This window comes from Piliocolobus tephrosceles, chromosome 2 (genome assembly GCF_002776525.5).
Source record: "Piliocolobus tephrosceles isolate RC106 chromosome 2, ASM277652v3, whole genome shotgun sequence".
NCBI classification, from domain to species: Eukaryota; Metazoa; Chordata; class Mammalia; order Primates; family Cercopithecidae; genus Piliocolobus; species Piliocolobus tephrosceles.
The window spans coordinates 183,766,756-183,838,844 of NC_045435.1; the positions used below are offsets into that span (position 1 = coordinate 183,766,756).

Consider the following 72,089-nt stretch of genomic DNA (forward strand, 5'->3'; position numbering starts at 1 on the left):
CAGCAAACTGGGCAAAAGAACAAGGCCACTCTTGCCCGGTAGCAATCAACTCATTAGTTGTGGCTGTGCTGAGCTCTTCCTGGCCACTCCAAAGACTGAAGAGACAATATTTGGACCCATTTGAGACCCAGATTTGGGAAAGTTCAATTTAAAGGATTAAGACAACTCTTCATCTAACCAGAATAACAAGAGTGTTCTGGCCTATAAAAATCACAAAATTCTAGAGAAGGCAGAACAGGTAAGAAAGGGGGTCCTGAATCCAGACCATGGGGTTCAGATAGAGACTCTGTCATTTACCAGCTCTATGTCTTTGAGAAACACTAAAGCTCAGTTTTTTCTATCTTTAAAATAGGAATAATAATATTTTAAGTGGCCACAGGACGAAATAAGGTAACGCATTTCAGCACATTCCTTAATAAATATTAGCTATGATTATAGCTAAGGCTAGTCAGGAAATTAAAGATCATTTGGTCCAATCTTCTCATTTAAACAAAGAAGAAACTTTGACTCGATCAAAGTCACACAGCTAATTAGTAGCTGAACTGGGACTAGAACCTAAGTCTTCTGATTTCTGTCCTGTGCCTTTATATACTAAGGGGTATGATACTTCGTTCTGTGTTAAAAACATCCGGATTCCTGAGTATGTAGGATGAATTATTTTCCCCCACAAAACATTTGGAAGGTAGGACTCTTCCTATTTGTTTTAAATTAGCTTACCAGCGACTCTGCCTTGAAGCATGGGCTTGAATGAGATGATTTATCAAAGGCTTGCCTCCTATTTCAGCTCGGTAGCCAAGGGCTGGCCTCCTTGGCTTTGGAAGGCACAGAAATGGATACAGTGGTTGTACATCTGCATCTCAGATGCCAAAGGTTTCAGGTCACCAGTACAGAAGTCCCATTTTACATATGAACATACTAAACTTCTGGTTGACTCAGAGCCACACATGTCCAACAGCAAAACAAAAACTAGAACTTGAATCTCTGACTTGATGCTAGTGCCCATTCCATAGATCTCACAAGGAGAAACAGGATTTAAGATTCACTGTCGCTGTATAGTGGCCACTTCCTTCAACCCTATAAACATGCTGACACGCCTGCGAAGTCAATTATTCATTTAATTGTGCTTTGTTCCTTTCTTTTTTTTCCTACCTCCAGCCACAAAGGTTTGAGGTAAGTTATAGGAAATACAGTAACGAATAATGAAGAGTACATAAAAATAAACTATAATATCTTATACATAAACCATAGGATATACAGAATTGTGCTTTCCAAAGTGGCAGCCACAAGTCACATGTGTCTATTTATATTTAAATTAATTAAAATTAAATATAGTTAAAATGTAGCTCCTCAGGTTCACAAGCTGCATTGTAAGTGCTCAGTCACCACATGTGGCCAGTGGTTACTTATTGGACATTTCAGATACAGAATATTGCCCATGATTGCAGGAAGATCTATTAGACAGTGCTGTCTAGACAGACAACCAAGTCATATATTCTTACACATTTGCAATAAAGCAGCCAAAATTTTGGCTCTGAACTTCGTGTTGGCAAAGCCAAATAAAACAAAGCAAAATCAGTTGTGTCATCATCAATTCCTCAAGGGAAGCAAAGCTTTTCTATCACTTAGACCTAAAAGAATTCCTCCTATGGGGCTTTATAGAAAAGGCCACCAAGTGACAGAGCAAATAATGTCCTCAGAAACCACAAGAAACAATTTCAATGTATAATTCACTAAAATTCAACAAACGCTTCTCAGGTGAGTTTAGGATACTTACCTGGTTCTAAAGAGAGATACCTTAACAACATCAGTCAAGTGAATTTGCTCTACAGAAGTGACATTAGAACTGAGGCCTGAATGACAAGATGATGTAGCCACTGTAGATCCAGAAGAAGAACATCCAAACATAAGGAAAAGTAAGTGAATGTTCTTCATCTCTGAAAGTATTGAGCAAGTTTGAGGGAGAAAAAGGCCAGTGAACTTCGTGGATGAGGCTGAGAGTGGAGGGAGATGATGCTGAACAGGCAGTTGGGACAGATCATGTAGGGTTTTATAGCTTATGGTGAGAGGGTTTAGCAAATAGATAAACTTATAATTTATGACTTTAGAAAGATCAGTCTGGCTACTGCACGAAGAGCTGACTGTAGAGGGAAAAACTGTGGGCAGGAAGAACATGATAATAGCTTGGAATAAGATAGTCAGCAGTGCAGATGGTGAGAAATCATCTAATTTGACCGTTTCAGGTTTGTAAAGTCAATGGGACTTGCTGAGAGATTACATATAGGGTTTCAGGGAAATAAAGAATATTAGAATGACTCCATTATTTGCATTGAACAAATAGCTAGGAGGCCAGGTAGCACTTACTGTGACAGGGAATACTTGGGGAGGAGGAATTCGGGGTAGAGAAAGACTAAATTAATAGTTTGGTTTGGGTCACAGTTTGCGTGAAGTGCTTATTACATATACAAGTAGAGTTATGGAGTCTGAAGCTCAAGGAGAAGTGTTAGAGATAGAGATTTGAAGTTATCTGCATATAAATGGTATTTTAAAGCCATGGATCTCAATGAGTTCATCTGAGAAGAGTACAGACAGAATAGAGATAAGAACCCCAGAGCACACCAAAACCTGATGTCGAGGAGAAATAGCCAGACAAGGAGACAGAAAGGTAAAGACAAACCAGGTGAGTGTGGGGTCACAAAGCCTAGAGAAGAAAGTGTTTAAAGAAGTATGAAGGATTGAAAAGAAGTATGAAGGATTGACCATGTCCAATTCAGCTCAATACTTCACTTAGTTGAATACACGTTGACTTTGGAAACATGTAGGTCATTGGTGACTCTGATAAAGGCTGTTTAAGTGGAGTGATATAGAGTCTGAAGAAAATCAGAGCAGAGTTGAGGAGAGAATGGGAGCTAAAGAAGTGGAGACAGGAAATGTAGATCTTACTTAAAGGTTTTTTTTGTGAAGATGTGAAAGAAAGGGGGTGGTCGTGAAAGGGACATGTAGGGCCAAGGGAGAGCTGGGTTGTTTTTTTAAAATTTTATTTTTAGTAGTTGTTATAAAGGCATATTTGTATGCTGATGGGATAGATGTAATGGAACATCAGAAACTGATGTTGCAAGGGAGAAGCGTAGGAAAGGAGATGGGATCCGGAGGACAAATGGAAGGGTTGGCCTTAGAAGCTATGCCACTTCCTCCACTATAATAAGAGGGAGGCAGTTTATGTGCACAGATGCAGGTGGGTTAAGGAAAAATGCAATAACTCTCCTCTGATAGCAAAAAGGGAGGTCATAATCCCAGGGCATGGGATATGTAGAGCATGGTGGATATTCAAGTAGGGAGCTAAAGGTTTGAAAGAGTTGACCCAGAGAATGAAAAGTGAATTTTCTAGAAGCATCATAGGATCCTCTGGCACGGTCTATTTCAGGTTTGTGATCAAGAATTTAAAGTGAACTGATCAGCATGGTTTACAATGTTCTGAACAACAGTCTACTGTTTGGGTGCAAGCAATGGAGGAATTAGAAGATACACATTTCACCAGGATTGCAGTTTTGCCAGGTACAATAAAGGGGAAGGCAGCAGGGGAATGGCGGGTATTGGAAGGACAGCGTTTATGGCACAGAGTAGAGTGAGTTAAGTTTGGAATAAGGGTTAAGTCTACCCCGTAACACAGCCTCACTGGGCTCCACACATATCCAAAGTGTCTGCCTGGACCCATCAGTAAGCCGAGAATTTTCCTTCCCTCCACAAAAGAAGCTCACAACTGACTTCACCTGGTGCCTGCCACATCTAGAATCCCCCTTCAGGGTTTTGCAGCCAATTAGGAACTGAGTGTTGGGCACCAAACTGGGTAGAAGAGGCACTCCTGAGTGTACACACACTTGCAACGGACTCTCAACACATTATTTAGACCTAAGAGGCTGTGTGGCTGGCAGGAAAATACCCTACACACACAGAGAGAAGACCTGGGTTTCATCAGTTTCTGTGGCTTTTACCAAATGAGAAAGTTTTTTTCATATCCTGAGCCTCTGTTCCCTCTCATCATAACTCTGGCCTGGGCTTAAATTACAGCTGCTTATACAGATCTGATGCGATGGTAAATGTACAACCATTTTCAAGTGGAGGGAATTATGGAGATGTGAGAAATTACATTGTTATTATGACTCTGAAAGGGGGTACCAAATGCAAATCTAAGGCATTTACTGGTGTGAGATTGATTTCAAATGTCAGCTAATATAGGTCACCATGGCTTATAAGCAATTTGCCTTAAAATTAGAAACTTATGAAATGCTTAAGATGAAAGGCAGTGCATTTCAAAACAGAGGCAATGGGAAGCAAATTTCTCTCTTTTTTGTGCAACATCCTATGAACCCATGGTTCTCACAGGCCCGGGATATTGCTGCAGTTGGCAGCCCGGTGTATTTTGAACAGCACAGCACTAATCCCTGGGTGACTCTCTAATCCTGAGTGAGTCACTTTACCTTTGGAGGCCTCAATCGTCTTCTCTGTAAGGTGGGAAGAATTGTACTGCCTCCTCTTCCACTTACAGGGTATCCAGAAGATCATATTTTTTTTTTAAAGGAAAGAAAGAACTGAGAAATACTCTTGGTTACTCTGCAAAGAGGTTGGTGTAAATGTAAAGTGTCACTATTATTAAGTGTGAGGCAATCTTTCCCACCCCCATCATGTCCCAGCGTTACAATGTGAGCTGTGTGACAGGCTATTTTTAAATTCCCATCTCTGGAAGCATATGGTCCTGCACAGTGCCAAAAAGAGAAAAATGACCTGCTTCAGTTTGTTTGCTTGTTTGTTTTGATCTGATGGAACATTTTCTATGATCCTGTTAAAGGTTGTTCTTTCTACTTTAAACTTTTAAGGTGAGTGCTAAAGATTTTCTATAGCGTGGTCTGAAACACACCGTGGCACTATAACTTGCTTAGACAATGATAAAAGGTCATTCCAGGGCAATGGTGTATTTATACAAATCTTCTGCATTTTTTATGTATCATCTAAGACATTTCAAAAATATATTTTTTTATTTTTTAACAATTTTTATGCTTTTGTTCTCTAATTTTGTGGTAGTTCTGTTTGTTCAGTAGCAGCATTTTTAGGTAAATTTTTTTTGCAAATATTAGAGCATTTATTTTATAAAATAAAACAGATTCCTTTTCTTTAATGTTACCTACAAAAAAGAAGTTGTTTCAAAGTTTTCCTGATTATTATTATTTCTTTTGTTTTATGTTTTATTAATATCAATTGCTATTGACTGAAACCCTTTCCCATGACAAATATACAGTGTATGTATTATAAACTTCATTTTTGCTGTCCCCCTTGAACTGACCTAACTTTTACCTCCTCTGCTGTGCTATTTGGCAAGACTATCCTGAACCTTGACAAACTTCCCACTCATTGGATTTGATTTCTGACACCAAATTCCTGGAAAGATATCTATCTGATCAGTTGGAAAAGAAAAGAGATAAAAACACCTATTTCACAAGTTTCATGGGACCTGACTTTTGTGCAAGAGTAAAAAATTTCCCCAGTTGAGGTAAATAAGGTTCCCACAAACTTTTTTTTTCTTTTTTCTTTTCCTTTAAGGTCCAGGATTCAACTCTCTTGTCTTTGGGTCAAGTGACAGATAAAACTAGAATTGATTAAGTTTCATGGCTCTTATCCAATGAAAAAGGTAATTTAAAAGGAGGGTGGTAAGGAAAACTCAGAAAGACAGGGCCTGTATCTTCAGCTAAATGATGAAATCAAGAATATGTAAGAGGAGTTTGAAGTGTTCTGTGTGACCCTGGGGGTCAATAAGAAAGCCAATTGAGGAAATTCACAAAAGTGCAAAATTAAAAAAACTTATGAAGTTACACACATATCCAACACTGGGAAGCTCTTCTTTAAGCGGCGGTGACCAAACTCTCCAGCAATTGATGCACTCATGCTGCACCCATAAAGACCTTCTTCAGGCCAGGGCACAGTGGCTCACACCTGTAATCCTGGAACTTTGAGAGGCCGAGACTGGTGGATTGCTTGAGGTCAGGAGTTCGAGACCAGCCTGGCCAACATGGTGAAACCCTGTCTCTACTAAAAATACAAAAATTAGCTGGGTGTGATGGCGCATGCCTGTAATCCCAGCTATGTCAGGAAGTCGAGGCACGAGAATTGCTTGAACCTAGGAGGTGGAGGTTGCAGTGGGACGATCATGCCACTGCACTCCAGCCTGGGCAACAGGGTGAGACCCTGTCTCAAAAAAAAGACCTCCATCTTCCTTTTTTTTTTTTTTGAGACGGAGTCTTGCTCTGTCACCCGGGCTGGAGTGCAGTGACCGGATCTCAGCTCACTGCAAGCTCCGCCTCCCGGGTTCCCGCCATTCTCCTGCCTCAGCCTCCCGAGTAGCTGGGACTATAGGCACCCGCCACCTCTCCCGGCTAGTTTCTTGTATTTTTTAGTAGAGACGGGGTTTCACCGTGTTAGCCGGGATGGTCTCGATCTCCTGACCTCGTGATCCGTCTCGGCCTCCCAGAGTGCTGGGATTACAGGCTTGAGCCACCGCGCCCGGCCAAAGACCTCCATCTTCTACGTCTACTTTATCACCTGGCATCATGTCACCTCCTCCAACTTCTCCACACTATTAATGATCTCCCCTTCCTCTGTACTCCTAGGGGGTTCAGAAGCTCTGGGCACCATTTAAATAGTAAGTACTTCACAGATTTGAGGTGTTATCTATCTGTTTTTAGGGGATGTGTCTTGATCTCCCAACAATGAGTTGTAAGTTCCTGGAGGATAGGGACCATGTCTTACATTTCTTTTGAACTCCCTTGGTGCTTAGCACCTTGTTGGGCACAGAAGAGTAGCAACACTCCTTCATACTCACGGCAGGCTTTAGCGTTTCCAAAGCACCTCCACCTGCCATTCATGTCATGTTCCCAACAACTAGGTGTTGTCTGCAAGGCAGATCATGAATAGTATCTGATGAGTGAGGAAGCTGAGGTTCAAAGAGCTCATTACACCTGCAAGTGCAACAGAATTTATAGTCCAGTGCTCTCCCAGTAATAACCATTAAATGAGTAGATAAAGAACAGATCGTGTGGTTCAAAACTATGTGGGTAGCCAAAGGGATGAGGCCATGTATTTGGCTACATGCCCTGTCATGTTGATGTAGATTGACTTCCAATACAGGCTAGAGAATTCGCTTTGTGTGGATGGACTCAGTCTGAGTGACACATGGTCCATGTCTCTTTGACTCTGGGCATGTTCTGCAAATAAGATGAGATTCCAATAAGAACCAAGAATGTTTTGGGATGTGTTTCTATGGAAGGCTAGATAGAGATCAGTAACCTCAGACATCGCTCTGGGCAACTTCCGGGCCTGTCCATCTCCAGGCATCTAGAAATCTGTGCCCAAGGTAGACAGAAAAGATAGGGGCCTGGAAGAAGCCTGAGGCACCAATTGGACCTCAGTGTTCTTCACTTCTTTAACTGCTAAATTCACCCAATCACATTTAAATAAATTTTATAAGACTTTGAAAATGTGTTTCTGTTCCTCTAGAAATTACCTCTAAATTTTCTAGTATAAACGTCTGCCAGCTTTGTTCAGCCAAGTTCCTTTCCCCCTCTTTTCTTTGACAATGAAAGCAGCTTTGGTGCCAACGCTCAGAACTGGCAGGTGTTTGATGACACATGTTCTGTGATAAATGTTTATTACATAAGTTCATTCAAGCTAGCTACCAGAGCTTTTGAGGCATCATTGCTACTTATCATAAAATTGTCCTTGAAAACCAGAAGCCCAATATATTTCCAAACGCTCTATCTTTTTTTTCTTTCTTCTTTTAGGTTCTCTGTGTTCTATCGACGTCTGGTGCAATGGAGAAGTCAGGAGATGGTGCTTGAATCCTGACTCTGTCACAAGCTGGCTGTGTGACCCTGGGAAAACCACTTCTGTACTCTGAGCCTAGTTGCTCATTTGTAAAATGAGGAGGTGGAAGCTGTGATTGCCAGGGTCTCTCTAATTTCTGACGTGTCCCGATAAGAGGACAAACTGGTGGGGAAAAAAAAAAGCAATTTCAGTCAAGCAGAAACACATGCTTGCCTTTCCTCACCCAGAATGTGCTTTACATAACCGAATTTGCTTCCTTTTTTACTGGCTTGCCCTCCAGTCAGGAGGCAGGGGAGCAGCACGGCTGGCAGCAGCTTGGCGAGGGTGCATGTACAGGGAGGGATGTGGGGAGGGGATGCTGAGGGAGGCTTTGTTGGCGAGTGAATGAGGTACAGGCACCATGAACTACTAGAACTTTATCACACTTTTTATTACTGTGATTATGTTACATTAGAATGAAAAGATGCAGGGTATTTAAAGTACAAAAACCTAGAGAAGAACTACTAAGAAACTTCTAGTCCCATGATTATTCTAGATAAAGCATTCAGAAACTTTAGCTATGCAAATTAGATTCGTTTATGAAGAAAATACTTACATATTAAGAATTTTACAGCTGGGTGTGGTGGCTCACACCTGTAATCCCAGCACTTTGGGAGGCCGAAAGGGAGGGGGTGGGGGGGGAATCACCTAAAGTTGGGAGTTCGAGACCAGCCTGGACAACATGGTGAAACCCCATCTCTACTAAAAATACAAAAATTAGCGAGGCGTGGTAGAACGTGCCTGTAGTCCCAGCTATTAGGAAGGCTGAGGCATGAGATTCACTTGAACCTGGCAGGCGGAGGTTGCAGTGAGCCGAGATCGTGTGACTGTCCTCCAGCGTGGGTAACAGAGTGAGACTCTGCCTCAAAACAAACAAACAAACAAACAAAAAAAACAGAATTTAAAAATTATCAGCTTGATATTTTTTCCTCCAAAACTTTCAACTAGCCCATGTGGAAATATGTTGTAGGTCTTTTCATGCATTAAAATTTGTACCAAAAAAAGCTCACACACTGTTATTGTCTCCATTTTACAAGTGAGAAAACTGAGGTGCTAACAGGCCCAGCACACTTTCAGAAGATTCAAATCACAGGTGGCAATGTTGAGAGTTAACCGAGATCCCCTTGCCTCGGGGTCTGGAAATCTCTCTGCTACTGTGCTCTAAGGCATTCTTCCACACTGCTCCACGGAGAGCTTTCCTTGGCCTCAGGCAGAGAGATGAGTAATTATCTGTAAACCGGAATCAGGGTTTATCTCTCTGCTGTCTAAAGTACTAATGTACAATCACAGACTACTAGAGCAGTAAAGTTCCCTAGATATCATCTGAGCTTTTTTCCTCAGCTGAGTACTTCAGTGGTACTCTCCGGTGCTTTTGGACAAGTCAGTGGCAAAATCAGCACTGAAATCCCTTAACTCCCACTTTATACTGTTTATGAGAGTTGGCATTAAAAAACAAAGTGAAGCCAGGCACGGTGGCTCATGCCTGTAATCCCAGCACTCTGGGAGGCTGAGGCAGGTGGATTGCTTGAGGCCAGTTCAAGACCAGCCTGGCCAACATGGTGAAACTCTATCTCTACTAAAAATACAGACATTTCTGGGTGTGGGGGCACACACCTATAATCCCAGCTACATGGGAGGCTGAGGCAGGAAAAACACTTGAACTGGGAGGCAGAGGTTGTGGTGAGCTGAGATCATGCCACTGTACTCCATCCAGCCTGGGGGACAAAGCAAGACTATCTCAAAAAAAAAAAAAAAAAAATCAAACAAACAACAACAACAAAACAAAGTGATTTAGAAGATCAATCACTAAATAAATAGAGTATCAGGAATTATTTTTTTCAAGTCAATTAATAATCCTGCTGGCCAGGATTGGACAGAGTTAACTTTTGCCTCAGTTTCTTCAATGATTTTTCATTACCAGCCTCACCAATATCATGTAGAGGGACTGAGGCAGAAAGAACTGTTACTGCCTATGAGTCATCCATTCTTGACCTTCAGCATGTTTTGAAAATGTGTTGTGAAATGCTTCACAATCAATAATTCCATCACCAGGCAGTATGAGGCGGGGAGTTACGCAACAGGTGGAACAGGGCATTACTGCTACATCATTCAGGAGACTTCAGATTTCTGTTGTGGGCAGAACCTTCAGCAGGACCTAAAGACACAAAGTCCCCATAAAAGTTAAAACAAAAAACAAAAAAACAGAAGCAAAGAGAGGATGGAAGACAGAGGAGAAGTGAACATAGACTTCTTTCCTTGCATTGGATCGGTAAAGTGGGACAAGCAGCTAAGTGTAGATACTCTCAAGCTAACATGTCTGTTCTTTTCTGTCAATGGCTAAGTTATACTCCAGTGTTACGCTGCTGCGAGGCAACTCTTCTCTGCGCCCTCGACAGTGGCTTCATCTCCAGATACTGCAAGTGTCCTAGGTGAAGGAGGTAGCTAGTACAAGGGAAAGGAGCACAGAATAAGGAGGTGAAGACCCAGTTCAAGTCCCTGGCTGCCACTTACAGACCTATGACACTGAGAGTGGTCACATCACCTGTCAGATCTCCAGGCCCTGCTGTCCTACCAAGGGTAGATAACATCTGCCCCATCGATTCTACACAGTTCAGAAGTGATGAGGGATGTGAAAACACGTTACAAACTACCCAAATGCAAGGGACTATTAGTAGAAACCATGAATCTGATTTTGCAAGCTCAGATAGAAGGAGTCTCCCATTTAAAGATGGGCACTGGGGTGTGACTTGTGGTTAGAGGCAAAATCAACGCCTGTGCCATGCAGGTGACAGAGGAGAATTTTCAAACTCCAATTTGTGCCAGTCACTATTAGCTATAAGCAGCAGGGTGCTGGAAAATGTGTAACTGGTTCTACAGTGGTGAAAAAGCCCTGAATTATAGGTTTTGCTGATTTCTGTGGTATAAATACTTGCACCATGGCACATTCAAGCTATCAATGTGACATCAATAACCATGGAGTGAGGAAAAGATGCCCACCACTATCTCTCCCATTTATACAAGTCAACATACCACTGGAAACTTTTCTAGAGGCTTAGGATGCTGAAATGAACTTCGCAAGCCTTCTTGACATATGGGACCCAAGTTTTAACATTCAGCCACAAGCATCTGCTCTAATAATTCAGAAATGGAAATTCTTATTTTTATGGACATCACTGAGCCCTAAAATACAGTTCTAACATCCTTAGTAATGTTCTTTTCAAATCTGATGACTTGAGGGATCAGCAAGCATAGTGTAATCCGGCACAGCATGAAAATGGAGTCAGAATCTTAGATCGGGCAGTTGCAGTCCTATCTGTGTGATCCTGCACAAGTCACCTGCCATTTCTCTATCTCAGTTTCTTCATCTACAAAATGGGAAGAGCCCTGGTTTTTCCTGCTTCCAGGGCTCTTGTGAGATCAAATGAAAAAAATGCAAGTGCAAGAGTTTCGAGGACAGCAAAATCCTGTTTGGCTTTGAATTATTAATATGACTTGCTTAAAAGTTGATTACCAGACTAATCCATGCTGTGCTACGCAAGCCCTGCACAGGAACTTGAGTCCTCTATCTATAGCACAAGCCCATACCATGTCTCTGTTCAGTTCAGTCAGGCTCAGTCAGGGCCTGCGTGACACAGAGTGAATGTCCCCTAAGGCCTGTGGAGTAGCTCTATTGCATTGGGCCTAGGCGCATCCAAAACTGCTTTTGCCCACAAACTTTCTCAACAAGTAACTTGTGGAGGTTAAAAACATGATCCAGCCAAGGCACCGTCATTCTAGGGCTTTACCATTATCCCTGAAGTGCTGGGCAATGGACTATGCTCAAAACTTTTCCCCAACCAACTTTGAGGCCATATTTGAGGCCAGGGTCTGTTGGTGGGAGGTGCCTGGGGAGTCTGCATTTTAAACAAGCACCCTAGTTAATTCAGTTACAAGCAGGACTTGGTCAAAAAAAAAATGTATATGGTATGAAACTTGATGGAGCAGAACAAGGAAAGGATTCTCCATTGATTCTCTGCCAGGTACTTGATAGAAAGCAATACTTTTTGAGGGAAGTCCTGGCTGTGCAGGGAGACACCTTTATAATCCACTTCCTTGTCAGGCTTCTTTCTTTCCTTCATGCAGTATCACTGCCCCTAGCTGCCCAAACACACAAAGGATGGTTAAAATATACAGTTGTGCCTAGGTTGGGCACACAGAATGCCAGCCACTGAGGCTTCTGTGAACAGCATAGTCACTCACCGTCTGCCATCCAGCACCCACCCAAGGCCAGCACAGAGGGATGATTTCAGAGAGTTTGTCTAAAGCACTGTCTATCCACCCAGTCCTTTATATATCCTAAAGGAAAAGGTCTGTTGATCAGCACAACACCTATTGATTCTGTATCACCAGTTAACTTATCCTAAAGACAACCTCATCGCTCCACGTACAACATTACTCTATCTTTCATCTGCCCATTTAGTCCACAAATACTTAGCAGCCTCCAACTATGTCAAGCATGTATATAGAGCTGGAAATCTAGGATGAATGAGGTTCCATTCCTGTCTTTGAAAAGTTAGTCTTGGAGGATTCAGAAACTAAGCAAACAGTTGCAGCACCATGTGGTAACTACAACTGAGACTTACACAGGTATTGGGGCATACAAAGGAGGGAAAACCACACTATGGTGGCTGTTGGAAGGGGATCAGGAAAGTTTCCCAGAATAGAAGGGGGCCAGATTTGCAAAGGTGGCAGGAGTTCTAGACAGAAGTACTAGCCCGTGCAAAACACGGCCACAGGGGCAGCAATGTGAACTGGGGGAGAAAGTAGCCCATGTTACTGAAACAGAGAATTCGTCAGGGGTGTGGCAGCACATCAGACTGAAAACCAAGCAGGTGAAAGTCTTCATCTGCCAGGCCATGAGTTTAGATTTCACCTTGAAAGCAATGGGCAGCCTTTTCAGAAAGATAAGATTTGCATTTTTTATAGATGAGTTTGTAGAGAAGTAGAGTGTAGAGAACAAGTTGAAATAATAAGAAAGCAAGTTAAGAAATCATTGAAATAGCCTAGGTGAGAGATGACAGGGACCAGAACTGAAGCAGAGGTGTTGGAGGTAAAGAGGAGAGGAAGGATTTGGAATAAATCAAGGCGATAGTGTCTCCAGGATTCACTAGGTGTGGGCTGGCGGTTGGGTTGGAGTCTCCTAAACAACCTGAGATTTTCTGACAAGGACAGCTTGTGTGTGTGATGCTTTAACCAAGATAATAAACGCAGGGAGAGGAACCAATTTCAGAAAGAAGTTAATGAATGCAGTTTGGAATATGTTCAGTTTCGGATGACTCTGAAATATCAAAGTGAAAAAATTTAGTAGTTAATATGAGTTTGCAGTTCAAAACAAGGAATGAGATGGAAATACAAGGACTTTTTTCATTAGATATAAAACTCTTGCTAAAGACATATTTATTACTCTTCTAATGAATGTACTCAGATAATGTACTCAGTGATAAATTCATTTTCAAAATTAATGTTAGGAAAAAATGTCTCTCAAATAATCAGGACACATACTTCAATCAGAAAAAGAATATTATGTAAGTCATCATGTTTACTTTTTTGCCCTGCCTGCTGGGAAGCTCAGTTATATTTCATGCTTAATTGCAGTAAATACACCAAGCCTTACAACATAACACATTGACTTTCTTGCTATTGTTCTAGTTGTATCTTTTTATTTGCGATGTGACATCCCATTGCATGTCCTGTATATTGAAAGCTGCCTCTATTTCTCTCTGGTAATAAAAAGTATGTATGTTTTCACTTGACATTATTAAGTTAAGGTTGAGCCCTATTTATTTCAAATATTTTTAAGGCTCTCAAAAAGAAGCTTTTTTTTTTTTTTACAGTCTATGAGAGTGGCTATTTTTTCCCCAGATAAAAGAAAATTTTAAAAAAACATCAACAACAACAAAAAAAACCAACCCTTTGGAAAGGGAATTGATCCTCAGGGACTAGTGAGAGCCAAAGGAGCCAGAAGCTTATAGATTATTACAAAAAGCTAGAGCCATTGACTCAAAAAGAGCACCCGAATGGTATGAGGAACAAAACTTGAGCAGATGAGTTCTGACCCAGTCCTTCTCCTACTTCTCAGCCAAGTGGAACGCTTTACTCCCAAGATGAGGTACGGTCATGATGAAAATAGCATCAGAGAGGGTTTGAGTAAATTTCTTTCAGGTTATTAAGAGATATTCTTAACATTAGAGAAAAAAAAGTCGTCATCATAATAATTTTTATCATTTAACAATGCCCTTGAATCCATTATCTACCTGAGTCGTCTCCAGTGTTCTGAGGGGTAGGTTAGGGCAAGAACTGCCATCATTCACACCTCATAGATCCACATATTCCCACCTAATGTTACTTTGGGCCACTTTTAGGAAACATGTATCAAGCTGAGCTTACTTTCCTTTATTAAGATTATTTACAGTTAATTAAAGTAGAATAACAAGGCTGGGTGTGGTAGCTCACACCTGTAATACCAGCAGTTTGGGAGGCCGAGGTGGGCAGATCACCTGAGGTCAGGAGTTCAAGACCAGCCTGGCCAACATGGTGAAACTCCCTCTCTACCAAAATTACAAAAATTAGCTAGGTGTGGTGGTGGGTGCCTGTTAATCCCAGCTACTTGGGAGGTTGAGGCAAGAGATTTCCTCGAACCCGGGAGGCAGATGGTGCAGTGAGCTGAGATCATGCCATTGCACTCCAGCCTGGGCAACAGAGTGAATCTCAGTCTCAAAAAAAAAAAAAAAGTATAATAAAAAGGGTAAATAATATTCCCTGATTTTCACCCAGCACTTTCAGATTCTAGAGCACTGCCACTTCCATCATAGTATGTGACCCTCACAGCCATCCTCGGAGGTATGCCCGGGAGGATTTATTATCCCCATTTCACCGATAGAAAAACCGAGACTCAGAGACATGCAATAACAAGTTGCACTCCCTCTTAGCTGCCTTTGTAGAGTTAAAAAAGGAAACATGGAGACCATGTGCTCCTGGATGTTCCCCCATGGAGCCCAGCAGCTTTGGAATCCTCTCGAGCTTTCGGGAGGAGCCCCTACTTCAGGCTTCAACAGCTCATTTACTGGCATAGTGAGATGCTAATGATAGAAACCACCAAATGGACAGTTTTAACTAATCTGACTTCCCCCTTCACTAATGACTGCAGCCACTTTGTCCCACAAAATCAATAGTGGGTTAGAACCCTTCTTTCCTTCTGGTAGAATTCACCTGCCTCTGGTTTCATCAGCCAAGAGGCCTGAGAGCAGCCAATCAATAAAGCAGCAATCAAAGCAATTTTTAAAGGAGTTGCTGAAATTAAGAACATTGGGTTTTATTAAGCCAGGTCCAGAAGACCGTCTTACCTATGAGACCTCACGCAAGTCATTTCACTTCCCTGTGTCTTAACTTCCATCTGAAAAATGGGTCGAAAATAAGCCCTGTCTGACTCACCATGTAGACTGGTTCTAAGATCACAGTTAGGTGTTATTAGCACCCTGTAAATAGGTTCTCAGAAGGTGAGGGATACTCTGTCCTATCCATGCAGGAATTTCCAAACATGTAACTCAAGGGGCAGAGAGGTAGCCTAGGAAAAGCAAGGGCCTCGTGGGACACAGACTACTAGGTGTGGCACGTGCAGTGAGGCCTGCATTGTGGTGAGAAGAGAGACACAGGGATGCCATAAGCAGCTACACAAGACCCCTTTCCACATGTACCCAGGCTGACAAAAGTCACCAGAAAATACAATCAGAAACTCCTTTAAAAGAATCAATTAGTCCAACAATTTTATTCCCTGGAGAAGATAAAATTTACACACTTCCTCTAATCAATCAATCCCACAAACCTCTTGAAACTTCAGTCGGAAAATTTGCAAACTGCTAAGTAATACACAACTTTTTTTATAGGTGGCAGACTAGAGGTGGGAAGGGAACATCAGGCTCCTTAATACATGCAAACGAAAACATGTTGGTCTTTAAGGAGTTGTGATGAACTCTCGGGTTTTCAGTAGGAGACTAGAACTTTAAAATCATACACAGCAGAACCAGAAAACCTCTTAGAGGCCATTTTCTAATTTATCCTCCCCCCACCCATTTTACAGAAAAGGAAACTAAAACTCAGAGAGACGTGACCTGCTTCCAGTTACACCACAAGGTAAAATCAGATAAAATCATGAGCTGTGTCCCTTTCTGCATTTAACTCAACGCACATTTACGGAGCACCAACCAAATTCTTGCTGGAGAAACAAAGATGGGTAAGTCGCAGAATGCATCTTCAAGGAATTCAGAGCCCATTAGGGAGACAGACATATAAGCAGACGATTCCAGCACAGATTGGCATGTGCTATATTAATGATACAGAGTGCTATGGGAATACACAGAACTGGGAGTGGCTAATTCTGCCTGAGGTTGCCAGGAAAGTCTCCACCCAGGAGTGGGCATTTAAGTGCATTGACAGAGTGGAAGAGCATTTCAAGCAAAAGGAAAAGAGTGAACTAAAGCAAGGGGACGGGAGAGAACACAGCTTGTGTGGAAAGCCCCACACAAATAGTTTGAAACAGCTGAAGGGTTTATAGAAGGTGCTGCAAAACCACCTCATGGGATGTCACTAGGTCACAGCTGCCACCCTCCACCTCATTTGGCATGCTCCCTGGGGCTATGGCCTGTGTCCACCTAATGGGCCAGTATAACACCTGGCCAAGTGCCGATGGCATTGTGGATCTTAATGAATTCCCTTTGAAGATGAGAGGACTGTGAGGGAGAAAAGAATTTGCCACTCAAGTGAGTCAACTGGAACGGAAGGTGTGTCCTGGCTTCTGAGTCCTAGCACTCTGACTGGTTGACCAGACAGCCGAGGTCACCTCCCCTGGGGCCACAGGGTTCTACTTGGGAACATCAAGTCTTTTTTCAGCAAGTTGTTCCTAAGCTACAACACTTCTGGCTTACCCCCTGCCTTTGTAGTTTTACCAACATAATTGATCCCAGAGCTCGGTTTCTGCCATACCCCTTGGTTTCCTAGGGAGTGATGATATATGCAGGCCTCCTCGGAGCTGCAGCACAGCCCAGGCCTCCTGGGGGAGAGCACGGAGGGATATGTAAGAGGCAGACATAAATAGTCTTGCACTGCTGCAGTCATCCTTTTGGGTGCTCTGAGCTTCCTGTCCTGAGCTAAGATTTTCCTCTGGGGTTAGCTGAGGCACAGAAAGATAAACAAAGCTTTAAAGTGACTCTTCTTATTGGAAAGCTACAAGCACTTGCAAGATACCATTTTTTCCTACTTTCTGATGAGCATGTCTAGGCTTCCCATCATCACACCCTGTGAAGACTCCGTAAGGTGTGTATGGGAAGAGGAGACACCACTTGAGTATGAGACGTCTTTCAAGTGCCCTCCCACATATGCTAGGTCTACAAAATGTCAAAACAGCCAGGCAAATCATGCCAGGATTCATCATGGCAGGGAGAAACCAGTCACCCTGATATTCACCATTGAGCAGCCCAAACAACCCTTAATGACTAAGGTTTTTTCCACTTACACCTGGTTCTTTTGCTTTCACCACACAATTGTGTTAGCAAATGAGATCCTTGAGTAAGCAAAACAGGTCCTTCAGTGATTCTCTTGTAAAAACACATTCCATATCCTACTACAGATATTCAGAGTCAAGGAGCATTCATTCACCTAGGTTTTTCAAAACACGCCTCCAAGCCATTTTCACCATGTAGTTGCTATGATCTGAAAAATCAAGTGCGTGCACAAGCAGGTAGCCAATGACTTGCGAGAGAAGGATAACTGGGCAATGAACAAAATTAAAAGCAAGTCACAGATGCAGAAAATACACTTACAATTTATATAACTGGATTAGTACCCAGAATACAGGAGGAAGAAAATTCTACACATCCATAAGGAGAAAAAAAAAAAAAAATAGAAAAAAATGATCAGACTAGATCAACATGGAAAACTCTGAAAAGGAAATAATCCTAAAAGAAATGGAAAAATGCTTAACTTCACTAATATTCAAAGAAATGCAAAATAAAAAAATTAGGAGATGTTGTTTCAAACCCATCAGATTGGCTAAAATTTTAAAAGTTGGACAACATGAAATGTTTGACATGATAAAGCAATGACAAAACATGTGGACTCTGATGATAGGACTGTAAATTAGTAAAGCCATTTTGGATAGAAATTTGGCAATATCTATCAAATTTGAGATTTAGTATACCTTATATCTTAGCAATTCCACTCTTGGTATATAACCAAGAGAAATTCTTGCATACATACATAAAAATATGGATTTAAGAGAATTGTTTTTAAACTAAAAAAGTAATTTAAAAGTTCTTTAGTAGGAAAAGGCTTAATAAATTGTGATACATTCATATGAAGGGATATTATATAGAAGTTAAAGTGAATGAACTGAAATTAATGTACCAATATTGATACATCTAAAATAATGTTGAATAAAAAAGCAATTTTTAGAATAAATCAATATTATTCATGCAAATTTTAGTAACATGAAGTAATACTACATATTGTATTGTACACATACTTATGGAGTAAATCTACCAAACATGGACAGGACAGATGCATACATCTTTGAGATGGCAGTTATTCTGGAAAGGAAGGAAAAGTGCTGGAAGGAGGCAAGCTACAAAGGACACAGTTATTTTTGGATTTCGCTTCTTTAAAAAGCTGAACCAGGTATAAGGATATGTTAACATTCTCAAAAGTCACGGTGGTGGGAATATAAATGTAATGGTCAGTATAAGTTAGGTTTTGCTGCAATAACAAAAACCCAGAATCCCAAAGACTTAAAAGAGCAAAGACTTCTTTTTTTATTTTGCACATTGCAGGTTGGCAGAAGGCGCTGCTTGTTGTTGCCACTTAGGGACCAAGGCTGACAGAGCAGTCACCACCTCCTTGCTGGCAGCTGCACCAGAAGGAAAGAGAGAGCAATTACACACTCCAGACTGGAAGTGATACATGCTGTCTCCTTTCACAGCTAAGTGGCCCAGACTAGCACCTGGCTTTACCTTGCTCAAGGGGCCAGGAGTGCAATTCTACCATGTTTCCAGAAATGGAAAGAACTGGAAATATTTAGCTAACAGAGTGAAACTTCATTACGGTGGGTGTTTGTTACAGTACTTGTCATCCTTTTTTACATGTTTGGATTATGCTTCATATTTTACACAATAGGAAAAAAAAACCCTGGTTTTTAAATCAGGAAGGGTAAGTTTCAGTCTGAGAAATGGAAGATGAAAGAGTCAGTGGGTGGTGGACAGCAGTGGACAGAGGTTGTCAGTCCCATAGATTTGCCTATTCCCAGGCCTGTCTCCATGATTGTGATATCCACAATGATGCTGCAATTATCCCTTCTTCAGAAATGCATGTCCATGTAAATGACTCCAAGCAAGTTGACCTTCTTTGCTTTTGTTTCTATCCACTGAGGCTGAGTAGCCAATAGGATCCCTGATACAAAGAGATGTGGTATGCAGGGCATGGATTATAAGGTCCAAAGACTTCACTAAGTCAGTGCCAGCTCTGCCACTCACACTTCCTGTCACCTTGGGCAAATTGTCATAGTGCCCATGTCTGTTTTCCTCCTCTGTAAAATGGGCATAACAATAACACTAAGTCTCTGAATAGTTGTGATAAACAAATGAAGTATGTAAAGTGTTTTGTAACTGTAACGTGCTGTACAGAAGGTCACTGTTACTAAAGACCTAAATTTCACTGCAAGGGAAGCCTCAGTCCAGATTTACATTTCTGGCCGACAATGACTCACACAACTTCCTTCTCCAGAGCCACCTGGTTGACAAAATAGACCCAGGCATCATTCTGTGGTCCAACTACTTAAAGAATCGATTGATTTCCCCTTGCGAAAGTGAGTCTGGGAGCAGGGATTAAGCGTTACTGCAGATTCCCCAGGGAGAATAAAGGGAGAGGCTATGATTCCTATGAACACGGCCTGAATGGGGAGATGCTCTAGGCCTAGATTGAAGCCTGGGTCTCTGGGACCCATGGAATATTGGAGCTGGAAAAGCACACAAGGGAAACAGTGACCTTTCCCACCGTTTTTGAAAGAAGAAACTTAGGCCAGGAGGGGCAAAAAGGATGGCCCTTCTCAAACAGCAAGAGAAAGAGAATCAAGAGATCTGGGATTTATCCTGGGATCTTCTATTAACTCAGGGCAAGCCCCTTTTTGCCAAATGCCTGGTTCCTCATGGGCAATTAGGGGATTGAACCTGACCTCCATGGTGATTTCTAATGCCTGTTATCTTCAGCGACACTCAGTTCTAGCGAATGTAAAATGCAGTGGAGTTCTCCTGAAAAGTGAGCTTTCTGGTCCAGGTATTGACTTTTTAGGTTTGGCTCTAAGGAGTTATCTTCTTGTCCTCCTATTCACTCTCTGAATGCCACCTATTTTCCTGCTAAAAAAAATAATAATAATAATAAATAATAAATTTAAAAAAAGGCTTCTGGGTGGCTTGCTTATTTTTTTCTTAGACCTTGGAGCCTTCATGCTCTTGACTTTCCTCTTACCTAACAAATACTCTTACCTGCCACTGTTACCTGCTCTGGGGGCTTGGCCAGAATAGCCTTCAGTGGGTAGTGGAGAACATGAGACACAAGTCTCGTCCCCAAAGTCACTCCCAGGGGATGCCCTGCGTGGCAATATTGCCGCTGATAACATTTCCCCAGAGATCACAGGAAGCTGTGCAACCAGACGCAAGGGTATGTCTGATCTACTGGCAGCAGGTGCATCCTGCTTTGACAGGAGACACAAACTCTACAGGAGGATCTCTCATGCCATATTACCTGGGGCCTTGCCCCTGAGGTTGACACAGGTTCTCCTCAGAGTTTGCACTAACTCATTCTGCCAGCAAGTCCCAGGAACAGAGAAAACACTAATGTCTCCATCCGTAATGATAAAAGGTAGCCATCACACCTGCAAGGCACTTTCATACCCATTAGCTTATTTGCTTTTTATGAAGAACTGAGAGGTAGCTGGGGAAGAGATTTTTCTCCTGTGTTATAGATGAGGAAGTTTATCTGAGGCCCAGAGAGGTTAAAGAATGTAAGGTCAGATCTTTTGATTCTAATTCCTATTCTTTCCCCATGGTACTACTGAAGTATTATCATCTTATTATAAAATTATATTAACAATCAGGCTAGAGGGCCTAAATCACTCTCAGATATAAAGGTACTCATCAGCTCTCTTTTGCCCTTCAATGAACAATTTAGGAGGAGAAACCATTTCTGAAACCAAAACAGCATTTACATTGTGGTTTGTGTATTATCTGGTGTCTAGAATCCAGGTCTTTAGTTAACCTTTTCATCCCTTGTCCATTTTCACCCCTAACTGGGTTTTTATGTTGATCAGTACAACTGGAAAAGGAGAAGCAGATGCTGCTGGATCCATCATCATGTGGGTGTCCACACCCTCAAAATGTCTCCTTAAAGGGATTTCCAAGGTTGAAGGTCATAACAGGAACTGTGTACTGTTTAAGACCTGTAATGATTCCCTATTGCTTAGAGGGGGCTGAGAATCAGCAGCATTATCATCACCTGAGAGTTTATTAGAAATGCAAATTTTCAGGCTCCACCCCAGACCAACTGCATCAGAATCTATATTTTAACAAGATCCCTCCGGTCACTGGTAGAGTCCTTTATTTACCCCAACTGCCTGTGAAGACAACACCGTCCAGTTATACATTCTCACTTCACATCTCGCCTTTGCTCCTGCAATTATTCCTTCCCCTTGTTTGTCCCTGGACCAAATCTTTCCCATTCTTTAAAGTCTGCCTCTTCCAAAAAGCCAAGCCAGAACTTCCTAGGAGTGAGTAAACTTTCCTTCCTCTAAATCCCAGTGCCACAGGCCCTGTACTTTCTATCTCAGATTATGAATTTTATGATCATGATTTATCTCCCTCTTTAAATTATGAGCTCTTCAAAGTCAAGGTCAAGGTCTGATTCATTCCTATATTTCTGAAAGCAGCACAACACTTTGCAAAGTTCCCACTGCAAATTAGTTCCCCAATGCATGTGTCCATAATATTTCTTTCTGTTTCTAATTGAGGTATCTAGAGAGATGAAGAAATTCAGGTTATCATTCTTATTACTTTAGTCAACAATTACCATATATGATTATAATCTAGACTTGAAAATATTTACCTAAAATATTCAGTCACTATCTTCAAGCATACATACACACACTCCCCACCGCAAATACACACAAGCACTCTGTTCATTTCATTTGTTCTTCATTGTTAGGAGAGCAGTTGGTCGGAATTTATTGAAAGTATGCGCGGTGGCTCAAGCCTGTAATCCCGGCACTTTGGGAGGCCGAGACGGGCGGATCACGAGATCAGGAGATCGAGACCATTCTGGCTAACACGGTGAAACCCCGTCTCTACTAAAAATACAAAAACTAGCTGGCGAGGTGGCGGGCGCCTGTAGTCCCAGCTACTTGGGAGGCTGAGGCAGGAGAATGGCGTAAACCCGGGAGGCGGAGCTTGCAGTGAGCTGAGATCCGGCCACTGCACTCCAGTCCGGGCGACAGAGCAAGACTCCGCCTCAAAAAAAAGAAAAAGAAAGTATGGGTGAAATGACTGCTATACACATTTTATGATCTTACCAAGAAAAAATTAAGGACTTGATCCTATTGTAGAATGGAACATAGTATCCAGATCTTAGAGTCTCTATCATAATCTGCATTTGGGACAAGTAAAGGTCCCCTGGCCCTTGTTCAGTTGCTTAATGGAAAAGACTCCAAAGACAGAATGCCACTGGTGTTCTTCCAATTATAGAATCATCTGATTAGAATTACAGTAAATGCATAGCTCAGTTTGCATTGTCCTGAGGTGAACCGCAAACCAAGTTGCTCTGGTTGGAGCATTGGAGGGTACTGAATGCTGAAAGCCCACTACCTCATCTCAGTGGGGCACTCATCCTAGGGCTAACTTGGAAAGGGAGAGATACCAGTTAGGCCATTCCACTTCTGGGGACCCTGGAGCTCTGGGGGCCAGAGCTAAGTGGATTATTTAATTAATGTTTAGTAGAAATAGTCAAATAGCACACACTCCAGATATTAAGCCAATCCAGACCTTTGCATTGAATTGGAAGGAAGATTCGTCTTCGTGACTATTTTAGAATTAATTATTCCAGTTTATTTCCAGCCTGTCAGCGTTGAGTCTTGAGAGGTGGTCTGTAAAACGTGAGTTTTTCCAATCATGGGGTTGTGTTGTGGTCCGTGGTCCCATGGGTTTTCTTGCTGTCTGGCCGCAGAAGAACAGATCAGGAATCCTACAGAAGAATCCTAAATCCATTCCTCCCCTTCTACCCATTTCAGTTACAGCTAGAGGGTTGGGACTCATTGGTGTGTTAGAACCAAACCTGATTATTGTGTTATCATTGCTTCTAATTTAACTACCAGACTGTTAAACATTACTGCCGCAAGCCCAGCCAGGGGGTGGGCACTGCACTTTGAAACCACCACGTCAATAGTGCTGTTGGATGAAACTCTGCTCTACTGGACCATGAAATGGGTTTTCAAAGGGACAGAGAATGACAGATGTGTCGGCCGTGAGTAAAACTGTCTCACCAGAGTGGTAACATTCATAATGGAGCAGAAAGAAGCACCACAGTGTGATTGGAATCTGTCCAAGTCCCCGGCACAGCCAGGCCAAAGCACAAACCAGGAAATGCTTTGGAGATTTGTTTCCTCATCTACAAAATTGTATTAATACTGCGCATGCTCTCATGAGACCTACACAACTACATATTATTTCTTTTAAGGTAGCAGTTGGAGTCTAGTGCTGCAACCTGCTAACTGGGTGACTTTTGGAGTCTCTGTTTCCTCATCCAGGCCTATCTACCTCACAGAGTTATCATGAGCATCCAAGGAAGTGACATGAATTGGGGTTGTCTTGATTTAAGTTGGGAGGATGATGCCTACTTTCTTATTTTCTAAAAGTCTTCAGTAGAGGAGAGATCAGAAAAGCCCTCTATGAAGGGCTTTCTTAAGCATTAAGGTTTTTGTCACTTTCCTTCCCTGGTCTGGACCGATCACAGGAATCATAGACGTAATCAAAATTAGGTGATGTTAAAAAAATCAAATCATTAGCCGGGTGCGGTGGCACACACCTGTAATCCCAGCGACTCAGGAGGCTATGGCAGGAGAATTGCTTGAACCAGGAGATGGAGGTTGCAGTGAGCCAAGATCGTGCCACTGTACTCCAGCCTGGGCGACAGAGTGAGACTCCATCTAAAAAAAAAAAGTATTGAATATAAGCTATATGCATACATACATTTGCACACATCTTGGTGAACATCTTGAAAAGAAAAACATTAAGTTTCACAAGCAAACTCTTATCTGTCAGGCAAATTTGTTCTTAGCTAGAAACTTGGAAGGAGAGTATTGGACAGTAGAAATACTCTTTGATAGTAGAAAGACAAAGCTCTAATGATTGGCTGTTTGAACCAAATCAATCCATCTGTCCATCTCCACCCCAGCTACTTTTGATCATGCTATTCATCACCTTTCTCTTAGCCTGTACTGATTGAACACTATACTGCCTGTATTATGCATCAAATATAATTTGACATCAGTTTAGAGCCACTGGGCCTTTCTCAACAGAAAATCTTGAAACTATGTAGAAATCATCTATGAAACGCTGGTACTGAAAGTGTTGTGGAGAAAACTTGTTTCTAGTTGGGTTTTAGGTGACAGAACACCAGCAAGAAAGAGTGAAGGCTCTTCCAGACGATAAACACAGGCAAATGGTAGGCCAAGGCCAGGTTAAATGCCACCCAGTGTCCTTCTGGGAGAGTTTCATGGCCTAGGAGCATAGCATGTCAAGGCTACAAAGACTTAAAAATCATGTACCACCCACCTTGCTTTAGATATGGGGAAGCAGGGCCTCAGATTGTGGATGTGACCATGTCCAAGATCACACAGCCTATGGCAGAACCAAAGCTAGAAATCAAAATGCTATGCTCCAACTTCAGGACACTTGTTCCTACAGCACAGTGACATTCTGTCAGGCTGTCAAGCTCTCAGGGATAGTAACTTATCAAATAACATGGAAACGTTTTCTCGTTTGTCTCTGAAGGTTACAGAGTCTGAGCATTCTTAGGCTCTTGTACCACAAATACGAAAACTGCCAGGGCTTTGGCTCCCAGAAAGTGGCAGTTCAGTGCTGTGGAAAAATCTGGACCGTAGTCTCAGTTCACACACTAATGCTTGTGTCTGATGCACTTTGGCTCCAAACTGAAACCCATTTGTAGCCCCAGGAAGAAAAAGGGTGCTACAAATCAAGAAAAAAAATGGGCTGGGCACGATGCCTCACGCCTGAAATCCCAACACTTTGGGAGGCCAAGGCGGGTCCATCACAAGGTCAGGAGTTCGAGACCAGCCTGGCCAAGATGGTGAAACCCCGTCTGTACTAAAAATACAAAAATTAGCCAGGCACGGTGGCAGGCACCTGTAATCCCAGCTACTCAGGAGGCTGAGGCAGGAGAATCGCTGGTACTAGGGAGGCAGAGGTTGCAGTAAGCTGAGATCATGCCACTGCACTCTAGCCTGGGGGCAGCAGAGCAAGACTCTGTTTCCAAAAAAAAAAAAAAAAAGAGAGAGAGAGAAAAAATGAAGGCAATTTTCTCTTTTCAGGAGCATCCCAAGGAGCAGACTGATGGTGTCAGTGCCCTGCAGCTCTTCAAAGCCCAACTCTTTATTTAGAGATATGTGAGTATGGAAATTAATACCCACATCTGTCTACTGGAGGCTGACAATATTAAGTCCTGGGCTGTGTGTGTGTGTGTGTGTGTCTGTGTGTGTGTGTGTAATTAAAGCTTCAAAGCTCCTCTCTCACTCTAAACATCAACTCCAAATTGTTGAATGAAAGTCTGTAGACAACTTGTATCTTGTCACTTTTCATTAGACTCAGTATTCTGAAAGGCACATAAGTGTATTCTATTCCACTCTACAGATGAAGACTCTGAGGAACAAACATCCTAGTCACACAGCAAAATCCAGGAGTGGAAGTCAGTGAAAGTTCTGAGACCAGGGCTTAGCAGCTGTTTCCTGGGATGAACACAAAGGCATGGCCTCGATAATTGAATTCAGGGAACCCGGCAAGGTGCCACCAGTTTCCAGGACACCCTACGCTGTTATTTTACTGGAATGTTTGTTATATCAACTGTCTTCTCTTTGTTAACAGCACCCTTCTGGGGCAGTATTCCCTGTCCCTATCCCCTATCCCAGCCACTCTCTCAACACACAAACACGTACACGCACACACACACTCACACTTGATGTAATTACTCCTATTCATTGTTCAGATTCAGCTTAAATGCAGTTTCTTCAAGTAACCCCTTCCTTACCATCAACACTCCCCTAAAACAATTCCTTCTGCTCTGTGGTCTCTCACACCATCTGTCTTTCCTTCTCAACACTATCCCAGTTTGCAAAAATCCATTGAACTGCGGCCATCTGATGAATTTTTGACCACTTTGATGTTGGGGATTATCCATAATTTTTTTTTTTTTTTGGAGACAGAGTTTCGCTTTTCTTGTGTAGGACAGAGTGTAATGGTATGATCTTGGCTCACCACAATCTTCATCTCCTGGGTTCAAGTGATTCTCCTGCCTCAGCCTCCTGAGTTGCTGGGATTACAGGCATGTGCCACAACACCCGGCTTTTTTTTTTTTTTTTTTTTTTTTTTTTTTGCATTTTTAGCAGAGACAGGGTTTCTCCATGTTGGTCAGGCTGGTCTCGAACTCCCAACCTCAGGTGATCCGCCTGCCTTGGCCTGCCAAAGTGCTGAGATTACAGGCGAGAACCATCATGCCTGGCTTTTCAGTCTCCATTGTACCCCAACACTTCGCCCAGCACCCAGTGTAGAGGAAGCATGCAGTGAAGAGCCAATGGGTCAACAGAAGAACGAGCAACTGTACAAGACTACAGGAATTCCTCTCTTGTGAGTAGGGCTTTCAAAGCTTCTTTCAGCTACTCAACAACTACCCGTCATCTGCCAGCCACTCCCACTCTCTATTTATACCTGACTTTTCCTGTACTTCCCTTCAGTGTGCTTACAGTTTCTTCAGCGCCGGTTTTCCTGCCCCAGATTCTTTATCTATCAAAACACTCACTCTTCAATGTCAGTCTAAAAGTAGCTCTGCAATGTCTTCCTTGAATTCTTCATAGACTATTAAATATCCTTTCCCCTTTTGTACCACAGCATCCTGTGCTCAGTGCTGTTGCGTGCCAGGGCTGAGATCCTGGGTTATTTATCTCCATATCCCCCAAGAGGGCTCTGCCTGTAGGTGGTACTCAAATAATACTGAGTGAATAAATCAAAGGATCAAAGACTTCCATCATGAGATGTTGAGCTCCTTGATGGCAGGAGCCCTCTATTAACCACTCTGGTACAGTGTGTTGCACATAGTAGGCACTAAACTATGAGTTGAATCAAATGCCATCCTTTCCCAGAGGTGATGTAAAGAGGCAAAGTAATGTATTGGAAATAGTGTAAACTTTGAAATCCTTCAGGTCTACCTACTGTGTGGCCTTGGGATAATGACTGAACCTCACTGAGCCTCATGTTCCTCATCTGAAGATAGCACCACTGCCTAAGACAATTGTGACAAGACATAGATGTTGATGAGTCTGGCATTGGCGTGGCACACAGGAGGTACCCAGGCTACATCAGCTCCTTTTCTCTCTTCTTTCCCGAACTCGCAGAGACTGGCCAGGAGATGGGAATGCCCATGCCCAGTGGCTCCTACTCAAACCCTTTCACCCCGACACATGGGAGGGAGACAGGAATAGGCTCGAAGAATGACTCAGCTCCAGTGACTAAGGCAAGGAGGTAGTGGTGGTAGGAACGGGGTGGGGGCTGAAGAGGAAGTGAGCGAACACGATATCTGATGAAGGATGGCTCCAAAATAAAAAGGGGTTGGCCCTAGTGGGTTCCTGGCTCTGACACGGTGCAAGTGAACAGGGGCCTGAGTGCTTCTCCATGACTCCCTCCACCTCACCTCGTGGGGAACTCCCTGCCTACCCAGGGAGGTCTTCCAGAACAAATGCTGAGCATTCTCTGTCCTCTGGAGCCTTTCAGACCAGGCACTAGGACACATTTGAATGCCAACTTTGATGGACCATTTTTTAAGAAGTATCCCGTATGACTGAGATCAGTGTGCATGGATTCTAATCCTGACAGCCACCTGATTCCCAGCATGGGCCTCTCTCCTCGACTCCAGACTATCTTTTCCACCCACACCACCACTTTAAAATCCCCAAATATTGCACATACAGCCAGGTAAGACCAGTCCCTCTGCTTGCAGGATCACCCCAGTCCATTTTCTAGACTGTGCACAGAATGATATGTTCAAAACTAATTTATAATCCTGTTATCCCTCTGCTTAACATCCTTCAAGGTTTTCCCAGTTTCTACAGAACAGTCGAGACTCCTTCATCTGGTGTATAAAGCCTTTTGTGATCCAGCACCTCCTCACCTTCTGGCTTTGCCTGCTGACCCCACCCCATAAACTCATACATCCAGAGACACACCTTCCATTTCAGCCAGCTCTCAAAAGTCCTTTTATCACATCTCACGTTCCCACCTCTGGGTCTCTGAACATGCCACTCCTTCTCACAAGTACACACTTCTTCACCTTGAGCAAGACTGCATATATTTCCAGTTTGGGCTCAGATGCTGTCTCTGCTGTGTGGCCCTCTCAGATGCCCACTTGCCCCACCGACAGGCGTTGTGACTTCCTGTTTATGCATGCTTCTTTACACTAGACTGAGGGATCCTTGAAGGCAGGTCCTTCCACAGAATACCTACTCAACAAATGTTTGTTGAATACATGACATATCAAAAACAGGCACAAAGTAATAAATCAAGCCATTTTTTCCTCTGGTCTCCAGTGTTTTCATCTGTAAAATATGTATCTGATCTAGCTGCCTTAAAACCCTAGCAGCCTCTGATTTTATACTGTATCATTCTTCAAATCTACATGTCACACTCCTGGCCCTCTAAGTAGTAGGAGATATTGCTGGGTTATTTTTTCCCAAGGAGAAAGTGGAACACTAGGTCCATTGACACTGAAGAAAGGCTGATCTCAGAAGCTCAGGTTGACATCACAAAACTACTCAAAGCCAGTGCACTACATCAGGATCCAAAACACCCAGGACTCTGGCCATATCACCAGCACAATCGGGGGTATCATTCACCCATATGGGTGCTCATTTGCACGCATTCATATGAGCATTGGCATAGTCCTCAGGCAAACACACACGGTGACACATTTGTGCAAAGAAAACCACCCACACAGACCTCACCAAGGTCACAATCTCTGTGATCCCCACACCTCCCAGCATCACCCACACACTCACACACCCACAGGGTGTCAGGTTGTCTGTCTGCAAATCTGGAGTTCTGCACATTGGACCACAGCATCCTTCAGCAGGAAAATAAGTGCACCTGTGTTCTCACGGCTCTCTCCCTCTGATCTCTGTCATCAGCGTGGTCCTCACTGAACAGCTTCTGCCAATATGCTGGCATGAGACAACCTGAGTTGACCATCCAAGCTTGTGTGGGAAAATTGATGAGCTTCCATGAGCCTCAGTTTTCTCATCTATAAGATGGGACTAGTGGCCCCGCTTACTCTTTTCTTACATAGGTACTGCCAACTAATCACCTAATTAATTCAGTAAGTATTGAATTAATGCATGCAAATGCACCTCATAAACACAGGCACAATGCAAATGTGTGGAAGTCACAGAAATAATAATGTTGGTGTTCAGTAGTTTCTGTCTCTAATGAAGAGCTCCTTTTCCAATAAAAAGGAACAATTCAAAATCAAATCGTTATTGAATACGTATTACATGAAAAGGATTATCACCAGCCATAAATAACAATTTCATAGCTGTATTAGACAGTGCTGTAGTATATTTGTGTCTGAAGGAAAATGTCTCATGTTTCGTGGTTTTAATATATATGCATTTTAGTACGTTTTACATATATGGAAAGAGAAATAATATTTTCATATGTACAATATGAAACTATGGACATATATGAAACAATATTTTCGTGTTTGTGCTTTTGTGTTTGAGAGGAAAACATTGCCTATGAGTCAGGAATGAAGTGTAATGAAGAAAAAAGCACGAGTTTTGAAATAAAACATACATACCTAGATTCACATCCTGACTATCATTTATTAGCTTTTTGACTTGAGACAAATTGTATTATTTTTTATTATTTTTATGTTACTTATGTTTTTATTATTATTTTATTTTTTATGAGGTTTCAAAAACCGATAGGTAATACTTGTACATATTTTGAGCATACCTGTGATATTTTGATACATGCATACAATGTGTAATGATCAAGTTAGAGTAACTGGAATATTCATCACCTACATTATTTATCTTTTTTGTGTGTTAGGAACATTATAACTCTTCTTTCCTAGCTATTTTGAAATATACAAAAAATATTGCTAACTATGATTATCCTACTGTACTCTTGAATACTGGAACTTATTCCTTCTATCTAACAGCATTTTGGGGAACAAGTTTTAAATTTACTAAAGCCTCAATTTCCCCATACTAAAAACTGGAAATAAAAAACTTAGTTCATAAGTCTGCTGGGTAAATCATTTTGAAAACTTATAATATTGAACAGTGTCTAGGACAGAGAGGGCTCAATAAATGTCACTGTTGCCCATTTTGTGTTCTCTGTCTCATTAACCCACTGTGTGATCTGGGGCAAATCGCTCCGCCCCTTGGAGCACGTTTTCTCGCCATAGAATGAGAGAGAAGGACTTGATTCCATGGATTCCTACCAACCCCAGGAGTCACAGGATCCTATATCGAGTATCTGTTTTACACATGCACTTAAATTACTTGATGTAAGTAATCAGGGCAGCCAAGGGGTGGCCCCTTTAGCCTAGCGTTTGCTCAATTTCCAAAGCGTTTCCTTTCTCTGAACGTGCCAGTTGCTCGCTCTCGTATTTTCAATACAGGGCCCATTGATGACCACAAAAAGGAATGTCCAGTGCAGCTGCGGGTCCACTTGAGCCCTCCAAGCAAGCACTCTCAAGCCCGTTCTGTCTGAGAGCTCTGTGTTTTCAGAGCCTGTTGTTGCAGCGATGCCTGGAATCCTTAACACCTGCACACCAGCTTCCTGGGCATTTCCACACCCTCCCCCTCCCCACCTACTGCATTTCCCATTTGCATCTGAAATGCAGCTGCTCTGGGCCGTATAGAGGGAAGCCAAATGGACAGGACATCTCCTTGTTTGGTCTCCCTCCCCTGAGTCAAACCGAATCTGAAGCTCCTCTGTGCGACGCCTTTGTTGCCTCCTCATTATGTTTAAATGAGCCTCATCTGCAGGAGGATTTTTTTTTTTAATAAAATAAAATAAAACCACCACAAAAGACCAAAGCATATGACATCTGCTCTTTCGATGAAAGCTTTTTTTGTCCCGAATTAGACTAAAAAAAGAAGAAGAAAACATGAAAGAAAAAAGAACGGGGCTGGGCCTCATTTGTACCATTCCTCCCAAGAAACAAAACAAACAGAATTAGTGTATGCTGGAGGCAAAGGGTGTGGAATGGATAACAAGAAAAAAAGAAGGAGAGAAAAGAAGAAATAAAAGGAATACTTCCTGCTTCTCCAGCAGTGTTTTGCCATCACTCTACATCAGGAATATTCAGACACCATTACTTAAGTGGCCATTACTTTTAGAGAATGTTCAAATTTATATTTCCTATGCTCATTTCACAGGTAAAACATTTAACAACTCTTTAGCCATTATCCCATCCTCCCCAGGTAATCTCCATGTTTATTGAGTAGCACAGGTGGGTCTGGTATAGGTTGTACCTGAAGAATAATTTGAAAAACAATTATCTCTATGCTGATAACCCCCAAATCTTTATCTCCACCTTATCTCTCTACTACTAAACTACTAACAACAACTACTACTACTATAACTACTACTACTATTACTAGAATACTAACTACTACCACTACTACTAGTAGTCTACTAACTAGACCTCCCAACCTGGCTCGCACACTAAACACACCACCTGTCTGCCAACATCTGCTTCTTGCCCCTGTGTTCCCTTCTCCCTGAATGGTACTCAGTACCCCCACAAAACTCCTGGGTTATCATCCTCAACAGCTCCCTCCTCCTCAGGCATGGCCCATCCAACCCATTGCCAAGTCCCATTAATGTTCCATCTAAAAATCTTCTGATCTCTTTTCCTTTCTCCTTCTCCATTGCCACTGCCTGAGTCCAGGCCACCTGCCTCTCCTTCATCTAGACACGCCACACCTAGCACTTAGCATTGCTGATTGTGATCACTTCTTGATCAGAACACTTTTTAGTTACAAAGTAAAGCCTATTCCTTTTATTTAGCTTCCCAGATGTTCATGGGCTGGCTCCTGCCACCCTCTCTGACTCATCCCCATCTACAATCCTCTAATCCATCCCAACCTAACTTCCTTCAGCCCTCTACCCGGCTTAATGCTCTTTCACCTGAGGCCTTTGCACATGCTGGCTTCTCTACCTGAAACACTCTTCTAACTCTGTATCTAAGGTGTTACCAGCCTAGCCATGTTTCCCAGGCAAACATCATATTGTCCAAGGCGGATCCTCGATCTTCTATGAGTATCTTTTCTGTATCTTTCACCCACTTAGCTTCTTGAGGATCAGAGATCCTCTGTTTTCAGGGAGAAAAAAAAAAAAAAAAAAACTTCCTGAATGAGAACCCAACCATTTTTCTCAAACCCAATATTGCAAAAGCTTAAAGTTTTATTTTGATGGTGGGATTTGCCAGTAGTTGGGTGACATCTTTGTTTCTCTTCTGTTAATCTCACATTCTTTCTAGGGTTTTCTTCCCTTGGGAAGTAGAGACGGAGTGTGTATGCAAAACAAGACAGTGGGATGGTTCCAACCAAAGACTCTTTGTCTACTAGATTTCTAGTTATGAATGAGTGGGGGAGGTTGAATTTGCTTATTATTAAAACCCCTCCACATACTGGAATTTTAAAATCTAGCACACATACAGAGCTGAGATGAAAAATCTGGTGTAAGATCAATACTTCTAGCCAATTGAGCACCTAAACTCAATCCATTTCTTTAACAACCAGGTGGTTCGACTGTAAGTGATACTCTTCTCCCACCTTGGGCTGAGTCACATGCATTCTGGATTGGCCAAAGAAGAGCAGGAAGAAGTGAAAGTGATAGAAATAATCAGCTGATGTTTATTGAGCATTGAGTATCACCCTGTAAAAAATACTATGACACTTGTAATTCAGTTTAGTTTTAAATGCCCTGATATGGTTGGTATATGAAACTTTGATTTTATAGATAAATCAAAGTTCGGAGATACTCACTGGCTTTCCTAAAGACTTGTAGCTTCTTTTGCTCCTTTGACTCTTCTTGTTCTTACCTCCCTACAGGTTTCTGTGTCGACCCTGGAAAAAATTCTTGAGCTAGAAAGAAATCAGAGCTATGGGTTCTAAGAGAACATATCTGGAGAAATTCTGGGCTCTGATATCTGAAGGCTTGGAGGGAATAAGCAAAGAGAAGGCCACCCAGAAAGCAGAAGGACTGGGCCTTGAGCTTTTTGATAAAGGATTGGGAGAACAGTGGAATTTCGCATTTAGTATCTTCTCTAACAACTTTTGAGCATTTTTAAAATCTCTCCAAGGTTATTTAGACAACAAGAAATTTCTAAAGAAAAAGTAGATGGTGAGGAGTAAGTCTTCAACTGTTGACTTAAAAGCACTAAGTGTTCCTTCACCATTTACCTGGTTTGTTAATGGCAGAGCCAATGACTAACGGGGTTACAGCAGGGGAGATGCCACAATGGGGTGGTTCCCCTTCATGTTCTTCATGGGTTGAAGAACAGAGGCTGTGTCTAATCCCTACTGCATGAGCTACTGAACTTTGAATGGAGGGGAGAAAGAAAAAACAAAAAACTATCTGTCTCACGTTTCTTCCATAGCCAATTGATATCCCAACATCTCAAAGTTCAGTGTGAAACAGATATCACAATGAATTCCATAGCTAGCTGTAGAATAATGATGACAAGACTATTTCCATATTATGGCTGAGGAATTTTAAGTATTATGAAAGTCAATGAGTTGCCCATTCTTTCTTTCAATAAATATTCATTAACTTCCTCCTATATACCCAGAACTGGATACCAAGGCAAACAAAGCAAACATAAAGCTTATGGGCTAGTGAGCAAACAGACATAAAATAAAAAATAAGCAGAGAAATATATCTAAAATCACAAATTATGATTTGTGATAAGAGAAAAAGTATATGATAGCGTAAAGAAATATAACAGAAGGGATGGCCTAACCTACATGGTGGGTCCAATCAGTCCTTTCTGAAGGAGTGATCCTTATGCTGTGAGCCAGAAAAAAAAAGCAAGAGGCAAGCAGGCATCATGACCAGTCTGAAGGTCCCGAGGCTGGAAAGTGGGTGGCCAGAATAGAAGAGGAAAGGCAAAAGACGGGGTCAAGGGGAAAGGCAGGGGCAAACTGTGTGGCCTTCTAAGCCATGGCAAGAACTTTGAACTTGATTCTAAGTGCTAAGTACAGTGAGAAGCCATCAAAGAGTTTTTGTTTGTTTGTTTGTTTTGTTTTTTTGAGACGGAGTTTCACTCTTGTCACCAGGCTGGAGTGCAGTGGTTCTATCTCAGCTCACTGCAACCTCCGCCTCCCAGGTTCAAGTGATTCTTCTGCTTCAGCCTCCCAAGTAGCTGGGACTACAGGTGCCCGCCACCACATCGGGCTAATTTTTCTTTTCTTTTCTTTTCTTTTTTTAGTAGAGACAGGGTTTCACCATGTTGGCCAGGATGGTCTCTATCTCTTGACCTCGTGATCCACCCGCCTCAGTCTCCCGAAGTGCTGGGATTATACACGTGAGCCACCGCGCCCAGCCCATCAAAGAGTTTTAAACAGGGAAGAGTTGTGATCTAATTAACATTTTTTAAAATGTACCTCATTAATTGTGGAAATGGATTGGACAAGGGTGAGACACTATTTACTGAAGTTACTGTAAAAGATGATTGAATAGAGCCTAGGCAAGCTTAAATCCCAGTTACCTTAACTCAAACCACAAGAGCTTATTTCTAAAAAAAAAAAAAAAAAAAAAAAAAATCATTACTTGTGATTTATAATCTTAAAAAACAGTATATCATTTTATTAAGCAGAGTAATATTTTTTCAAATGTCTTATCAACTAAAAAGACCCAAAGTCATCAGGGGTTGGTTCAGGGCAATGCAATTTCTAGCTGGCATTCTTTTTCTACTTTCCAGGTTTTCCAAGAATAGAGGTTGAGAGGGGTAGTCAAAATTGGGGAATAAATATATAGGTCATTTGTATCTGATTTCTCCCACCCAGCCTCAACCTCACTACACAGCAACAGCAACAAATGTCAGTGGCAGGAAGTACACAACAAGAAGAATTAACCACAATTTTTTAAATCCAAACTTACAAACATAGTCACACATATACATACAGTTGGTTTGAAGTGGGGTGAGGGGCGGTAGCCAGCCTTCTCACTTTTTTAACCAATAGGATCTCATGTTAGCCATCAAAACAACAGGCTTTCAGTCAGTTGACCTTTCATGATACAGGGTTTTGTGGGGAGAAGAGAGAGAAAGGAGAGAAAAAAATTGAGGTTTTTGTATCATTTGTCATTCTAATAGTTGAACACTGAATCAGTCTTACATTGCAGACACATTAATTTGATTAAGATACAATCCATGGGTCATTCAGGCATATAAAGTACTCTTGCTTAATTGCAAAATTAACAGTAGAACAGGATAAATCATTACCAAACTGGAGATTATTCTGGGACTCATGGACTTTTTCCCCCCACTCAATTCATTTTCTCCATCTAAAGTTGTTTTTGACACTTCGTTAAAGGAAAAATCTGAGCTAAGGCAACAGTACATGGCGACCAACATTCAACTCTCAAGGCATTAGTTGAATTAGTTGAGGAGCTCATGCTCACTCAGAACAGGAAATGCCAGTAGACCCATCTTACAAAAAGGATCCAAGAGTCCCTTCAGCTCCAAAGAGTTCATAACCATCTCATGATTCACAGAACTGTAGGAAGTTATCCAATGCCTCAAGAAATCCACTCTGAAACCTGAAGCCTAAGATCCTAGTTTCCATTTTTGTTATATAACTCCTTGTCTGCCATCTCATTTCTTTTTAGGAGCAGCCTAATTTTCAGGCCCTGAGCAACTTTTAGTCAAAAAATATCTACTAAATTCCAGGCACTGTGGTAAGTGATAAAAATATCAAAACAAAGACTGTTCCTGGATCTCAACAAGCATTTCCTCTAGTTTGTCACTGAATTCCCTCCATTCTGTGACTTCGTGAGAGACACCTGGCTACAGCTTGGTACCCACTGATGTGCTGTAGCAGAAGCATGCACAGCACTACGGCAACACACGAAAGAAAACTAATCAAAGAGTAAGTGTGATTTCACTTGGCCTAAAATTGAAGTAGTAGGAGTTGACCATTCAGAGGAGAAGAGAGAGAATTCCTAGCAGAGGAAACAGTATGAATCAAGGTGGGGAAGTGCAGGGATGCAGGAGGTATGTGGTCATTACCCCTGCAAGAAACAACCAGGTGCTTTTACCTATCTTGAGGGGACGTATCAGTGACCAAACATACAATCCAAATCTGGGAGAGTTAAACACTAATCCCAACAATATAGAGGAAGGAATTCTAGAGTGGAATTCAGAAGACCCATTGGTCTTCTAGCTAGAATACCATGTGACCTTGAGCTGGTGGCCATTTCATCTGAGCCTCAGTATCTTCATCTGCGAAATGGAAGTAAACATTTCTTCCCTCTCTATTTTATAAGTCCATTTTAGGGATAAGTGAGATCATGAACATGATAGGTTTAACTCAATTCAGGAAAGCCTAGCTTAGAATTCTTTATGGTAAGAGTGAAAAGCACTGATATCAAACTGAAGAAGTTATTAGTATTATTTTAAGTGGGAATTAACATGCTCTATTCAGGAATCAGCAAGCCATCCAGTGGCTGAAGTGTAGCGAGCATGACGAAGGCTAGCTTGGAGACACCCTTAAACATGCATAGATCTTATATTTCATTCAACTTAGAAACATGGCTTTAATCCATTATTTTATTATTTTAATACATAAATAAAACTCACTCAGAAGGAACATTCAAAGTGAAAAATATACCTGAGCATCTAAACCACTTATTCTATGCTTTGCAAATGACTTTGATTCCTACTATACCAAGAGGTTTACTATCTGAAAATTTATCAGGACCAGTGGTCAGAAGAAAAACAGGTAAAAATTGATTCAGAAAATAAGTCTGAAGGAGTCTTAGATCCCTTTCGGCCCTAATGTTTGGTAAGCACCCTGCACACAGTGCTGCCGTCATACCCCAGAACATATAGCCATTTCTCATTTCCGATATGCCAGAGCCAGGCAAAGCTGCACGTGGTTCAGAAAGACTGGTGTTTATGTTATGGCTGTGATTGTAGACTATACACTTCCTGCAGGCTTTGTGAGATAAGACGGGGACATTTCTAGAAGAGTTGTCCTCTGGAACCCCAAGCAGTTTGGAGAAAAATCAAAGAGGGAGAGAAACAAGTGTCACTATTTTGAAAGGATGATTTAGCAATGTCAAACAACTTAGATCACAAGATGATGGAAATAAGAAAATGCCAAAACTGTTTGCTCTCTTCCTTCACCTTTCTTCTAAGGAGCTTAACATATTTTACAGACATAGATGCACATTTTTATCATTGTACATTGGCAAGTCACTTTATCTTCCATAACTTCACAGGTTCCCCTTCCCTCGTTTTTAAGGGATGGTGAGCAGATCAAGTGAGAAGCCCTTTGAAAACTGCCATGTCTGTGGTAATCATTGCTTATAGAGAGAGCCAGGGCAGGCCTTGACATTTGTTCCATCCACCCCAGATGGCAGTTTAATCTCTTTGTTCTCCTGCTGTTACATGGAAAAGAAAAGACTGGTCCACATGCAGGCCCAGAGGCCTGAGTGGATGTGTCAGCTCTGCTCTGTGTCCCTGGGCAAATTAATTCACATTTCTGGCTTTGGATTTTTTTCACCATTATCCTCAAAAGGTAAACATGAGCTCTAATATCCCTTTCAGTTCTGACACCTTGCAAAACCAAGATGACTCAGGCTGTACTCTACTAACTTAGCAAGGGCCAAAAGTCTTGAAGATGAAGGTCATAGCTGGTATTTCTCTTTCCACACTTCTAAAATGAAAAGAACACTTAACTTTGTGGAGTGTTTGGAAGGATTAGATATAATATATGCAAAGCTGCTAGCACAGTGCTTGGTACCCACTGGGTGCTCCATAAATGGTTTCCTAAATCAAAACTACAAAATATCCAGTATAAGGCTCTGCCAACCTGATCTCCTGTCTTCTCAATTCCAGGCGTCTTCACGGCTTGAGCACACGGCCTCTGAGTTACGGATGGCTGCTGTGAACTTGAAGTCCAAACATTAGAACAATCTTTGAGGCTTTCTGGTTTTTTCCAGAGGACAAATGGAAAGCCTGTGAAGTTTTCTGTTCCTTTTTCTTTTTTTTTTTTTTTTTTTTTTTTTTTTTTTTGAGACAGTCTCGCTCTGTCGCCCAGGCTGGAGTGCAGTGGCCAGATCTCAGCTCGCTGCAAGCTCCGCCTCCCGGGTTTACGCCATTCTCCTGCCTCAACCTCCCGACTAGCTGGGACTACAGGCGCCCGCCATCTCGCCCGGCTAGTTTTTTGTATTATTTAGTAGAGACGGGGTTTCACCGTGTTAGCCAGGATGGTCTCGATCTCCTGACCTCGTGATCTGCCCGCCTCTGTCTCCCAAAGTTTTCTGTTTCTTTTCATTGGAACCGTGTGCCCCTGAGCACCAGTTTGCTCCAGGTGTCTGTGAAAGACTCCAAGGGAAATTGTTCCTATGAACAACTATTTGCTTCACTGCATTCATGCCTGCAAATGTTTTGGACACCCCCTGCAATTGTAGAAGGAAGGAATACAGGAGATGGAGAGTGTGAAGCCACGAGTCAGCAGCATGATGCCCTTCTGTGTCTACTTGGCCCAGTTGCCATCCTCCCAGTGTGATAAGCACTGGAGAACAGTAAGTCTTCATCAGCAACAGCGATGTCACAGAAGGCACTGGACAGGCTAGAAGCTGCAGAAATGTGTCTCACTTACTCAGCATCCCCATCACCTGCGGAACCTAGAAAAAAAATCAGAAAATTCTACATGCTTTTTCCTATTTAATGAGGTCGAACATTCTTAAGGAATGAAAAGCACAGCTCCAGACTAGCTTTTAATTAGCTTCAGGAGCCCTTGTTTCAAACTAGCCTGGTTCCCAAAGCTATTCTCTCTCTCTGCCCTGAATGAGATGGAAATTCAATTGCATTTCTCTTTGTCAACTCATACTAAAGTGCTCTTTCTGCCCCACAGGGTTACATAGAGAAGGACACTCAGTAGCCAGGCACTGCACATTTTGACCCCAGTAGGACACCAAAACCATCAAAAGGCAGTTAAAAGACCAGATTTGGTGTTGTTTTTGATAACCTGCTGTGTAAACTTGGGCCAGTTTCTCCATGTGTACAGCGGAAAAAAAATATGAACTTTAGAACCAAATAAACCTGGGATAAAATCCTGCCTTCTCATCTGAGTGCCTAGCAAGTTAACTTAGACAGTTTCTGTCTCTTCATTTGTGCTCACGGTGTTGATGTCTGCCTTATGGGATGACTGAGGGGCCAAAGGAAATATTGTAAGGAAAGCATAATGTCCTGGACATTGATAGGCACTCAGAAAACACTGTTCCTTTACTTTCATCCTCATTCCTCCCCTCTGCCTATTTCACTGGGTTGAAGTCATGGCCCAAAGGGATAACATAATTCAGAGGTTAGGAGTCTCAGTTTTGTAGCCAGAGGCCAGGGTTCAAATCGCATTCCTGCCCCATCCTGGCCGTGTGACCATGTGCAAGTTCCACAGCCTCGCCATTTCTTTGCATTGAATATGCAGACAACGTCAGTAGCTCCCCCATAGGATTACTGTGAGGACTAAATGAGATAGTGTACAAGACGCCCTTGCCTAATGCCTGGCACATGGTAAGTACGCTATAAATTATTAGCTAACAATAGCAGGTACAGCATCTGAGAGTGCATTGTAAAATGGAAAAATCCTCCAAGTTGCTCATCTCAAATCCTTTTTGGAAAGAATGTGCCAGTGTTACCAATGCTTATGTAAATGTAAGTGGTTATTATTTATGTAGGAGAACATTACTGAGTGTTATGCAGGAAGAGGGAGAGAACAATGTAGAGGAAGAAAAAATTTACGATGGACTTCAAAGGGGAAAGAGGCGAAAGTAACATCTCACCCAGCAAAAGCAGCCCCATATAACTCAGATCTCCTCTGACTGTAAAACATTCTATTAACAGTCTTCCCTGAAAAAAGAAAAGAAAGAGAAACACATGGAAAAGAAAGGAGAAGGGCAACCTCATTTTATTTCTCTTAAAATTAATCCTAAGGTTGTATTTATCCAACAGAATCTTACTAAAGACCCACCCAATGGGAGATACAGAGACATAGCAGGCCTGGCTCTGTCCTCAGGGAATTTGCAGTCTAATGATGACCTTCCAACAAGTACATAAATAACTAATTAAAGGTAGAAAGTGAAGCGTCATGAATTATTCTCATCATTGTTATTAGATGTCATTTTTATTGAATTCTCTTTCTTTATTATATCATCTGTTTTTCCAAACAGAATTTTGGACAATTTATAACATAAAAGAAGTTATACCCTGAGGTTTTTTTTTTTTTTAAAAAAAGGAACTAGAAATTTAGATTAAAGCAAAAAGATATGGCAGAGACTAATGTAATTGTTTAATTGAGAATCAAATTCAACTGAGCATCCTGGACATCAGGGCAAAATCAAAATGGGAAACATATTATTATAATTTAATATTTCTTACATGTTGATGATCACTTAAGTAATATTCAGAAGTGTAGACAAGGCCAAATTCAGTAATCTTGCATTTTCAGTTCCACTGAAAAATGCAAAAGGCATGCATGTCTGTGGAATTCAGGTAGGCACTGTTGATTATGAACATTTAAGGCCATTATTTTGGAAAAATCATCATCTTTAGTATGAATCACTAAAATATTGTTGCTTTTCATTTTGGGGGGGATTGTTTCTTAGGTAGCAGCTATGAAGAATGCACGCCGTTTCACTTCTCATGTTTAATATATATACTCTAAAACCCGAACAATCTTTGTATCATTAGGCTAGACCCGCCAATTTTATTTTCAATGAGATTTCAGTGCTCCAGGGGGCTTTGATCTGTCACAGGGCTCTCTTGGGTTAATTGCTGCTGTTCTCAAGTCATCCTCACTTAGACAGGTAGGTGGGAGTGAGTCGAATTAGCCAATTGTACAGAGAATCAAAGACATTTGCTTGCAAGAGTACCTACTTCTGAGAATTACCATGAATTTTGCATGCCACTAAGAAAGGAAGGAAGGAAGTGACATCTTAAAGATCCTGGGCTTGGGCGAGCTGCGGTGAAGAAGACCAGCTGCTATTATTCTTCTGGCTGGTTCTGGCCTATTGTGGTGTCTTTTATAAATCTAAGAGAACTTGAATTTTAAAGCTTGTTTCGAAGACCCTGTTTTGCCTTTTTAAACTGTAATTCTTTAAATGTTCAGGAGCTTGATTAATGAGGAAGAGTTAAAAATAAGTAAATAAAAAAGACAAGTAAACAAGTCGGGGAAGAGGTGCTGAACTGAAAGAAATAAAAAGAATTGCAAGGTGAGGAGGAGGGAGACTAGGATGTTCAGAAGGCAATAGCGTCTCGCCATTTCTCTGTTCCAGGCCCTGCAGTGCCCCTGAGAGGGGGTTTCTGGTGTCGGCCAGTTGAGAGACAGCCCTGGTCAGACACGGGGCTGGACAGGGAGCCTGGTAACACGTGCTGCTCAATACCACACACATCTGTTTGATTTGGCACTACTCACTAGCCAGCTGCTGGCACAGAGCCAGAAGGGGCAGGTGGGGGTGTTTGGGGAGGGAGAAGGGAGGGGAGAGGGGATTAGGTACAGTTGTTCCAAAATGGGGAAAGGGGAGAAGGCCAGAAGAAATGAGGCGATGGAGGCCCCAAGGGCAGGCTGGGGCAGGAAGCCCACAGCTGTGGTGGTGGGCCTTGCTGCTAATCACCCTCTGCAGCAGGTGAAGGTACTGAGTCAAAGTGCAGAGGTAGCAGGGAGGTGGCTTCCGTAGGCATTCAGGCATGGGGCCAGGTTTGTGTAAAGTGTCAGAAGTGCTTTCCCTCTCTCCCTTTTGACCCACGTACTGTCTCTCTCCCTAATAGTGAGCCTTTCATAAATTCCAGACTAGCCACCATGTTGCTTCCCTATTTTTCCTATAAGATTAAACATTTTATTCCCCACCTCAAATCATGTTTTTGGTTTTGCCTGGGGTTTTTTCGTTATGTTTTGTTTTGTTTTTGTTTTTGTTTTTTGTTTTTTTTGGCTCACAAAGACTTTTCTCTAAGCTGTTAACGTCCTTCCAACCATGTAGAGAGGATTTTGGAAAGAAGAAGCCTGCTCATTTAACAGAAGACATAAACAATGTTCCTGAAGCCACCTGGCTTGGCCAGTGCAAGAACAATCCAAGCAAACGCTGAGTCTCCCACCCCAGCACCATTCACTCTGCCAAAATTTGCTCTGGTCCAAAATTTCAACCTTGTGCCAAGATGTTGAGTTGGTAGGTAGTGAATGTACATACCAGGGGAGAGCCATATCATTATGTCATCTCAGTGTGAAATCTGACACAGGCATACGTTCAGTGTTCACCATTTATTAACCAGCCCTATCTGCCAGAAACCATGCTAGCTCTTCAAGTAACTCACTGTCTGGGTGGTCTCTTCCTGGATCTCTATCCAGGTGTCCATTGCCTAAAGGGAATCCATTCAAGTCACTCCCGCATGCTTGGAAATCTCACAAGTTCATCCTCTCTGCTCCTTAAAAAGTTCTATTCTCACCGCTGGTATCACAAGTGACAAAAGACAAGACACTGTGTTGCAGCTGAAACTGACTAGTCTGCTTCTTGAAACAGCGAGATCTGCTTCCTTCTAGGGTATTCTCAGTACACCGAGGGTCAAAATAACATGATTGGGAGTTACCGATATCCAATATAAAACACTAAAAAACCCAGACAATTTTATATGGTTTGCCCTAACAATATAGGTTCAGGTTCTGAAGGGTGTATGAGGTTCAAATCCTAATTCTGCCATTTCTTAGCAGGGTAACCTTTCCTTCTCTGTAATTTAAAATGAGAAGAATAAGAGACCCTATCTCATAAGGCTGTTGTGGTAAAGGGCTGACTCACGTAATGGCACAGATTTTGGCTACTGCACTCAAGAATGAAAAGGGAGATTTGTCCTTCATAGACGGGTCATTTACAACCACAACATCCCACCTCAATCTGGTTTTTCTTTGAATAATAAATTCCCCACCTTGTGTCACCGTAATTCTATCTTTTAACTCTCAATGCTCACACAGAATACTGAGAGTTAAGAGATACCACTAAACTCTGCTACTCAGGAAAGGAACTTCAGGAACATAAGCTATCTACAGATAGCAAATACCAGCAAAGTTTAATCTGATTTCTTAGCAACTTATTATTACTCCACTTCCCTTCTGCGCCAGCGTCACGTTCCCTGGAGGCCTTTCAGGCTCTTCTGAGTCCTGGGCCTTCTTGAGCCTCTACCTGAAAGGTGGTTTTCCTCTAGTTTTCTTTAATATGATTCCCAGGCTTCCTTCACTCCTTCTTCATCTCATCCTCAGGCTTTTGGTGCTGCACACTTTGTCACATCCCTCTTCCATCACCTGGATCCTCATCCAACCTTCACACCTTACACTGTGTACAGCTACACGATAGTCTCAACTCTGCTTTGGAATCATGTTGGGTCGCAAGCAATTTATTCAGCATACTTTTTCATTTTCAAACTGGTTTCCATAGGCTGTATTACAGTTCTGTAGGACAGTTGACCCCCTATTGATATAAAACACAGATATCCGTAGTTATCCTATATAGGGTCTTCCCTCAGAAGTCCCAACTGCATCCACAAGGACTTGGTCACTGATACCTGCACGGTTGACACCCCAAGAGTTCTCAACTTAATTCTCAGTTCTACTCTGGGATTGAGGGCTTTTATTGTCTTCAGTGAGAGGGCATTTAAAGAGTCAGGTGACCCAGCATCAATTTTGTCCCTTTCTGACCTTGCACCCTGGGTCCAGTGACTCCTCTTATCCCTGACTTCATCATCCAACCAGGGTCGTCATTCCTACAAAACTGTTGGAATTAAAGTCTACCACCAGCAGCTGCATAGCCTGCCTGTCTAGGAACAGGACTTATTCCCAGCCTCCCCCTAGCTTGATGGTAGAGTGGAAACAAACAGCAGGTTTGCACTCTTACTCGACTGCTTCTTACATGACTCGTTGCTTTATCTCTCTGGGCCTCAATTTCCTCATTTGTTAAATAGGAATAAAATTACCCTTGCAGAGATACTGTGAGAATACATCACAAAGCAGACAGAATTTTTGACACATAGCATTGCTCAGTGAACAGTAACTGTCTTTCTTAGGATGACCATTTGTTATGGCTGGCTTGATGCTGACTGCCGCTCAGCCTGTCCTCCTCTTGCTTATCTTCGTGTGCTGCTGACTCTCCCACATTCACCATCACACCTACGTAACCTCCTCATCCGAGTTCCAACTCCTCCTCTCCTCCAAGTATGTTCTGGCTGTGTCTGTTCTGACTGCTGGCTAGTGGTGTATGGGAGCCAACAGGTACCAGTTCACAAGAGCTGACCCTGGCATCTTTTTCCAACTCCACATTCAGTGAGCATCATATTGGTAGCTTGAAATCAGGCACAGTGAGAGTATTTACACAGCAGAAATCAGCAAATACTACAAACAGGGCTTCCCCTTCGCCCCACAGAGCCATTTGTTAAACATTTACAGGCACGTAAGTGCAGACTCTTCATTTCTTCTGTACCTTCTCTGGGCCTTATCTGACCTGAACACTCAAACGTAGCCCTTTTAAAGGAAGACCTCAGAACTTTTTTATGTGCACTGATTGGCACTGCATTTCAGTGAGAATGCAGCTAAATCCATGCCAAAGTCTACAGAGCAACTCAGCCTAGGGATGGAAATATTACACCAGGAAACAACAACAAAAATATCTAACAAATATACATTAACCTCAGGATTAACCCTAGCACTGATGAGATCAGCTCAGTAAAACCAAAGTGTTTTTTTCCTGCCGGGCTCCCTCCTGGTGAGACAGGCTCCAGGGGCCAAGGCTCTTACCTGAATGCTGATGGAAATCTTCCAGGTCCTGAATGACATGTTCTCCGGGCCACTCCTTGAATATCTGTAGCTTGGAAGCATTGCTGCCCTGTAACAAAGACGGTATAGAAGAAGATGAATCCTTTGTAGGTGAAAAAGGAGGCCTTGCCTTTCCTTCTTTGTTGTGAAGGCTCTGAGCCACATGAGTTTGCTAAGGTATAAGCATTTTGAGGGCTCAAGTTCTGTTCCAATTTGTGTCCCCTAGATGCCTGAACAAGTGTCCTGTCCCTTTATGGTGTTTGATTAATGTTTGCTATACTGATGACCACATTTGGGGTGTGTAATGGTTACTTAGGGCTAGGCCACACTTACCTTTCTAATCTCCTTGAAGAAATACTTTATTAAGGAAATAAATAGATGTGTATGCCTGTGCCTGGTAGGGTGGGAGGAAGGGTACTTTTCCTTAGGAGGAGATGTGTCCTTACGGATTTTAGAGAGCAAGTTATCATCTGCTACCCTATCTGACTGTAGTGGATGTCATGAATCTTCTTTTAGCAGTATTTTATTCCTTCCTGTACATGAAAGGACTCCCCGCCAGCCCAATTCAGGGGCACATTCCATCCTTCTGCCCTGTATTCCTAAAACCCTCTTCCCCCCCGCCACAAAGTTTAAAATTCTACCCATTTTTCTCTCTTCATAATTGCAAGCTGCCTACAGAATGCAAAATACTTCTCACCATCCCATGTCCTCCCAAGTACCCACCCTTCAGCTTGCTGCCCCTAAAACTGGCACCTAGAGCAAGTTTTATTTGGATACATTTTATGATCATCTGCACAGGGATACCAACAGAAAGCGATGAGTGTAGGGAACGGACAGAAGTTCCAGGAATGTCCCCAGTGCTCTCCTCACCCGGGTCTCTGGCCCACACTAAAATGTGAAATGCAACCCCTCGTTCTAACAACTCCTCTTTGTCTCCCCTCTCGCCTTCAGGGCAATGTCTCTGATGTCATCAGGTACCACTAGTTACCCCGAATAAGAACAGCAGATATGAAGCTGTCAGGACCTTAACGAGGCACTTCGCAGGTTACAAATCGTTCTCTCATCTATTACTTGGGTGAACCTCAGAACCACCCTGTGACCTAGGCATTGATGTGACCACCATCCTTCAAATGAGCTCATGGGACAGAGCTGGCAGAATGCCTGCTGGATGCCTGGGTGCGACACCCTGCCAAGACAAACAGTGATTATGCGCTGCTTCTGCGTGACCTGCAGAAAGAATCTGATTCAAGCCACCTTTTTAAAAGAAAAAAAAAAAAATCTCAAATTGTGTCTTAACTCCCTTTTAAAAAGAAAAGCCACACACATTTTCTATCCCTCACTCCACCCCACTGGCAACAGCTTTGTTGCTTGTCTGATGACCAGATCCTTGTTCCCATGGCTACATAGTAAAGTCAGGGCACCTCAGGCAGGACATCCTGATGACCCCTTGCTGTACTTCTAAGATCCAGGTTTGAGCTAGGTCTGGATCAAGATGAAAAATTGCCATTATCCCAGGACTGCCTTTTTATGTCTTGCTTTATCTTGCCACACTTTCTTTTTATGCCTTTCTCTCAAGTCATCAAATGTACAAGTGCTTCAAACCACAAAACTTCAGACTCCCTTAATTTATATTCTTCCCTTTCCAGTAAGAATTAGCTCTGAGTATTTAGGCTCTTCAGATACAAAATGCTTACTCTCTACTCCATGTAGTAAGAAAACAAAATTTATTTTTGAATATTCACCAGTTCATTATTTGAATATTTACCAGTTTAAACTTCTCGCTAACTCGTACTGGCCATTATAATTGTATAGGATTTTTCTCCATAGAAGTCAGGAATCTCCTTCAGCATGCTGATGTCAGATAATAGAATGGAGAGGACCAGTGGACTACTCAGTGCCAAGCTTAAGAGGTTATCTTATTAATCGGTTGGATAGAAGATTGATTTATTCATTCAACACACACTTACTAATAACCTGAGATCCTGTAGTACTTGAGATTTGCTAACATATATACATGTTATGAGTATGTTATCCATGCTTCCTAATTAGACTGTGAGGTCCTTCAAAAGAATCTGATCTCAATTTGCCACCACCTGTCTTATGACATTGGGCAACTCACTTCACTTCTCTGGGCCTCAGTTTCCTCATTTTGGGGGATGGCTAAAAGGAGCACACCAAATCCACAGAGTCACCTTCTTCCCACTCAATTCAGCAAATATAGGTTATGCACAGAACACAAGAGCTGCCGAGGAAGCTCAAAGAATGAAGGACCAACTGCTATTCAAGAAGAATCAGAGAATTGTTGAAGCTGGGCGAGAGTATCTAGAAGTTCATCAGATAATTCTGTCTATTTGTGTATATTTGAAAATCCCCCGCAAAAAACAAAAACAAAGACAAAAAAAAAAAAAGGCAAGAAAGGAAGAAAGGAAGAAATACAAGGAAATCTAGCAGGCTTCACATAGCGAGAAGCAATTTAGCAGAATTGAAGCATGGATAGGATTTCAATGAGCCAACACTGGGTCAGGGGCGATTCCAGGCAGAGAACACCACGAACCAGGGCTTGGAGACTGGAAAATACAAGGTGTTCACGAAGAACTGGGAGTAGTCACGTATGACAGCAGCATGGGGAATGGGAGGGAGCAGCCAGAGATGGGCTGGAAAGGTATTGCGAGGTCAGAGCTGAAGAGCCTCCAGAGGCCCTAGAGGAGTCTGCGCTTAGTTCAGTTCACTAGGGAAAGTGACCTCATTGGTTGCGCTTGAGTTGGCCTTACTGCTTCACAGCCCGCCTGGGTGCAGGCCCAGAAGCAGGGCCATGTGGCAGAAACCGGCAGAGGAGGATGCTGGCAGCACCACTGTGCTTGTTTCTCCACCAGGAAACAAGGTTTCCTGTCACTCAGACCCATGAATCAGCATTTCCTGTGTCAATAATACGCAGCCAGAAATGCAACAGCACAGAGCTCGGGGTATGGAAGAAAGGAAGGAATATTCCATGACATCGCCAGGCTCTGCTGCTCTGCTCTCCTTTCCCCTCACGAAACACTCCTGATAAGCTCCCGAATGACACTCAGATTTCATAGGATAAGTTTCTCAGAGAGCCTCACGGTACCTTGTGAAGATTACGTCCCATAGAGTAGTTGGCGCTCTCCTCATATTGTGTGTCGCTGTCACCACGAGGACAAATAAGAGCGCTTTCTGAATTCCTTCATTACATGATAACTAAACATTAATAACACCGTTCTATCATGGCAGAGATCTGAGGATGTGTGTGATTTGCCTTTGCATTTTTACACTTCCACATTCAATATGTTATTTGATTCTCATGAGAATCCTGTGAGGTACACAGTGAGTATCATACTCATTTCACAAGTGGAGATACTGAGGCAGGGAAATGAAATGCTTCTTTCCTGTTGCTTCTGTTTTGAAGATGCCAGAACTGACCCCAACTCTTTAAATTTCAGTCCAGTATTCTTTTCAAAGTCATATACTTTTAAGAAATGTTTAAATATTAATATTTAATATATTTATGTTAAACATATTTAATAATATTACGTTAATTGACAGAATATTTAATATACTTAATTTACACTGTTAGAGATGTATCTTATATAAACTATATCTTATCTAGCACCAGTAAGAATTTTATCCATTCCCTTATTCCTTTCACTTATTTATCAGGTATTTCCTGACCGCTTACTATATGCCAGGCTCTGTTATAGACACATTTAGTAGTGAACAAAACAGACAAAAAGCCCCGCCCTTGTAGCACTCACATTCTAATCGAGGAACTCAGACAACGAGTAAGATAAAAGAGTAAAATTCAAAGTATGTTAGAGAGTTACACATGCTTTGGAGAATAAAGCAGATCAAGAAGAGGGTGAGGAGTGTTGAAGGGGTGATGCAATTTTACATAGGATGCTTAGGGATAACCTCACTGAAAACAAGACATTTAAGGCAAGACCTGGAATGGGAACTAGCCAGCCATGCAGCAATTTGAGGGGTGGCGCGTGGGGCCAGGCAGTCAGTAAATGAAACAGCAAATGCAAGGCCCTGAGGTGGTTCCTCCTAGCATGTCCGAGGAACAGTAAGCAGTCAAGCGTGGCTGGACTGGAGGGAGAGACAGGGAGAGGCTAAAGATGCAGGGAGTGGAGACTGGAGATTAGAGCACGTAGGACACTGTAAAGACCTGGGGTTGACTTAGAGAATTTTCTGTCATTTGCTAAAAACCAATGCAAGCACCAAAAGACAAAGCTAAAACAAAAACAAGACAAGGGCAAAATGCAAACAACAAAATCATGTAAGAGGAGGTTAAGGTTGATGAGGAAGACAGGATAAAAACATAAGGGGTATATGGAAGAAAGGAAGAAAGAAATGAAGGTTATATTCTGTTCACTTGCTGTCTGTCTCTCTATATCTTTATTTTTTTCTGTTACTTTTTGAGATAGAGTCTCGGTCTGCCACTCAGGCTGGAGTGCACATGCATGATCTCAGCTCATTGTAGCCTCAACCTTTCGGACTCAAGCGATCCTCCCACCCCAGCCTTCCAAGTAGCAGGGCCTACAGGTACACGCCACCATACCTGACTAATGTTGTTTTTTGTTGTTGTTGTTTGTTTGTTTTTAATTTTTAGTAGAGACAGGGTCTCACTATTTTGCTCAAGCTGGTTTCAAACTCCTGAGCTCAAGTGATCCATCTGCCTCAGCCTCCCAAAGGGCTGGGATAACAGGCATGAGCCAAGGCACCTGGTCTGTCTCTCTCTCTCTCCCCCTCACTTTGCTTGCTGGCTCTTTCTTGTTCTCATGCTCTCTCTCTCCGTTTTGGAAATCCTGATCCAGGATCCAAGCCCTCAAGCCGACTGCCATGGATGCTTCTCGAGGAGCCGTGCAGGGAAGGGGCAGGGGCAGGCGGAGGAGCACCTCTTCACCACAAGCTTGGACCCACACCCCAGACCTCAGTCAGGCTCCTGTCTAGCTGGGCCGCAAGAACTCATCAAGCCTCCTCTTGCCTGGGCTACAGGAGGAAACAGAACAAAACCATCCTGATGCCCCAGCCCCCAGGCCTTCCCAGAGACAGTCACCTTCTAAGCACAGTCCACTTCCAAGCAACAGGGAGAGAAGCCCCAGGAGAAGGAGAGAGAAGGGCGAACATTCAAGCTGTTAGCTCAGCTCTGTGAAAGCTCACCCCCTTAATCAGAGGTCCATAATACTCTTGCCTTTGACAGCCCTAACTCATCTTTTAGGGGGAGTGTGGCTGTGGCAAGGACATGGGCGTGAAGGAGAGGGAAAAGGACGATCTTGCCTTCCTCTGGAAGCCAGCGTTCCCCCATTTTTCTTCTTCTTTTTATTCTGTGGACTCAATAGGCAAGCTCATACTCATTCAGTACATCACCACCACCTCCCCACTATCTTGGAGAGTTTTAGAAAATTTCTTTATGTAACTTCTCCAAACTTTGATATCAGGACCAATGAGAGGGCAGTTCAGCCCCCCAAAGCCTTTTATGAATGGCTCTTTGATTTGCCTCCAGAAATTACTAATAGATCAGAATAGGACAGTGCTTCAAGGCAACAAGGGACGCAAGGTGGAGAAGTCCCTCGCCATGCTTTGTACCAAGTAACTGAGCAAACAAGAGTTGCCTTCATCCAGAGGCATACACACAATCTCAGTCAACCCAGGGATACCATGATCATGGTGGGGGAGTAAGGACCACTAAAGTAGCTCTTTAAAGTATTTCTCTCATTTGTGTTTTTCTCCATCACCACCCTCCTCTGAAGCTCCACCACTCCTGGCATCACCATCCTAGTTTGATCTCCTCTGAACTTGTATTAATTAAACTTTTTATTTTGAGGTCATTGTAGATTCATATGTACTTGTAAGAAATAATACAGAGAAATCCTTTGTACATTTTACTCAGTTTCTCCCTATGTTAACATCTTGCAAAACTATAGTGGAATATTATAATCAATATATTGATGCTCATGTAGTCAAGACACAGAATATTTCCATCACCCCAAGGATCCTTTACATTGTCTTTTTACAGCCACACCTATTCTTCTGTCCCAACCCCTTCCTTAACCTTAGCAACCACTATTCTGTTCTGTTTCTATAATGTTGTCAATTCAAGAATGTAATATATGTGGAATCATACCATATGTAACCCTTTGAAATTGGCTGTGTCCTATCAGGATAATTCCTATCAGGAGATTCATCCAGGTGTGTGTGTATCAATAGTTGGTACCTTCTGATTGTTGAGTAGTATTTCATGAATAAATGCGCCACTGTTTTTTTTTTTGTTTGTTTGTTTTGTTTTGTTTTTGAGACAAAGTCTCGCTCTGTTGCCCAGGCTGGAGTGCAATGGCATGATCTCGGCTCACTGCAACCTCCACCTCCCCGGTTCAAGCAACTCTCCTGCCTCAGTCTCCCGAGTAGCTGGGACTACAGGCGTGCATCACCACACCCAGCTAATTTTTGTATTTTTAGTAGAGATGGGGTTTCACCATGTTGGCCAGGGTGGTCTTGAACTCCTGACCTCAGGTCATCCACCCACCTCAGCCTCCCAAAGCTGGGATTACAGTCGTGAGCCACCATGCCCAGCTGATGTACCACTGTTTATTCACCCATGGAAGAACATCTTCTGGGTGGTTTCCAGGTTGGGGCTAGTATGAATGGAGCTGCTGTTTGCTTTCACATACAGGATTTTGCATAAGCACAAATCTTTATTTCTTTGAGATAAATAATCAAAAGCACAATTGTTGGGATATGTGGTAGTTGCATGTATCCTTTTTAAAACAGATACTGTCAACCTCTTTGGAAAAGAGGTTGTACCATTTTACATTCCCACTGGGAATTTTAAGTGATAGAGTTCTCTCTATGTATATTCCAGATATTAATCCCTCATCATATATGTAATTTGCAAATATTTTCTTCACAGTCTGTAACTTGTCTTTTCATCCTGTAAACAGGGCCTTTCACAAGGCAAAAATTTTTATTTGTGATAGTGTTCTATTTATCACTTTTTTCTTTTGTGTTTTGGTGTCAAGTCTAAGAGCTCTTTGCTCAGCCATTGATCTTGGAGATTTTATCCCTTTACGGTTTTTTTATTTTTCTAGTTTTTTTGTTTCATGCTTTATATTTAATTCCATGATCTGTGTTTAGTTAATTTCTACATAAGGATGAGACTTACGTTGAAGTTTCTGTGTTTGTTTGTTTTTTGCCCACAGACGTCAAATTACTGCAGCACCATATGTTGAAAAGGCTATCTGTACTTTATTGAAATGTTTCTGTACCTTTGTAAAAAATTGATGAGAGATATGTGTGAGCCTATGTATGTGCTTTCTATTCTGTTCCATGGATCCATATGTCTATCTCTCTACAAATACTATACAGTATTGATTATTGTAGCTATAAGTCTTAAAATCGAGTGGACATATTCCTTCTACTTAATTCTTGTTTTTCAAAGCTGTTATAGCTATTTAAATTCCTTGGCCTTTCCGTATAAATTTTAGCATAATCTCACTGACACGTACTGAAAATCTTGCAGAAACTGTGACATTTCTGCATATTAATTTGGGGAGAATTGACCTTTTTACTATGGTGGTAGGCAGAATAATGACTGTTGAAAGAGCTCCACATTCTAATCCCTGGAACATGTGAATATGTTACTTTCTATGGGAAAGGAGACTTTGCAGATATGGGACTTGGATCTCCCCTCAGAGCCTCCATAAAGAACATGCCTTGCCAACACTTTGATTTTAGCCCTATAAGACCCAGTATCAAACTTCAAAAATCCAAAACTGCAAAAGCATAAGTATTTTTTAATCCACTAAGTTTGTGATCATTTGCTACAGCAGCAATAGGAAACTAATACAACAATGTTGAATTTTCAAATCAATGAACAAAAATGGTGTCTCTCCATTTATTTAGACCATCTTTGATTTTTTTTTCTCAGCATTTTATAGCCTTCAGCATACAAGTCTTGTAAGTATTTTGTTAGGTTTATACATGAGTATTTCAGTTTTTGAGCAATAAATGGTATTGTATTTTTAATTGTAATGTCCATGTGTTCATTGATGGTATATAGAAATGCTATTCATTTGTTTATATTTATTTGCATTCTGTAACCTTGCTAAAATCACTTCTTAGTTCTAGGAGACTTTTTTTTGTAGACTCCTTGTAATTCGCTATAAAAGTCTATCATCTACAAATCAAGTAAATTTTATTTTGTTCTTCTAATCTTCATTCTTTTTGTTGCCTTTTCTTGCCTAATCGCACTGGTTAGAACTAGAACCAAAACTATGCTGAATAAAAGCAGTGAAAGTGAACATTCTTGCCTCATTCCTGATCTTAGGGGGAAAGGATTCAGTCTTTTATCATTATGTATAATACAAGCTAAAGGGATTTGTAGACATATTCTTTGGTTTCTGAGAGTTTTTTTAAATCACAAATTAGTGTTGAATTGTGTCAAATGCTTTTTTTGCATTGACTAATACAATCATATATTATATTTTTCTTTATACTTACATATTCTAGCACTCTTTCATCCTTAAAATAAACCTTTAGTCGCCTTGAATTCATAAAATAAACTCCACTTGGTTATGGTGCATAATTCCTTTTATAATTGCTGATTTTGTTTGAGATTTTTTCTATTTTGTCCCATTCTATTTTTAAAATTTTTTTGCTTCTATATTTTTGGGAGATGTTAGTCTGTCATTTTCTTTATTTGTACTGTCTTTGTCTGGTTTTAAAATCAAAGCAATACTACCTTTATAAAATGAATTAAGGATTATTCCTTCCTCTTCTATTTTCTAGGACATACGTAGAACTGATGTTAACACTTCTTTAAATGTTTGGAAGAACTCTTCAGTGAAATCATCTGTAACTAGAAATTTCCTTTTTGGGAGTTTTTAAAATTCTGAATTCAATTTCCTTAATAATTATAGAGTTATTCGAATTACCTATCTCATACTAGATAAGTTGTAGTTTATGGTTTTAAGGAATTGATCCATTTTATTTAAGTTGCCAAATTTTTGTGTGGAGAGTTGTTCATAGTATTGCCTCATTATTCTTTTAGTGATTCAGCCTGTGATGATATCTTCTGTTTTCTTTCATATTAATAAGCTGTTTTCATTCCCTTTCTCTCCATCTCTCCATTTCTATCTCACTGTCTTGCATTTTGATAAAGGTTTATCAATTTTATTTATCTTTTCAAAGAACAAACTCTTTGTTTCATTGATTTTTCTATTGTGTTTTAGTTTTCTATGTCATTGGTTTCTGTTATCTTTATTATTTCTTTCCTTCTGCTTACTTAGGGTTTATTTTGCTTTACTTTTCCTTTTTTTTTTTTTTTGGCAGGAACTTGCATGATTGACATGAGACTTTTGACTAATATAAGCATTTAGTACTGTCAATCAATCTCTCTCTTTCTCTCCCCCAGCACTTCTTTAGTTGTATCTGACATATTTGCAGTGTATTCTCATTTTCATTTAGTTCAATGTATTTCACTTTGTTCAGTGTTTTATTTTGTTTTTTCACTCAGTGTAGTGTAATTTTCCTTGAGACTTTGACCCATAGATTATGTAAACTGTTGGTTAGTTTCCCAGTGTGTTGAGATTTTCCTATTATCTTTCTGTTATTAATTTCTAATTTTATTTTATTGTGGTCAGAGAACATATTCCATATGATTTTAATTACTTGTTTATCTTATGGTCCAGAACATGTTCTATGTTGGTATATATTCTGTGGTGCTTGAAAACAACATGTATATAGCTGTTTTATAGTGCAGTGTTACATAAATGTGGATTAGATACTATTGGTTGATAGTGGTGTTGAATTCCATATCGTTGATGATTTTCTGTCTAGTTGTTCCATTAATTATTGAAAGTTGGTTATTAAAATGTCTAACTATAGTTATAGATTTGTCTATTTCTTCTTTCAGTTTTATCAGTTATTTCACGTATTTTACAACATTATTGTATGTTGCATACACATTTAGGATTGCTATATCTTCTTGATTGAGTGACTCCTGTATCATCATATAATGTTCCTCATTGTCTCTGGTAATTTTCTCTACTCTGGAGCCTACCTTATCTGATATTAATACAGCCAGCCACTTGTGCTTCCTTTTGATCCCTATTTGCCAGATATATCTTTTAATATCCTTTGACTTTCAAATCATTATATTTGAGGTGAATTTCTTACAGACAACAAATATATGGTCACGTCTTTTAATCCACTCTACCAGTTTCCATCTTTTAATTGGTATATTTAGACCACTAACATTTAATGTAATTATTGATTTGCTAGAATTTGTCTGCCATTTTCTATATGTTTTCTACTTGTTCTGTTTTTTGTTGCTCTTTTTTCCTACTTTTCTATAGGTTGCTTGAACATTTTTTAATTCCATTTTAATTTTTTTGTAATGTCTTTGAATGTTTCGTTTTGTAAAGCTTTTTGAGTGGTTGTTTTCGGCAGTATATAACATATACATGCCATAATCTACTAATGTCAAAATTTTATCTGTTTGAGCAAAGTATAGAAAGCTAACTCATCTTTACTTCCTTTTATCCTTCCCTATTTTAGTGCAAGTGTCTTAAATATTTTCTCTACATAAATTTGAGACCATGTCAGACAATGTTATGCTTTGCATAACATCAAAACAAAGCATAACATTGATATGCTTTGCTATGTTTTGCTTCAACAATCAAGCACAATTTGGAAAACTCAAAAGAAGAAAAAAAGTCTTTTGTGTTTGCTCATACTTTTCCTTTTTGTGTTCTTTCTTCCTTCCTTATATAGCAAGGTTTCTTCTTCTACCCTTTCTTTCTGTTCAAAGTACATTCATTCATTATTCTTTTAGGGACACCCTGCTGGTGACAAATCCTCTTAGTTTTTCTTTATTTTAGAATGTCTTGATTTCCCCTTCATTCCTAAAGGATATAGGATTCTGGATTGACAGTTGTTTTCTTTCAAAACTTGAAAAATATTATGCTACTTCCTTCTAGCCTACGTAGTGTCTGATGAGAAATCTGCATCTTTTACATTGCTTTTCTCCTGTAGGTTAGGTATCATTTTTCTCTTGCTGCTATCAAATGATTTTCTTTGTCTTTAGTTTTCAGAAGTTTAACTATGATATGTCTTGGTATGAATTTCTTAGTTTATTCCCTTTGAGGCTTAGCCAGTTTTGTGAATCTGTCTTTTGCCAAATCTGAGAAGTTTTCAGCTGGCTTCTTTTTTTTTTTTTTTTTTCTTTTAACACTATTCTTTCAGACAAAGGGGTGTCACTTCATTACTTCCAGGTGGAAGTAAAAATCCAAGTTCTACACTCAGCCTCAGTTTACACGTGAGGGTGGTGGCTTGTGATTACCGCTGGGCAAGAGGGGAAATCCTGGCTCTCAATAGGCCTGCACTGATACCTCCTGGCTAGTAGGAGCAGGAATGCCTCATTACTGTTTCCCATATGGCCTCCATTGACACTGAAAAGAAGGTGGTAAGCTCCAACTCTCCACCAGGCTGACTTTCCCACCATCTCCACGGGGAGGAGACAGGTGCCTCATTACTGCTGGGTGGAAGTGGGAGTCTGGGCTATCCACGTGGTCTCCACTTACACAATGATGGTGAGGGAGGGTGTTTGATTACCAGTCCGCAGGGAGGAAAATTCTAGCCCCTTACTTGGCTCTTTCTAATATCACCTCAGTGCAGGGAAGAGTTTGGGTGCACATCAGTACAGCCTGGTGAGGGCAGAAGTCTAAGTTTTCCACTTGGCTTTTGCTGGCATGAGTGAGAGACAGAACACAGGACTTTATGTTGTTTGCTTGAGAAAGAATGGCTGTCATCTAAAAGTTTTCGGTCTTACCATGCTTTCCCTTTCCTGATCCTTTGGTTAAAGACAGCAGGCTTTTGTTGAGGCTTTTCTGTCTGTACCCATAGGCACTTCCAGGTACTGGCTTCAGCTCCAAGTCTGGAACATAAGGGACACAAGAAAACTGGGGGAACTCATTGTTATGTTGTTCCTTGGGTTTTGAACCCCTAGCTAGCCTGCCTACTCTCTTCTACCTATCAGAATATTCTTATGTTTGTTTTGTGTAGAACAGCCAAGGATTTTAGTTGCACTCAGCAGGGGGAAGAGAGAAAAGTGTGTCTACTCGATCTTTCCAGAAGTGAAAGTCTCCACTGAACTTCTGAAATGGTGTTAAAACTGGATTTCTTACCCCAGTGTCTCAACCTTGCAGATAAGGTGTCATACCCTCTTTAAAATACTGAGAGACCATGCCATTTTCCTTTTTGCAAAACTCTCATGAATCCTCATTATTGCCTCTGGAATAATATACAAACGTATCTGACTTGTGTTTAAAGTCTTTGTATGTAACTTTTACCTACCTCTTTAATCTCTTGCTCTTCCCTTCCACAGGACCAGAATCTCAGTGAATTGGACTTCTGTCGGGATTCCCTGTAAACTCTTCATGGTTTCTTGCTGCCTCAACTTGCTATTGTTATTCAGTATACTTCAGATACTCCCCAAAAATGCAAATTTTTTCCTTCCCATTTAAGGGCCGTTTAAAAACTACAACCTATCTTTTCTACTTCCCTTAGAATTATGACCTACGTTATCTGTGGCACTTCTATGATGTGGACTGCCTATTGCCTGTGTAGAAGTTACATGTGAATATAAACTTATCTCCATTACTAAATTATAAGATCCTTGAGGGATGAAGCCCTGTATGATTCCTCTTGGCCTTCTCCCAGGCTTTGGCACAGGCCATGACACAAAATACATGCACAAAGAACATCTGAAGAATTAACTCAATAACTCACATGGTTCCCTACGTGATAGTCCATCCAAAAAGTCTAATTGACTTTGCATCTTCAAGTATTTAGGGAGCTGTTTTCTAGGACTAGTTCTTGAGACAAGGATTGACTTAGCATCTAAAGAGAGCCGGTTTCTTGAGTAATTGGAGGGAAAGCATTACTCTCAGTACCAAGCCAGATCTCTAGGGAAAGACTTTTTGTGACTTTCAAAACCTTGACGGCCTTGTAAGACTACAGGTTGATGTGAAAAAGATGGGACGTAGACAGAGATCCAGAAATCTGCTGATTTATGGAAATAACACCTCCCATTATCCAAATTAGTAGTTCAAATTCTTCTTAGCAGTGCCAACCTAAAGGGGCATATATTTTAAAAGCAGGGTGGAAAAGTGATCTTCTTCATCTATTCTTAGTTCAGAACATATCTATATCCAACAATATCCTTGAGACTGGCTTTGCATTGAGAGATCTATCCTGGGAATGAATGTTTTCCAAGGAGCCCTCCCACTGTCACAAAATAGGAGAAGGTAAAGTGGCTAGGAAGGGAGGAAGAGGTAGGGATGAGAACAAGAAGGGAGAAGAGGGAAAGTTTTCCATTCTTGTAATTGTCAAGAGCCACTCCTTGATGATTCTGCCTCCGCTCCTTGTCTGAGCTTCTTTTCTCCCCACCATGTCTGCTGTAGTATCTTTTTACATGCTCTCCCAGTCTGCATGTTTCTCTGCATCAGTCCATGCTAAACACAAACACCAAAATCGTCTCCCTAAAACTGGACTCTGCACCATCTATGTTTTCAAAGAAACCTTCATCTCTTCCTTATGACACAGTAATAATGTCCAGGTACCTTCACCAGGCACTCATGGTATATAGCTTTACCTCTCACCATCCCAGTTACATCTAAGCAAGTAAAAGAAGGATGGGAAAAATACAGTCTCTAAATTAGATCTGAGCTCAACTCCAGCTCAGTCTCCTAATAGCTTAATGATCTTGGGTAACATATTTTACCTTGAGGAGCCTCAGTTTCATTAAAAACTTGATTTAAAATTATAACTCAAAGGGCTGTCATGAGGAATAAGCAACGTAGTGAATAAATTATATAGCATGTAATAGGTGCTCAATAGATGTTGCTATTTGTACTATGCTCAACCACATTGAACAATGTCCCTTTTGCCAAAACACCCCTGAGTCTTTTCTCAGGCCAGTGGCCCTGGCAAGATTGCCAAATGTGCCTACCGAGGGAATACATTATGCCGGGGGAAAGGAGACTAGCTGAGGATGAAAGATGGGTGGGGATGAGACAGCATCCACATAAGGTAAGCTGCCCATTGTTAGAAAGAAATGATGAATGGAGCTCTGAGAGAGGCGCAGGTGAGGGGACAGGTCCACAAATTCAGAGTGGCCAGGGAGGGTCAGGCAGTTTCAGCATCTGATTTTCTTTCCTGATCTTTAGAGCAATCCTCAGCCTGTCTTTCCACAACTGAGGAGGACACATCTCTTACCTCTTGGTGCAGATGAATTGTCTGTGTTTCTTTAATAGAGAAGACATTCAGGTGCTATATCCAGCACAGAAGAGAGGTTAGCAGAGGGCAACTCAGCCTGGGGGTTTAAATCTGAAGTGTATTCACTATGGCTTGTACAGTTATAGTACCCATTATGTATGTGTGTTATTATAAGGGGCTCTAGGAAATAGTGTCAAGAGACTCACTTCATAAGTACGTTTATTATTATCTCCACTGTTCAAGCCACACAAAATAAATGTCTGGCATTTCCAGAAATTTCTATCGATTCAGCAGCAGATTTTACAAGGCCAATCAATAACAGTTTCCTCCTTTCCCCCCTCCCACAGTGTGTATTTATTTGTGATGAAGCTTTCTGTTCCTCCTGCGCTTTCTAGTGCTTATAATTGGTCCAGAATAAACGGATGATTTCATCTTTTTCCAGGAAAAAAAAAAAGAGAGAATAAAAAACCTGCTATTAAAAATATCTTCCTCCCCCAGCCAAAAACAAAACTGTATGTGTGAGGGAGAGAGATAGAGATTGAGATAGATACATCAATATAGATAGATACAGATATAGATAGCAACTGAATTCAAGCATGTCTGCCAGAGTGAGACCCTTAGCACATAAGCCACAGTTTGTGATCCTCTTTTCCCTGTACCAAAGTCATGCTGGATTAGGAGATTAGGGGCCCAGAAAGGTATATAGACCCTTTCAGTCATGAGTTCTTGTATTATGATGCCTTTGTAATTTTTAGTGTCACCAACTATCTAACAGAGGCTGAAAGCAGGCAAGAACTTCAGAGTTTACCAACCCCAGCCTTTTTATAGATTAAAGCACAGAAGCTCAAAAAGGAAATACAGGAGGTATAAACTCAGGTCTCTTACCTCCTTGTCTAAGACTTTTCCCTGCTGCCCTATCATACCTGCCAGGGTGCCTGACTCCATGTCTGTCGCCAGAAAGAAGAGATGCTCATAAGCATTTGTCAGGGGAACTTCACTGTGGCAGACGGTGGTGACTAGGATTCTTTTCCCCATTGTAACTCACTAGCTCACTATGGTCAAACAGCTAGTCATTCATTCCCTGGCTTTGGGGTCAGAACAGGGGCCAGCCTTCCTTGCCTCTTAAAGTCTATGGACAGTCTGCTTCACCAGCACCACCCCCATGTCCTGGACTAGCCATGGCTCTGAGTGGCAGCCAGAGCAAAATGCCACTGGCAGGCAAATGGGTGTGGGAGCACGTGGGAGTCATGCCCAGCCTGAGCTGCTGGTCAGAAGTCTGTGCTCAGAAGAAGAGTTTTCTCCTTGTTATGGGCTGAATTGTGTCGTCACTCCCTTCCCCACCCCCAAGAAAAAGATGCTGAAGTTCTAACTCCCAGGACCTCAGAATGTGACATTTCTTAGAGACCGGATCTTTACAGAGAGAATCAAGTTAAAATGAGATGGTTAGGGTGAACTCTCTTCTAATACATCTGGTGTCCTTATAAAAAGGAGAAATGTCGACACTGAGAGGAACACCCACACAGGGAGAATGCCATGTGAAGATGAAGGCAGAGATCAGAGCCATGCTTCTTCAAGCCAAGAAACACCAAAGCGTATCAGCAAACCACCATGAGCTGGAAGAAAAGCCTGGAGCTGGAAGAAAAGCCTGGAGCAGGTTCTCCTTCCCAGCTCTCAGAAGGAAGCAATCCTGCTGACACCTTGGTCTCAGACTTCTGACTTCCAGAACTGTGAGATGATACATGTCTTTTGTTTAGGTCACCCAGTTTGCAGTACTTTGTTACAATGGCCCTAGCAAACGAATACACCTCTCTTTCTCAACAGCCAGTGTTCAGAGGGCCCAGCACTAAGGAATCCGGAACTTAAAGTCAGAAAAATGTTTTAACTGGACTGGAGACTCAGAAGCCATCTTTGATAACTCCTCCCCAGATAAACACAGCGGCAGGAGAGAGGACATGAACGCACAGGTAGAGTACATACCCCCAACTTCCTGCACAAAACACACCTTTGGCCAGCCGTGGTGGCTCACACCTGTAATCCCAGCATTGTGGGAGGCAGAGGCAAACAGATCACCTGAAGTCAAGAGTTCCAGACCAGCCTGGCTAACATGGAGAAACCCTGCCTCTACTAAAAATACAAAAAAATAGCTGGGCGTGGTGGCACATGCCTGTAATTCCAGCTACTCAGGAGACTGAGGCAGGAGAATCGCTTAAATCCGGGAGGCAGAGATTGCAGTGAGCCGAGATCGTCCCACTGCACTCCAGCCTGGGCGATAGAGCAAAGCTCCGTCTCGAAAACAAACAAACAAAAAAAAACAAACAAAACAAAAAACACTTTTTACAAATGTGGAATAAGTAAAATTCTGCCCAAACTACATAAAATCTGTTGTCTATGATGCTATGTAGTAAGCACAAGCCATGTACAATTTGTGCTACAATGAGATAAAGTTCACACGTTTTTCACCGGGGTAGAATATAAACATAAAGAAAACCTCTGAGCACCTTGGCAAAAATAACACTTCATAAGACCTATTTTATCTCTTTTTTTCGTGGGTACATGGGAGGGCTGTACTTCCCGCTCTCCTTTGCTGCTAGAATGAGCTGATTCTGACCAGTAGACTGTAAGTAGAAGTGACCTAAGTGGAAGCAAAGAAGACGGATGTGAGTCTCCCATCCTGCCTCTTCCCCTGTCATGGAGAAGTCATATGTTGAGATAGTGGAGATGCAAAATTAACCTAGACTGGACCCTTAAGTCACTGATTGAAAGGGACCTGCCCTGGAGAACCACTCGTCCATCAGTGAAGTTTCTGAGAGAAAGAACTAGGTGTCTCTGAGATTGGGTGAGAATAATCTACCCTAACACTAAGCCTAACCCAACTTATGATGGCCCCTTACCCTTGTGATCTGTCTGTGACCAGTATACTATTCAAAAACAAGCCATTTGGCAGGGTGCAGTGGCTCAAGCCTGTAATCCCAGCATTTTGGGAAGGCAAGGTGGGCAGATCATTTGAGGTCAGGAGTTTGACACCACCCTGACCAGTATGGTGAAACCCCATCTCTATTAAAAATAAAAATATTAGCCAGGCATGATGGCTCACGCCTGTAGTCCTAGCTACTTGGGAGACTGAGACAGGAGAATCACTTGAACCCGGGAGGTGAAGGTTGCAGTGAGCCATGATGGTGCCACTACACTCCAGTCTGGGCAACAGAGTGAGACTCCATCTCAAAAAAAAAAAAAAAAAAAAAAAAAAAAAAAAAAAAAGCCATTTGAAAATTATTAACTGGGCATTTCTCAAGTTTCTTGTTTGCTGAACTCACAGCCATTTTGGTGGAGTAACCCAACAAACTACGTTCATGTGATTCCCACCTGAAATCACGGACTCTAGACCCCATGATAGAAGAACTGCATTCCTAACTAGTCCTCCCTTAAGGAAAAAGATGCTTCCTATGTCACAAAGCAGACTTTCTCAGACCAACCTGATTGTTAGAAATGTATTTCTTAAGACCACCTAAAGTCAGACCCTCTATCACTTTCACACACTCGCCTTCTCAGTTCCACCCTCCAGAGTTTGGGAATAACAAGAAACAAGTCCATACTTCTCCCAAACTTCTTTCCCCTAGGCTGATGTTTTAAACAACAGAGATTCTTTCCAGAAGCCTTGTTAATCAAGCTATCACTAATAAGTCAAATCCCAATAGAATGCAGGCCAAGACACTGTCCCAATTATTTTGTTGTGTTAGGATTTTATAATATCAAAAAAAAATATTTTAAAGAAATGGAATTCCACCTGGGGCCTAACATTCTTTCCATTTTAGAAAGATTTGCATCATAGTAATAATTGTTTTATTTTGCTTTATTGGGATTGAACCTGCCATTATGCTGCTGAGTGTCTGAGTATGAATGTTGGAAATAGCTTTCTCTCACCATTAGCTCAGAAAAATCTGTCAGTGAAACACAGGCAAATAGATGATGATTGTATCAACAGCCCTTTTCATAAGCTAATGGGCTCTCTAACCCATTCGTGACTGCTGTCCCCCACAGGGTCTTGAAAGCAGATTGCTCAGGAGTTTGCTGAATTTGGCAAATTGATACACTGGACTCATTTGATTTCCCATTTCTATGAATGATTGTTAGGTAATTTAACAATACATGAGTGTGCTTAGAATGCCTTAATGGGGCATTAGTTAAGGTAAATAAGCAATTCAGTTGAGAATGGCAATGTTAACACAGGCCAAATCTACTATCTTCCTTTTTAATAGTGGATTCCCTTCGTGTTTTAAGTGGAAATTTTAAAATATGTGCATACATGTGAGACTTCTGAGTTCTACAATTCATATTTGATCATTACAACTACTAAAGGAGAGGGAACATACAATTTTACTTGAAAGACTAAAGAAATCCAGGCAAACTTGAGGGCTAAAACAAACAAACAAAAAAAAGTGAAAAATTTCAACCATACTAGAATAATATTTTTTTTTAATTTAAGTTAAAATATCTAGTATTTCCATGGCTGGGGAAACACTTTCATATACTCCTTGTGGGAGTATAAACTGAGGTAATATTTTGTAAATGCAATTTGGCAAATATTATCAAAAGCCTTTAAAGGGTGCATACTCTTTGACCCAGACCCAATGATTTCACTTGTAGGGATTTATTCTAAGGAGATAATACTGGGTATGTGCAAAGATTTATTTACAAAGATGTTTACTGCAACAGGATTTATAATAGAAGCAATTGGTAAAAAACAAACAGCCAACAAAAGAAAATTGGCTTTTAAAAAGAAGATACATTCATTTATACAATGTTATATTGTACAGCCCCTAAAAATTGTGTTATAGAAAAATTATTAATATGAAAAAGTATTCATAATATACTATTAAGCTAAAGAAGCAAGTTTTGAAACAGTATTTTCAGGATACCAATTTGGCAAACCCTCATATAAACATAGATTAAAGACACATCAAAATTTAGCAGTCCTCATCTCTGAAGGTTGGGATTATGGGTGGTTTTTATTTCCTTCTTTATCTCTTCTGAATTTCTCTAAATGTTTTATAGTGAACACAATATATTTGCTGTACAAAAATATTATGATGAGATTTAATCTTATATGTAAAAGATTCTAATTTCTAAAGATGCTATTGTTACAAGGAAATCAGGTGCATTTTCCTACTGGCTCAATTCACAATGCTAAGTGAACCAAACCATTTTTTGGCATTTCTAACTACTACAGAGTCAAACATACTCCATCTTTTTAAGCAAGTTTGAAAACCAGTGAACAACTCTCCAATTAGCCAAGATACTCAGTTCAGTTTCCTTGAAATAAAAAGATGCGTGGAGTTTTTAAAGATGGAAAGAGAATATGAGTATTGCCACCCAAGAGCGTTAGATGTGGAGTCAAAACAACTACAATCAAGTTCAAATTCTAATACTAACTACCAGGTGACTTGAGCAAGTCTCTTAGTCCTTCCGCTGGGCTCCCAGACTGGAACTATATAGATATATTGATTTAAAAAAAAAAAAAAAAAAACAAGGGATATGAAAGCTCAATGTGTGTTTACCTAAAACACCACCAAAGCAGTCATATATTGTATAGCACATAACTTTAAGTCATCTCTAGACAAGAATCACAATAACTAATAACCAGTCTTGGTTAGAATGACACTGATGAAACTGATTTTCTTTTTCTTTTTGTCTTGATGTTTGTTGTTTGTTTATTTGATATATGTGAAATAAAACATACACTGACGCACAAAGTGCGTAAGTCATAAATGTACAGTTTAACATATTATTGCAATGTAAGTCCCAGTGTAAGCCCCACCCAAGTGAAGAAACAGAACATAGCCAGCACCTCAGAAGAACCGATGTGCCACTTCCCAATCACACTGCCTTTCTTGCCCTGGAGTCACCACTCTCCTGATGTTATCGTGATCATTTCCTTGATTTGCTATATAGTTTTACCACCTAAGTTTGCATTAACAGTACAGTCTACCTGTGTTTAGTTTTGAACTTCTACAAATGGAATCGTACAGGAAAATTCGTCATGATAGGATGATTGTAAAAAACATTTTGTAAAGTGTGAAGTATGTATGAGTAAATGACATTATTATCAGCAATCCTATTATGTGGGAACATAGGCATTGAGTTGCAACCCTCTAAAGCAGGTGGCTGATCTCACAAGTTTGATGTTAAGTCATTTGCAGTCAGGTCTAGACCTTCTCACCTCTCCAGATAGTAAGCCTAAGCTCACGGACAAGGATCCACTGAAGCTCTGTTATTTGTGACTTCTTGTGCCTCCTGGATGGAAAAATACTCACTCAAGGCTGAAGGGGTCCATAAACACCTGCTTTGTTCATAAACAAGCAGGTTTCCCTCTGTTGAGTGAGTTCCCCAGCTATTATCAAGGCTCTAAGGTCATAACTGGTTAATTGTTGGCTAGAAATCAATACACAGAGAGTGATGATTTTTGATAAGAGCTTATAATAAGCAAGTTCAAGTTCAAAAGACTTGCTGTCTTTTTGCTCTTACATGCTGAAGCAAAGGTGCTGATCCCTTTTGTTGGAAAAAACCATAGCCCAACGCACACTGCTAGCTAAATTAAGAACTACTTAATATTTTAATAGGTGTTTGGCCAATCCATTTTGTCCTCATGCCCAGGTATTCAAACACTACTTAGAATTTTTTTTAATTGCGAGCAAATGCATCAACCTATTCTCTGGCCTCATGAGGCCTCAGGGTTATAGCTACCCTTTGTCCCAGTTTTGAAACAATCTTGCCATTCTTTGATGTTAGCAGCTACCTTGTGAACTGATCCGTGGGGCTCCCAGCGCCTGAGGCTCAGTATCACCGTGGGTTTCCCAGCTGGCATTTTGCCAAAGCTTGCCATTCGTCCTGTGCAGCCACCCATGCATGTGTACATGAGCACACGCATGTGTGAACGGGTGGGTGTGTTCAAGCGTGTGTAGGCATACTGTCTGCTCATTCCACAAGTAGCATTACTGTGGATGTTAGCAGTAACAGTAAGAAGGCTTTTCATATAGTAAATGTTGGGTAAATGAGTGAGCAAATGAGTAACGCTTCAACAGACTTTCTACCCGAACATTCCTCTTCTCACGACTGAGCCCGTTTGAATTCCACCTTCGGGCTCAAAACTGCCATTCCTAGGACTAATTCAAGAATTAATCAAGTAGAATTTCAGAGGCTTTAGTCTAGACTCTCAAAAGATTCAGAATTCATTGTATCTGGCCAATCCTCCCATGATGATGTTCAGTCCAAATTTGGATCACTGCTTTGTTTCTCTCCATAGAAGCCATACCATATGCACTCCACCTTGAGTATCTGGAGACTTGCTACTCAGCCTGGAGACCTTGTTAGCTATGTCCATTCCCATAGACAGTGGACATCATCTTCCTAAATTCAAGAAACTAGGACTGACTTCTTATGCTACTCAGACCCTGCCCAAATTAACATGTGGCTTTGTCTCACTATTGGAAGATTTTTTCTGACAAAACCTTTACCTTGCCCTGGTCCTCCCTGATCCTGACCAAAGCCACTTCTTACCATGCTCTCCACATGCCACATCTATTCACTGGAATTTCTCACCTCACTAGCATCTTGGTCCGTCCTCAGACCATCATGGTGGGCATCTCTAATTTCCAGTTCCACTACTCTCCTGATCTGCCCTTTCCATTGCCTACTGAAAGGCCCTTCAAATTTTAAGTTAAATATAACTTAAAACTTATTTTTTTTCTTTTTTCCCCAAAGTGCCTTGGAAACTTATAAACAATAAATTTTAAAAATAGGCTTTCAAAGTAAGTAAATAAGCAAAAAGAAAACAATCATAAACTTTGTGAAAGTATGAGTGCAACTGGAAAGACATACCATGTTTATGGATTGGAAGACTGAGTACAGTCAAGAAGTCAATTATTTATGAATTGATAAATAGAGTTAGTAAAATTCCAATCAAAATCCCTAGAAAGATTTTTTTTAACATGTAGAGAAACTGATTCTAAAGTTTATATGGAAAGACAAAGAACTAGAAAAATCAAAACAAGTCTGAAAAAGAAGAATAAAGTTGGAGGATTGGCCCTGCCTTCCTGCCTGATTTCACAGCCTGTTATACAGTAAACAGAAAGTATGGTATTAGCAAATAGACACATAGATCATTGAAAGAATAAAGATTCCAGAAATACACTTATATGCATATGACCAATTAATTTCTTACAGACACAAAGGCAATTTAGTTTATTTTCAAAAACTTATGCTGGAACATATATATCTGTATATCTCACTTTTGGGCAACAAAAGTGAAACTCTGTCTCAAAAAAAAAAAAAGACACTATTTAATATTTGTGTTTGTTTGTTGGCAAGAATAAATGAATGACCTACATTTGTCTCGGGCAATAACTTTTCCTATTTAAAGCTAAACCCTTTAGAGTTACTAAACATTTCAAGCAGCAATTATTAATTCAGCACTAATATGTGAACCACCTCAACCTAGACATCATACCTTATAAAAAATTAAATTACTCAAAACAGATCACAGATTTAAATATAAAATGTAAAGCTATAAAATGTTTAGTAGAAGAAATAGGAGAAATCTTTATGACCTAGAGCTAAGCAGAGACCCCTTTGATATGACATTAAAAATACAATATGTAAAATTTTAAAAAATGAGTTGATTGAACTTTATCAAAATTAAAAAATCTTTTCTCTAGGAAAGATACCATTAAGACAATGAAAAAATAAAGTAAAGACTGGAAGAAAATAGTTGCAAATCACATCTCTAACAAAGGACTTATATCTGGAATATATAAAGAACTCTCAAAACTTAACAGTAAAATATGCAATCCAATTTTTCAAAATATGCAAGAGAATGAATAGACACTACATTGTAGATGATATACAGATGGCAAATAAGCACATAAGGAAATGCACAATATCATTAGCCATTAGGAAATGAAAATTAAAATCACAATTAGATATCATTACATATCTATTGCTTTTGTTTTCATTTTATTTGAGACAGAGTCTCGCTTTGTCACCCAGGCTGGAGTGCAGTGGCTTGATCTTGGTGCAGTGCAACCTCCACCTCTTGGGTTCAAGCAATTCTCATGCCTCAGCCTCCTGAGTAGCTAGGATTACAGGTGTGCACCACCACGCCCGGTTAAATTTTTGTATTTTTAATAGAGATGGGGTTTCACTATGTTGGCAGGCTGGTCTTCAATCCTGTCCTCAAGTGATCTGCCTGCCTCAGCCTCCCAAATGCTAGGATTACAGGCATGAGCCATCGTGCCCAGCCACACTATATACCTACTGGAAGGGCTAAAATAAAAATTTTTTTAAACTGACAGTACCAAGTACTAACAAGAATGAAGAGCATTGATATTCTTATGCATTCCTGGTGGGTAAGGAAAAAAGGTAAAGTACTCTGTAAAACAGTTTGGTGGATTCTTATAAAGTAAATATACATTTACTATATGATCTGGCAAAACATGTTTACACAAAAACCTTTACACAAATGTTTATAGCACCTCTATTCATAATACCTACAAAGTGGAAACAGCTCACATGTTTTTTTGAATAAGCAACTATGGCACAGTCATATAATGGAATATTTTTCAGCAAAAATAAAAACTATTACTACACATATCTCAAAGGCATTACACTGAGTGAAAGAAGTCAGGTTTTAAAAGTTACATACTGTATGAACCCATTTATATGACACTCCAGATAAGGCAAAATTATTGCAACAGAGAACATATTAGTGGTTGCTAGGGCTTAGAAGTAAAGGGAGGGTATGATTCCAAAGAACAGCACAAGGTTTTGTTGAGGTGACAGAACTGTCTGTCCTGATTGTTGTGGTCATATAAATCTATGCATAGCTTATAGTCAAAAAACTGTACTTTACAACATGTCAATTTTAAAACTAAGAGTCTCGGCAGATTTCATTTTTCCATATGGATAAATATTAATCTTTTTCCACATGGATAAATATTAATAGAATCGTTTTGTATTATATAATAATGTATAACCAATTTTAGTTTAAAAATGCTGTAAATAACTTTCAATGTGATGAATCATGCATCTCCATATCAGGTTTTAATGGCTGGGTTGTGTTCCGTTGAATGGATAGAACGCATATTACATAAGGAATACCATGTTGTTGAGCATTTGGGTTGTTTCTGATTTTTCAATTTTAGAAATGATATGATAATCATTCTTGTAGATAAATATCTGCATAAATTCTTAAGTATGCTTTAGAAAATGTTTGGAAGTAAACTTGCTGGGTCAAAAGTGTGAACTTTTAAAAAGTCTACAGTATGTTTGTCAAAATGTCCTCCAGAAAAGTTCTGCCGAAATCCCAGCTCCCTGTCCCCAGGAGGCAATAAGAGTGCCCATTTCACTGCATGCTGCTCACTCACACTCTGCTATCATGGTGGGTGGGGTTAAAGCTTCCTCAAAGCCCTCCCACATGTCAGTATCAGAGGCGCCATCTTCGAACAAACAACCCTCAGATCCTAGCACAATGCCTGGCGCATAGAAGACACTGTTTAGCCACGCGCGGCGTCTCACACCTGTAATCCCAGCACTTTGGGAGGCCGGGGTAGGAGAATCACCTGAAGTCAGGAGTTGGAGACCAGCCTGATCAACATGGAGAAACCCCATCTCTACTAAAAATACAAAATCAGCGGGGCGTGGTGGCGCATGCCTGTAGTTCCAGCTACTCAGGAGGCCCAGGCAGGAGAATCACTTGAACCCAGGAAGCGGAGGTTGCAGTGAGCCGAGATCGCGCTATTGCACGTCAGCCTGGGCAACAAAAGTGAAACTCTGTCTCAAAAAAAAAAAAAAAAAAGACACTATTTAATATTTGTGTTTGTTTGTTGGCAAGAATAAATGAATGACCTACATTTGTCTTGGACAATAACTTTTCCTATTTAAAGCTAAACCCTTTAGAGTTACTAAACATTTCAAGCAGCAATTATTAATTCAGCACTAGAGCAATGGTCTCAAAACTTTTTTTTAATCAAACTCCATCAATAAGAAAATTTGCACATTCACCTCAATACATTTATTTATATTTTTATATTTATGTTTATACACTCCTGTAAATCTACCAAGAATAATAAGGGTTAATTTTGTTCTTATTTGGAGTTAAAAAATAGGCATAAATAGAAGTTTGAATATTTTCTTCACACTCTTCAAAATATTGTTCTTTACATTTCCCCAGGCTGGGCACATTCTGCAGGTTACTGCTCAAAGGAGCCTGGACACCAGGTTCTCTTCTGGATACCATGAAGAATACAGCAAAGGATAATACAGTCCCTGTCCTCAGGATTTCACAGGCAGCCTGGGAACAAATGCCACAAGAACTTTGTGAGTCATGTGAAAGCAAGGAATGGACAGATTGCTTCCTACTGGGGAAGAGAAGAGTCTTCAGGGAAGGGGGGGGCGGCTGGAGCAGGTGATAAAATATGTAAAAAAGAGTTTTGTGTTCTGTGCCCTGAGAAAACCCCTCTTTACCCATGCACTGGCAACATTACAGGATGTCATGCTGGGGAGTGCTGTTGAGTGGGGAAGAGTCTGTACACCTGCCATGTACAACTGTTGGTGGGTTTTTCTTCATGTGTTTCTTCCTGTTTGTTTAATGTATATATTTTCATTCTGCCTCCAGGACACAGTGACACATATTTCAGTTTTGGCAAAGGACAATGCCATAGGGGTGTGGGAGGAAGAAGACGCCTCTAGCAAAGATGGCTGAACTTTGACAAGTTAATATCCAATGCTGCTTCATTGTCTTCTTATTTTCAGTTGTAAGAATCACAGCCTCCAAAACAGAAACTATGACAGTGCTCTCCCAAGACCTTTTCCCCTTCACTTACTGTGAGGTGCCTAGGAAAAAAAACTTAAAAATAATGCATGCAAACATTAGATGAATAGTACTCCTTGAATGTTCCTAAAATGTGACTCTGACCCTGTCACTACCATGATTAACAGCTTTAATTAGTTATTCTTGTCTACAGAATGCATCTCAAATTTCCCTTGATGGCATTCAAGGAGCTTCAAATTCTGGCCTTTACCTCGACACCTGCTATGTTCCTCCTATCTCCTACCAGACACACCAAACCATATGCTCCTCCTTGCACACTGGCTTTATCCCCCGTAACAGCTCAGCCAATTCACCACCACCCTGCCCCATCTGTCTAAGTTCCACTCACCTTCCTGTCCCAGTTCAGAAGTCACCCTTCTATGAAGCCTCTACATTCCCATGTGCCACCTGCCCTGGAAGAATCAAACTCATTCACCTTTGAGTTTCTATTATAATTCTTTTTTTTTTTTGCTATTGCCTTGGAATATAGTCATCCAGGTCTATTTCTGTCTCTTGCTTAAGACTAAAAGCTTTCTGAGGATAGGAAATGTTAAATTATCTCTTTCTACAACAGCATTTCACACC

The 72,089-nt window shown here is 41.1% G+C and overlaps 1 long non-coding RNA gene across 1 annotated transcript; it reads right to left on the reverse strand.

The window, feature by feature from the left end:
- Positions 1 to 5,210: 5,210 nt before the first annotated feature.
- Positions 5,211 to 17,282, reverse strand: LOC111544220. Its single transcript, XR_002732079.2, has 3 exons — positions 17,201 to 17,282; positions 6,562 to 8,031; positions 5,211 to 6,252 (listed from the first exon to the last, which is right to left on the reverse strand). It is a non-coding gene; the product is annotated as an uncharacterized LOC111544220 (long non-coding RNA).
- Positions 17,283 to 72,089: the final 54,807 nt, after the last annotated feature.